The sequence below is a fragment of the Fringilla coelebs genome, assembly GCF_963513975.1.
Source record: "Fringilla coelebs genome assembly, chromosome: 8".
Lineage (NCBI taxonomy): Eukaryota > Metazoa > Chordata > Aves > Passeriformes > Fringillidae > Fringilla > Fringilla coelebs.
Genome location: NC_140066.1, coordinates 16,156,049 through 16,228,137, shown reverse-complemented (window position 1 = coordinate 16,228,137; position 72,089 = coordinate 16,156,049). Strand labels below are relative to the sequence as shown.

Below are 72,089 nucleotides of genomic sequence, written 5' to 3'. Positions count from 1 at the left end.
CTATGCACTAGATAATCTGAATGAAAAAAGAAAGCTTTTGAACATTTGCTCAGTTTTAAAAAGCAGATATTAATTACCACATTAAGCTAAAGGGAGAATGACGGAATCTAGAATTACTTTTTCCAAGTAGTTTAACTTTAAAAAAAGCTAGTCTTTCTTTTGGGTAAATACAGCAGTAAAGAATCAAAACTTGATCATGTTAATGCTGTAACTCAAAGCAAAAAGCCCCATAATATTTCAAGCCCATTTATGCCTCTAATATACTTGAAATTATCCCAGCCATTGCATGAAGATTGTTTGCTGAGAGTTTCCATATGATTAGTTTCACTCTAATTTATCAATTTTCTATATTTATTTTTCGCTAACACATTTTAGTTTTTCTGAGGCCAAACATTTTGTTTCCAGTGTCTTCTCTAGCTAGCAATAGTTGAATGATATGACCAATTAAAAGCAGATTACACTGCATGGTGTATTTCCATTATGTCTTCAGCCTGTGCCTAACAGGACTGTTTTTCTTTCTACAAAATATTTTGGTTTCCTTGAAGAAGTCCAGTGACAGAGATGAAAACAAAGATTAAATTATCCAAACACAGATGCTCAAAAGCAAACATATAAGAACCCCATTAAAAGGATCCTTAGAAAAGTAATGCTTTAATTTGCTAGAGAACAAATATTAAGAATATCAGATTAGGGGACATGCTGAGCCTTGGATTTTTAAGGAAGCCACTTCAAAACATCCTGTTTCTTAAAATGACTGATCTTATCTGTGAAACAATAACATGCCTCATTTCATCATTTGGGAAGATGCCCCAGACCAATAGCAGTGATAGTCAGAGAATTTAAATTTCCAGCCTAAACATACTTACAACCAGTGGACACAATGGGAACAGTCTGTTCCAGGGATTCCCCTAAGTGACACTTTTTTCATAAATAACTTCTGTCATGTAAATGCCAATGCAGACATACATCCCTTTCATCCGGTCATCTTTGTGCCCACAATAATTCTCCAAATCTCTTCAAACAGATATTATACCTTCCATTCCTTGGGTGCCCAGCTTCCTACTCACCTACATGTACCTATTGCTTACTGCTTTTTCTTTCCTTGGATTCTTTGTCTGTATTTTTTAGCTTTTTGTCTGTGTAACATAACAGTGTTAGCAGATTAATCAGCCATGTGCAAGGGAAGGAAAGAAGCCTCCTTCCAGCCTTCACCAGTGCACTAAGCCTTCATCCTCATCTCCTAGAGGTGAAGCTGCAGATGACATGGCACATGAGCAGAGGTCAGCCAGGGGGCAGACCTTCAACTCAACAGACTGACACTTGCCAAGCCTGACAGACACCTAACTTTTCTGACAATCAACAGACTTTTCAGGCACTTGCCGTTAAAGAACATATTTTAAGATACTGGTTCAGGGAATTAATTTGAATGTATTTGAATAGATTTGACAGGAACTGAAAATAAATAACTCTACAAAAGATCCCAAAAATCCTAAGAAAATACAAGCTTTAAATAAGTGGGCTGGACATTTTAAACAATCCAAAACTAATTAAGATTCTTAGAGCCAATATGTGAGTCAGTGACAGAGCTGGTACTAAAACTCAGCTTTGCAAGTAATGAATCCAGGGTCCTTCTAAGGCACTACAGTACTACAGCTACTACAGTAAAGCAGCTTATGTGTATTTTCAGGGTGAGAGAAGAGACTGGAAACTGCACACCTAACTCTCAGTTAACAGCCAGGTCAAAAGGCAGGAGGCCAAATTAGATAGATCAATTATCTATCTATGCTGACATTGCTAAAAGCACGTGAAATAAGCTGCATTAACAGATTCTGTCATGGACTAGACCTCTTGTTATCCAGGCAACTTGAGTAGGTGATAATTTATAACTACGTATCAGTGAATTTCCCAGTTGATCAAAAGCAATACTTATTTGATCTCCTCATCATTCTCTCAGTCTTGTCTTAGCTTGAAGAGAAAGAAAACCCCTCACTGATATATGAGAAAGCAGGAAAGCAGATGCAACAAAAAGCACAGCATTGCTTAATGAATTGGGAAAGGAATGAGAATATTTGTCTTGTAGCTTTTTGCATACAAGGTCCTTTCCCTAACACCATGTAGGGAGTGTGCACTTGCCTTGCTTTTCCAATTACCATGTACCAAGTAAGCAAGGAATAGATCAAGCAGGAAGCTTGAAGGATAATTTTTAATGACCACTCTGAGGTTTCCAATAGGGTCTGTGTCCCTGTGTTTTGTCTAACTATAGGCTAAACTGCTACTTGTAGGTATAAGCTAACTTTGTATAAAGCAGATTGAAAGTAGCTTAATCCATTTACACTTACAGCTGCAGCAGCTTTATTCAATGGGTTCATCATTAAGGGAAGCTAATTGTACCTCTCTGGTTACTGACTTTCTCCAATACAGATACCCTGCAATAAAGTGAAGCACCATAAATTTAAAGGGATTGAATGCAGTGAACATATTCTTCATATACCTACGTTGTAAGGCACTTCTGCCTGAAACTGAAATTGCCTGAACTGAACTGAAAATTCTGCCTGAACTGAAAATTCCATCACAATTCACTACAAATTAAAGAATTTCAATTATTCACTTGTTTTAAGAATATGATTCACATGTGGTGGGTCAAATAATTAGGGATTCCTTCTCAAAGGCTGATATGGTATGAAAAATTACTTGATCACACCAAAGTGGCTTCTAAATGCAACTTTTTTACAGCAACCCATAACCTTTCATTAGTTTTATAGGAACGCACTAACCCCCACCCCAAACACAAGGCCTGAGAACGAGTGTAAGGAAAAATTAAGTAAATAAAGCCTTAAGTAGCTGATCCATTTGAGTGCAGGGGATTGTGGTTTCTCTGGAATCACTTACCCAAGCCATTGTCAGTAACAAAACTGTAAAGCAATATCACATAGCATGTGAATCAGCACCTTCAAATGTGCTCACCTTTACACTGACAGTGGTGTACAAAGGTGCTAACCTGCAGTCAGAGCTTCTTAGTCTCTGATGAGAAAAGGAATCATTCATTGCTTTTCTCATCAGAGATAGCTGTCCCTTATAACATTTAGGCTCAAATTTCAGTTTCAGACATGCTAAAGCACAGAGTGGTGATGTGTTTGAATTTCTCCATAAACAATTTGCAGGAATAGAATCAATTATATGCCCCACCAACATTCTTTCCAACAGGTGGGAGAAGAACTGCTCTTCTGGTTGTTTTCTGTCCATAGAACAGAATGAGAACTCCAAGGTATTCAGAATATTATGATATACTGCTACTCATGATGTCCTGAAAAGGAGTGCAAGAAACTAGCTCCTTCAAGGTTAAATATTATTCAAGGGAGGAAGGAGATAAGCCATCCTATAAAGGATGTCTGTAATTATTAATAAATACAATGAAGGAAAGTAAGACCATCCTGTTGGAAAGCAGTGTGAAAGGAAATAAGGAACCATTTCCTCCTAAAACCACACATTCACCATGCTGTTCATTCCCAGTTGCTGAGAGTGCCATTATCAGTCATGTTATAAGGTGAGACCAACTCCTACTGCTCCCTTGGGAACTCATGCAAAAACTTGATAGAAAACAAACTGCAGGCAAAGGTATTTGAAAAGTTGAAAGAGAGTTTCCAAAGATACATCTGCATTTTGGTACTGTTCTTAGCAGTACTCATGCCATAGACAACAGAAACCTATGCAAGCAAGGTAAGGCCACTTTACCAATTATTTCTGTAAGCTGTGACACAGAATTGAGCAGGAAATGCACTGAGAACTGGCAGGCAGGAAAGCCATCTTCCTGTGCAATGAGAGTGCTGCCTGATACAAATACTTCAAGAACCCCATGGCTGCAGCGATTAAAATGCCCCAGAGACAGAAGGACACTGAATAATATAGGGTTTGGCAAATTCACCTCCTGAACATTGTTGGTTGCCAAGAAAATTCATTCTGACTCACAAGAAGTCGTATGTATTGTTCCACAAAAGGATATGAACAAGTGTAATACTGATAGCCCATAAAAGCAGTTAAAAAATACAGCAGCTTGAATAGATTTCTATCTGGTCTGAAGAATAATTCTGGTCTGCAGATCAGAGGCTCACTGAATGGCACTTGTCCAAAAAGACCTGGCGGGTGGCCTCCCTGGGAAAAAGAGAGCAAAAGGAGGGAAGCGGAGGTGACCTGGTAATGTGTCAGCAAGGAGTGGCAGGCCTGAAAAAGACTTTATAGAGCCAAAATGGGATAGAGGCATATAATCAAAGCTGAGCTGATTTTCCTACAACTGTTCTGCCCTGCAGAGCCCTTTTTTTTTTTTTTTTTTTTTAGTCCTGTGCAACAGGAACCCTGAGGAAACACCACCTGACCTTCCCCCTTCCCAGGACTGATGCTTAGTAATTGATAGTGCTGTTTACACAAGTGTCAGGATATTTCATTACAAAATTTGGCCCCTTAATTGTTAGATTTAGTTCTGAATTATTTCACAGAATGGTTGACTGAAGATCTGCGTATTTGTCAAAAAAGATTTACAAAGATTTACACAGCAAACAAATCCAAGCCATAGTACTGTGGATGTTCAGACTCTCAGCTGTTAAAAACACTTTTGGCTTTGCATATCTGTAAGATCTATCTTGGACAACAGCATGCTTCTCACATAGTCATTAGTCAAACTGCACAGCATGTCTGGGCAGTAACTAAGGTTTATAGTCCACTAAATTAATATGTCAGTAAGAAACTGAAAAATTCTGACTCACCTAAAGCAACAAAAAAAGGTGATAGCCAATAATTCAGATCTACACAATAACATTTTTCTACTTTGTTTGATGTTACTCTTTTAGGTTAACTAGCAGAACTCTTCAGCTCTGTTTCCAAAAATAACTCTCTTCATTCCATACCTGTAAGATCTTCCCATTCTACACTGACCAGGCTGGAAATAACAGGCTTCCTGGTATTAAAAAACCTGCATTTCAAAAAATTGTTTTCATGTCACAAATTTCCATGTCTCCACTACTTTCAAGCTTTTAAAAAAACTGTAAAATCACATCCAGTGAGGATGTGCCCCTTGCATCTGGTAACTTATCACTCCCGTAGGGTCTGAATTCTAGTGGTTTATACATCTGTCTGAAATGACTCAAGCATGCTAACAGTACTTGAAAGGGAGAAGACACAAATTGACAAGACACACAGGACACACCACGAACAGCCCAGATTCACCACTAAAAAGCGGGGATAAAGAAGATATCAACATCCTTTCAAAAGTTGAAACTGAGAAAAGTTTTAAGAGCCATTTTTTCTTACTGGCATAGGCACCAAGGCAGGATTGCCCAGATATGGAGCCCAAAAACACTGCTGTTCTCGTTAAGCAAGTAAGTAAGTTCTCTGTAAGCTCAGTCTAGTTTTTTGCTGAGAATTCACTATTTGTTTTAATGTCCCCACAAACTATTTGGCAGCAGCACAAAGGTTTCTGCAGACAGCTGTGAGATATTACTGAGCATTTCATGCTCTTAGCAATGCAGTAATTCGCTAACCACGGTATAATTAAGGGCTTTGTTGAGGTCCGGTGACATATTTGAGTACTTGCAGTGCTGCACCTTATTTCATAGGCCAGACTGACATGCACCAAGAAAAAAGCCAAATTTCTAGCCAATATATTTTTCTGCAAAGATGGATTCTTCAGTAGTCTTTCACAGCTGGTAGAAGTGTAGTCCACAACCTATTCCACTTGTCCTCCCCTTGGAACATAACCATTCTCTGCATTTGCTTTTAGTCACCATTAAAGCCCCAGTGCTCAGAGAACTGACTTGGCTTTCTCGAGGTCAGAGCAGCTAAACATTGAGCCTTTTGTTCTCACCACCCAATGAAAGGAGAACAAAATTCCTGAGTAGATGATTCTATCTTATTTGATCATAGTTTATAATTTCTTCCTTTGTTTCCTGTCATGGACTTCCCTGGGAAAGAAAAGAAGTAGCTTTCCCTGCCTAGTGTGTGATTTCCCTGCCCTTCTGCTGACAAGCCAGATGGCTGGTGCTGACTGGTGATAATATTACAGTCTATGCAAGAGGCAAAGGGGAAATGACCTGTCAGCATTCAAATAATAAAACTTGCAACTGCCACATTTCTCAGCTGATGACTTACTCATATTTGTCTTTTTAGAGCCTTTTCCACCCTGCAAAATCCTAAAAAAAAAGTGAAAATACATTGCGGAATCAAAGACTGATTCTGACAACCTTTTTTTCATGCAGGTGCTTCATGAAAATCTGCTATAAAATCATGTGGATGACTCATACCAATGTGTGCAGAAGCAAACACCGTTCTTCTATGCTAAGTACATTTACTGAGAACAACATATCATTGAGTGCAAGATAGGCAGTCGCATCTCTTAAACAGGCATTCAGAGAGCTGATAAAAGCTTTAAACAAGTTGAGTGGCAAACACAGATCACCTTCAATTGCCTAACTTGTTTTAAGTGCCATTTCATGCTTCGTGTCCCAGCAACATAAAGATATGAAAACTAATTGAGATGCTATCAGACTTCTGCCTTTTTCCAGTTCAACACTATCTGTTCCTTTCATGTACAGATATTTCAGATTTAAGGAATTCTGGCTCAAGCTGTGACATATGTAGAGAGAAAGAGAAAATGTTGTCTCAAAGGATTTTACATGAGTTTCCAAAATTTCACATATAGAAAAAAAGCCACCTGTATTTAGACATTAGTATTTTAAATAAAATTCAGAAGGTGGTATGATAGAGAAGTGATATTCTGGGCAAGTATGGGCACTCCAACCTGCTAGTGAAGTAGAAACTATAGACTGACTTTTCTACAGTGACTAAAATCCCTTGAGGCTTAATGTAATTTAACCTGCTTTTCTTAAGGAAGTATGTTCAATGTAGGTTTTGGCAACATTTTATTTTTCACACATGATGAAATAACCAGCAAAACATCCTGCCCTTTCTCACACAGATGAAATAAATGGTATGATTTTCCATGAGAAGACTTAAAAAAAACAAAACAAAACAAAACCCCCACAGAACTATCTCCAATCTGATCTCTGTTGAAAACATGGTGTTTGGTAGAATATTCATTTCTATAGGGAGTGAGGTTTTGCATATCCATTTTATCAGAAATTTTGGATGTTTTCCATAACCATTAGTGCCCCCACTGAATAGGGTGACTTAAATACTTCAGTCACACACACTATTCCATGTATTTTTGGTATGTAAAAGAGGTTGGTGGGGAAAGACACAAGGCTGAAACTCAGGGCATTCCCAGATAACACTCCTGATTCTCTCATGGTAAGACATCAAAAAAATTATTGTCAACCTGCTGCAAAATATGAGTCTGGATTTGGTTTATGCATCACCTTTCTATCTATAGTAAAGGGACTTTTTAGAATAGAAAGTCTTCAGGGCAAGGAGGGTGACTTAGCAAGTACTTGTAAATTTTCTGGCAGGTTGAAAGTCTGATTTCACCACTGGCCTCCAGGCAAAACCTTAAAGGTAAAGAAAGAGATAATAAACTTTGCTGCAACTTCCCTGTGAAGCACCTGGATGCTATCAATGATCATTATCTGACTGCCTTGTCTATTTGATGGCTCTGCATTGCTTGCAGAAGGCTAAGAGTTACATTTAATGGTGTTTCATATATGTACCTGGAAAAAGGTAAGAAATTTCACATATTTGGTAATAAAACAGGTGTCAAACTCACATATTTTGAGTGGAACAGTGCTACAGAACATGCAATTGTGAATAGAATTTCTGAGGATCTGTCCAGAGTAGGAGAGGCAAGAGCTGAAATGTTGCTTCCCTGTGAGTAGTGACACTTGAGTAAGTGTCTGCTTCAGCGCAAAGGAAGGCGCTGAGCACTGACTAGAATAATTTGCATGCTGGCCTTTTATTGTTATGTCCTTCTTCTGTCCTCTAGTTGTATAAGTAATAAGGAAATTTTTCTGTGTCTTTGTATTAACAAAAAATTACAGCTCTCTTCTAAAAAAGTTGTTAAGAAGTGGTCAGGTAGAATGAAGCTGAAAAAACAATGCCAGGAACTATAGGCTGAAAACACCTTTGAAACCTGTTTGTACCCAGAACAGAAAGACTTGGGACTGTTATTAACATAGCAAGATCTGGAGAGGAAGAAAAGTCCATAGATATGACTAATCCTGAATAAGTTGTTCTAAAATATTTATTTCTATATTTCATCGAAATTTATTTCTATATTCCATAGAAATATATTCCTATATTTCATAGAAACATAGGAAAATTATAGGAGTGTAATTTTATCTTCTATGCCTGTAATATTCTTCTAAATCCCAAAGGGCTAGGGAGAGTGACTCTGGTGTAAGATGGTATATATGAAATCTACTGGTGTTCTAGTTTAAAATAAATGTGCAGTATTGCTTTAAATTACCTGTATATAAAGTCAGTCTTCACATTCTCTGTCATCCACCTTCAAAACAGATACAGCATTTCCTCTGAAGTACGAGGATCAAGAACTGTTGAGTAGATAATGATCTAAACATGAATGTGCTTGTAGCAGCAAAACCAGTTTCTACAGGGAGATGGACATTCTGTGGGCGCTGCCAATGAATATTGTAATTTTCATAGGATTGCTAACTTGGGTGTTTCCCCACCCTCTGGCTGCTTGCTGAAAATGTATGTCACATGATCCTTGATACACTGAGTTGATTTTTTAACTTCTTTACAAGATATCTCCCTTAGTTCAAGTCTGGACCAAAAGATAATAAAACCCATGTTTTTCAGATTTTGGAAGTTAGTATGCTTTAACTTCCACTATGGTAGCTGCTTTCTGTGTGACTTTTTAATACAGATCAGTGATCAGGTGCTACAAATATGGGGCAATTTAATTCTTATTCTCTTTTGGTGACAGAGCCACCTGCAAGCTGTGATTGTTATGTCTTTTCTGGAGTCACTGAAAGAGCAAACCTTGCTTTGTGACCCTTCACTGACCATGGGCTTGTACCCACACACATGCTCCTGTTTCTGTTTCTTCCCTTAAACTTTGGAAGTACTAATGAGAAGCTGAAGTGCTATGCCCTAAGAAGATAAAACGCAAAGATTTCAGGTTCTAAGTAAGAAAGAAAAAGTAAAGAAAGTAGTGGATGAAAGGAAGTACTGGTAGCCTGATTTGACAGCTGAGAATCAGTTTGAGAAGACATTAAGTTTCAAGAACTACACATGCATGGCAAGACCTTCAGAGTCAGGTAATCTAGTTAAATTCTTGAACTATTCAGTGAGAGAGAGAGAGAGAGAGAGCTACCTGTGGGTAGAGTCAAGTTCCAAAATACAGTCCTTCCACATCCATAACCTGCCAGATATGGGCAGGTTAAAATCAGAACATGTTTCTTATACCTGTGACAAAGAGGAGCTTAATATAGTACCTGGCGTTGGAGACTGCTGTTTGGTGCTCAGACTGGCTTATACTGTACAGCAAATACTCTGGCTGGTTAACTCTGTCCAGCTGCATCAAGTAGGATAAACCATTCTCTTCCTGAAGAAGACCCAGCATCTTTCCTCCTTAAGTGTTAGCAAGCTACATTTTTATTATTAGAAAACATCTGGGCCTATGTGTATTACAGCATAGTTGCTATAGGGTAGCAAGTCAAATCAGTATGCAGTCAAAAGAAAAGCAGCAGATGTCTATTTTCTGGCTATTTTGATATGTTTAGTTTCAGTGAGAATCTTTCCATGTTCAAAGATGCAAAATCCCAGAATCTGGAATCCCTTGAAAGTCTCAGTTTTTAACTATCTGTACTCCTTGTCCTATTAATTCTTGTTTCTTTTTATAATTTCTTCTTCCCTCCCTAATGTCGTACAGGTATCGGGTATTATTAGCTCCAGCCACAGCTCTACAAATGCGAGTCTGACTGCCTTGACACCTTGCAAGTGGTCAGTGGGACAGCCTGTCTGCCTCTGCACAGCAGGCTCTGCTATCTCTGTGCCACACACCCATGAGCTCTGTTTCCCAGGGTGGCACCAACAGAGTAGCCTTATATTTAGCTACTACCAGTCTCATGATGTTTCAGAATGTCCTCAGGTAAACTTACTAACTCCTCTGTCAAACCCATGAGTCAAGCCAGACAGCTTCTGCTGTCTCACACATTTAACAAGAAGGTCAGTCCTCAACAGTTTTTCTTTCTGGTTAGAAAAGCCTGTGCATTGAATGAAAGAACGACACCAACCTTAACACATCTGCTTGTTTGAGCTTTTCTCTACCAAACAGCCAATAAAACCTCCAATAACCAAGGGAAAGAAATATTCTCCAAAGAGCTGCAATACTCTACACTGCAAAGAGAGAGCAGATTATAAGGCTTCCCCTTTAGCAAGATTTCAGGACACAAGGCAGGCAGCCAAAAAGTCAGAACTACCTTCTATTTGCTGGGGGGCCTTCCATAGACAGCTAGAGATGGATGAAGAGCTACAATCTCAACAGTTTGTCAACATGTTTCAAGAAAGAAGATGGGCATTCTGTCTAGTTTCCATTATGTTGCCATTTTCTTCTCTCCCACAATACTGTAATCTCAGTTTTCAACACAGAGATACAGCTAAAGATAGTGAGTAACTTATATTAAAAGTGCTGGCTTGGATGTTGCCACTATCAAATATCAGCTTGGCCAGACAGAACGAGCAATGTGGCCGTCTGAGAGAGATCTGCTAAAAGGCAGCTGCAGCTTGGGAGGAGTTGCACTCAGTAGGAAACAAATCCATCGAATAGTAGGTGCAAAAGAGTAAGATACAACAGAGAAATAGAGGAAGGTGAACCTCCTCTCTCTTGGCTGTGAATCCCAGCTCATTTGTTGTTCCCCCAGCCATATCTTGTCTGTTTGCATGATCCTTCCATACAACTGAGAAGGACATGGATGCTCCTGAAAGGCAGAGTACATGAGATACAATAAACTGGAGAAACGTTTTGAAGTGTCTGTAGAGCAAGACAGGGTAAGACCATTTCCCTTTTTGATGGGCAATCTTACTAGCCGTGGGAGAGGCAGACTCCTGTCTCTCCACACTCTCTTTAGGGGGCTGGCTGGTGTGTTTATATTAAAAATTGCACAAGCAGCTTTCTACAAACCTCTGTCATATTTCATGTATGCAACACCAAACTCTGCTTTCATCACAGCTCTCTACATTTCCTCTGTTCATGCTCTCAGGATGCTTCCAGATTCCCAAACCTCTTCAGCCCCCCCATAGAGCCTTTGAGTAGTCTTTCCTGGAAGCTCACCCTGGCTTTTTGTTAACTTCTCTCACCTGGGTGTAGGGCATGTCTGCATTAGTATGTACTCATTATCTAATTGTTTGCTTTCCTGTTTTGCTCATGATTTTCAAAATGGTTTCTGAAAGATCTGGTATCTCTATTCCTGTGTACCTTAATGTGTACTTTGACTTGTGATGCTCAGACCCCCTCATAAGACCCAGGCATGCTTTCATACTTCCACTCTGCCCACAGGGAGGAGGTGTTAGGAGACATCTCCACTACAGTGTACAGTACTCTGTAGGAGGAACAACTCCCTGGTTTCCTTTATGTGTTAATAGGGCAACTAAAACTCTAAAAGGGAAAAAGCTCAACAGGAAAGGCAGATGTGACCAGTTCCTTCCTTAGATAGTCTCATTGACTTCAGCTCTGCCATTCTGAGCCACAAAAGGCAGTGGGGAAGGGAATTCAGGAGAAGTAAAGTGGGGCAATGAGCTGCACAATACAAGCACAACTTACATGTTGCAGAACAAGACACAGGCCCAGTCAAGTCAGAGCGTCACTCAGGCCTATGAACAACAACTGGGTGTTGCCGAAGTCCAAAAGCAGCTGCAGGCAAGTCTGTAGTGGTCACAGAATGGCAATTCAAATTTCTTAATGGCAAAGGAGGTGGGATTGAGTTAATCAGTCTGTGAAACATGTGAGAAAAAAATCAAGTATGCAGAACACTCAGAAAAAGAGTACACAGCTGGTACATAATTGAAAAAGTCTCTATAGTAGTGTAGCAGTCATAAGAAAATTAATACAGTATCTTGGGTTAAGTGAAAATATGGATCTTAGCCAAGAAAGAAAAACATATTTTAACCATTTGCCAAATACTTGTGGACTGTACTTTAAGACTTAGGTGAAGACACCACTGGACACCTTTGGAAAAAACTGATCTCTCAGGTAGTGCTAACAATGTAAGATATTTCAGGAGAATGTCTGCATCATCTCTACTGATGTTGACATTCCCTTGCAAACTCCTAAAAGGCATACAGAGAGAATTACATTATTTACCCCAAGAAAAGTATTTGGCTTTTTAAACTCTGGCTGTACAGGAGCTAGCTCACTACCAAGCACTTGCACGTGCAGAGTTCTCTTTCTCTCAATTGTCTATTAAAGGATTTCTAAATTATAAATTTTATCTTTTACTATTAGAGGGCTCTCCAAAGCCATATTCTTAATTGGCCTTTATCTTAGAGTTATGGGACAACTGGTGTGTATTCATTAATTACTTGGTACTGCCAAGTGCCCTGTAGCTTGCTAGCATTTTGCCTCAGGAGTCTACAATAAGAATACTTGATTTCAATCTTGTTTCCTTGTTTAAAAGGGCACAAAAATACGAACAGGACTCCAGTGGTATGAAAAGTGTTTCTTAACCACCTGGTGATGATCACCAGCAGTCCTGCTGATAACTCAGAACCAGAGTTCTTTTTTTTCAAAGGACCTCAAATTTACTGAATCAAAACTTAGTCCCAAAGACTGTGACTTTGATCTTTTTTTGACATACTCATATATGCAGTGCACCCATTAAGGAGATAAATTTCCTTCAGAATTGAAAACCCAGGACTAAGCACTCTGCATAGTTATTTGCTTAACTAATCCAGCCAAAGGAAAAATTTGCCTGAAGGAACATGTCAGCAGTTTGCTGAACAAAGGCTGCTTGTGCTCCAGATGAATTTCCAGACTTTTTCTGATTAAATGCATGATAAATACTCCATAGACTAACTCCAGTTTGTGAAACACGTTCTGACTATGATGGTTCATCAGTAATCTAATTGTTAGATTCCCAGTTCTGTGTAAGAGCTGAGAATATTCTGTACGCAATTGGACTTTCCTTTTCCTAAAGTTTCATGTTTATTTGACCACAAAACATTTGTTAAAGGTCACTTTTATAACCATCATGAAAAAATCCTTGAATCTCATATAACTCAGGCCAAAATTGTAATGGTGATTTGCTATTTTTACTGCCACGTGACAAATGCCAGTCCAGCTGCTCTGTTCTCCCTCCCCTCCTCCACTGCCACCAGGAGATGACACATACAGAGGAGCTGAAGATTGTAGTGAAAAAGTCTGCTGTGAGCCAGATACTTTGATCCCCCAGGCCTGCAGAGCACTATGTGCGAGGTATCCAGATACTGCCTTTGCATGAGCAGCACAGAGTTGCAGAAGCAGCTCTAACTCTCCCGCACAATTCCCTTCTGTATATAAAAAGAAACAGCAAATGAGTCAGAAATAGGGACAGAGAATATGGGAAAAGGGCAGTCATGTTTCTGACCAGGAAGAGAACGGGGATGGAAGCCAGCTCTGTAGACTGGAGCAGTTTGTCCAGCTGTCCCTGCCACACTGCTACACCCACAGCACACACTGAAATGGTTTCCTGTAGCATGCTGCTAAAAGCCAAAAAGGCACCCTGCAAGCATCAGAGTGAACAGTAGAATTACACCTGAAGTTGCTGTGAAATGGAACAAATACTTAATCTCAGCTCATCAGTTATCCCAACCTAGCTCACTCTTCCTTTTTAATGTTGCTTCAGGATTCTGGGAAGGAGGAAAAAAAAAATCACATTTCCCTGTACAAGTATTCCAGAATATCAAAATCCCAAGTATTTCCCTTTGCACTTGATTCTGTGTATTATAAAATGCATTTATAAATGACCAAATCTATTTTTATTCACTTTAAATGACCTTGGAAAAGAAATCTTGAAATGTTTGGCTTTTTGGTGGGTTTTTTCTGTTGTACATTCACACTGGCATATTATTGCAGAAAAGCAGGCAAGTGCTGAGATGAGAACATTGGTTTGCCATTATCTGAAAGGTCACAAAGTGCTGAGTTTTGCACAAAATAATTTTTTACTTCAAAGTTTCTCAGAAGATCTCAGTTGTTTGCACAGGTTTGCTATTCTAGGGTTGCTCACAAGTGCTGAACTGTAGAAATGTTTGTTATTGTGTTAAAGACACTAAGTGCTAGATGGTTGTTTGCATTTTTTTTGGTTGGTTTTGGCTGGTTTGTCCTTGGGGTTTTTTTATAATACCAAGTATCAATTGTACTGGAGAAACCCAAACAATTAACGAAACTCCTAAGCCTCCATTAAAGCTAACGCCTTAATTATTTTTCTAATTCATGTCTCCACTTCCTTGTGGCAAACAAAGAACTGTAAAACCAAGTTTTGAGATTTCCATTTAAAGTGCTAGGCAGTATAAAAGACTGTAATTGCAACAATTATATCTGAATTCTTTAATGAACAATTTCTTAAATTATCAACAATTAATGACAGACATCTCACAAGTGATAGTGTTCTTAAATATATATATATATAAAATCTTAGAAGTGATAGTAATATTTTTCTGGTGTAATACATAAATCTCAATCATGTCTCAGCTGCAGGTAAATTTTGCTCCCATTTGCACCATGTAAACAAAGTAGCTCTGCTTAATTAATTTCCTGTGGTATCCTGAGGACCATGCTTTGCTAGTCAATTAAAAGACCTGAACATTATAGATCAGATGCAAATGACTGCCCTATTACTTTATGGAAAGGCTTTCATCCTAAAAAAGAGAAGATCCAGAACTCTTCATGCACTGTTATGCGTATCAACAGGCACAATCTTTGCCTTCCTCATTTTTAACACCCTTCAAATAAACTGAGAAACAGAACAGGAATATGCAGACAAGAAGCTTCACTTTGGATCTTTTGAACATTGGAGTTACTCCTAGAGGCAACAGTTTTTACAGGAACTGTGTGCTCTGGCCCTAAAGCATTTCAATGCAATTTGGGCATTTAAGTCCTCAGCCAAAAATACACATTAAAATATCACATATAAGTAAGAGAAAAAGCAGCCTAATACTAATTTACTTCAAGGATAATTACACTATGCAGTAAAGTTAGGACTGACATAAAAGAAGCAAAGCACTCCTATGGTAAAGTTTTTGGAAATCCTTTATAAAATTCCAAAGTATTTTGTGAAATATGATTTGAAATTATTGCTTCTTAATAGACAGATGCATACCTGTGAAGAAGCCCTGCCTTACACACAGACACCAGCTTTCAAAGGCAGATTTTAGAATTATGGGTGCTGAGTGAGTCTCTTCTGAAAGATGGAAACAGTGCTAGCAAAGCCTATCTTAGAACCCAGAATTTTATTCTTTCCTTTTGCATGATTCAAAACTATAAAACCTGAGCCTTTTCCACCTAAAGATGATTTCCTATTAATGTTGTCAACAAGAAATTGCTGTCTCTATGCTGTTTTCAATTAGTGGACAGTTGGAATTAATTATTATGACATCTGGTTGGTCCAATCTGTGAGATTCACTGAGTTCACTGTCTAGCAATTTGGTGGTCAAGCTGAGGGCAGCTGCTCTGTGAATGGGCACCACACCATAACATTCACCCTTTGACTGGTTTTGCAACTAAGCCCTTTATTTTCCCTAGTCTTCTTTTATGTGAGCCTCTTGCTACTGGCTAGCCTCATCTCTTTTCATGATCTCTCCCACACCAGGGTGCTGTGCAGCTTCTGGTACATGGCCTGTGCAGTGCATACATTCTCACTGTAAGTTTCCACATTGCTCTTTTTCATTGAGCATTTTCATGGAGAGATGCCTGAAACACTGTGATCTTTCCACAGTGTTTGTGAAATACATTTCACCCAGTTCCCAGTGGGAAATGAGCTTAAAGACGAGTAAACAGAATGCAATCAACCCTTTATAACAACATTCTGGTTTACATCAAACTTCTAGCAACACCAAACAGAGGTCTGCAACTGACAAAATGCTTGTCCATCATTTGAGAAATATTTACAAGGGGAATTGATAGGTAAGGAAGAAAGTGACCTATATATAAGGATGAGCCTGCCATTTCGATAGCTGACCTAGGCTGCTCTCTCCCTCAGTACAGTAAGCAGCTCAGTATATTGCTCAGTAGATGGACAGGTTGAACCACAACCATACAACCTGCCTGACAGCCCCCTCTGGCTGTGTTCATAACTGTCCTTAACTTGGAAAACATCAGGATAACACTGTTGGTGGTGATAGAGCACTGGTCAGTGTGCTCAGGACTGTAAAGATTCTGTTGCTGCTGGTGGCAATCTCTAATTTAAAGTTCATATGGCAACTCATTTAACATTGTGTGGAGTAACTTCTGAGGACATGCTCTGTGATCATACTAGTACCCACCATGCAGGGCCACATCCTCACTTTGGCACAGAGCAGATGCCAGTCTGAGTGTACCCTCTCTGTGTGGCAGAGAGAAGTCTGATCCCATTTTCACAATCCCGTGCACTACAACTAGGTCAGTGACTCATCCTGGTGACTCACTATGGTGCCTGCTGATTATAAACATTTCACTGGATGCCTATTCTTTAAAAACTTTACTGCAAAGGCCAGGACTTCACACAATATAGTTGCATGAAGTTGGTGGGTTTGAATTTGAGATGGAATATACAAAAATTAACCAAAATCCACAGAAATGCAGATTCATCCCTGTCAACCCATTCTTTGGCTCTACTGATCAGTGGCCAGAAGAGGAAGACAAGCCACCAGCTCAAGCCTGCAATCTTCAAGTGGGCAAGAGTTTGGATCATTACTTTATCATGACATGGCATTACCCAGCTGTAATACAGTGTATCACATAGTGCATCAACTGGGAGCCTGATAATGACTGCAAGAAGAAAAATTATCACCTCGAATGCTTTAAAGAAACATTTTGCTTCAATTAATGACATTTTCAAAATACAATATTTTGTGAGTCCTATGATTTCCTATATGAAATCCATGTTCCTGTGCTTCAATTCTTTTTTCCAAAAAGCAGGAAGGTATAAAAAGGTAACTCACATTCTCCACTGCTTTGATACACCAAGCAACAGTGAAGTATTAAAGCAACTGCAGAAAGTCTTGCCATGAAATTGTGAAATTTGGCACTATTGACAAACGAGAGTGGCTTGTAGCTCCCTTATAATTAGCTCATAAGAGCACCCAGCCAGGCGAGGAAACTGAGTTATTACACAGACTCCTTTGGGTCCACTTTGTGACATGGTCTCTATGTAACACCTCAAATGTTTCCATGACATTATTAAACATGACCACCATGAACTCAAAAATCTTGAATTTTTTTGCTTTCTTTTTTGAAACTTTCATAATTTCTGAAATGAATATAGATGTTTTCTCCTTGTAGTGTCCCCTGTGCTGCTGGGGTGGAGGTGCGGCTGCAACATTGCTGGGCAGCTAACTTTAGGAATTCTTCAAATTCCTTATATTTAGCCTCAGGAGAAAGGTGTGGCTTGCATGACTTTATTGTGGCTGATTTAATTTGTTTACTCCTTTACCTAGTGCCTTATAAGTGGGTTTGGGTTCAGCACCTCTGCCTTTCTTATGCAAGTAAGAATTACGACATGCTCAGAAGGTAAAGAGCAAAAACAAAACAAAACAAACAAACAGAAAAAAAACCCCAACAACAACAAAAAAGGTATTCTCAGCAATGTGGTGAATTAAAAATCAAATTTTCCAGAACAGCTCTGAACTGACAGCTGCAGTCCTGGCAGCTGTCCTCAAACTCTCCTAGTCAAATCCTTAGACTTTCAAACTTGTGACAGACACATCACTTCCCCTGCAGACCACTTCCACTTATTAACTTATTAACACCAGGAAACGGTGTCTGAGAGAGACATGTGCTTTGCTTGGAGTGCCCACTTGGGCAGACTGTGGGATGGAACACTTCCTCTTGACATCAGAGCTCTTCAATATCATGCTCTGCCATGCTGGCTCTTCTCTGTTTTGACCACTCTATCTGCTTCCCAGGCAAATTACCTGCACTAAGATAGGTCCATCACTGTAACATTCACTTCTGGAAAGAAAAAACCAAAGCCCCACAAACCATTAAAATACAACATCCTTTGGAGCTACTCTGAGCGTGCCTGCATTGGTTGGTACCAGGTTGTTCCTCAGTTTGTGCTCCAGCTCCAGGTTACTGAGGGCAGCATTCACACATCTCTGCACTGGGCAGCGTGAGGCCGGCAGGACGTGGATTCCTCTCAGGAACAGCGCTCGGAACTACCAATGACCAAGAGTGCCTGCATCATGGTTTGGATGACAAAACTCAGGGCAAGCAAATTTGGCACATTCTTTGGGTAAATGTAACAGACTTGTACATGGGAGGACACATGGTCTCTTAAGGGTCATATTCTCTCAGCCTTATCCCTAAGCTCTTCACTAACAATGGAATAATGAAACAATTACTTAGAAGCACCACCTACAACACCACTCACAGCCCAATGTTACATCTGACAGCTGCACTGCTATTACAATGGCTTGTTTTTAATGACTGGGTTTTCTTGGCCAAGGTCTGATTCAACCCATAGGGAAAGGAAAAATTCTACAAATTCTGAAATACTGCCAGCTCTTTCTGTAAAAATATGTCCTTGGGGGATGGGGAGGGGGTTCAAATGCGTTGTGATTTGATGTCTTCTTCCTCATTTCTGTGAAGTGACAGCCTGTACTAAGGAAATTGAGATATAGACAATGTCTGCTGTGAAAAGGTGGTGGGGCAATACTTGGAAATAAGTAATTGATGATACAATGTCTATTCTCAAAAGAAAGGGTGGCAGGAAAGTGAAAAGTGTTTTTTCCTAGATGTGACCTATGAATAAAAAAACTTGAACATGAACTTAAACCAGAAAAATCGTATCCATCCTTCATTAAGCTGTTTTATTGTCTCACCTCCTGTTTTTGCTTAGCTGTCATGACTGTGAGAGGGAAATATGGAAGAAGACAACACCAATTTCCCCAAATGCAAGCCCTCTGTTCACTGCATTGTAACCACTCTACAATAAATTACTTTCACCCTGAATGTCAGGCTGCCCTCGCGTCAGTGGCAGTTCTGGCACTTTTCCATCTGTTGCAGAATCAACTCCATGGTATTTATGTTTAGAAGTTTTGACAACTTTATCCTCTAGATTTGCATGATTGTGTGGGCAAACTGCTAAAAATAAACATATTATTTCCAGTCTACCACAGTCAGTATGCGATAAACAAGAATTTGAGGAGAAGTTCTGAAAACTGCCAGGGTGACACAGTATCATGATGAAGTATAAACACCACAGATATTTTTCTTCCAATTAAAATACTTCAAATTCATGAACTCGGGTTAAGAAATGCATTTAAGCAGATTTTTCATTTCCAACATATGTGACTTACAGACAGATCTCACAATGATTTCTTGAATCAAGACAATTTACATTTTAATTACAAAGTGCTCTCCTACCATACTGACCTGAGTATAAAGTAGTTACATCAAGATGGGTACAAAAAAGGTAAATCTCAACTTATTCTAAATTTACAGATTAATTGTGGATCAGACAGTGGAGGTGAAAATACAGTGCTTCTGAATGCTGATGTAGAACAATATGTATTGCTTTGAAGACAAGCAAAATAAAGATGAAGGCAGAGATCTGGACAAAAAGACCAGAGAAGGGCAACATGAATGCTGACTCAACTAAAAAGCATGGACTAAAAGAGGTTGAAGAAATTGGGGAGACAGCATCTGGAAAAGATGCAACCATGAAGGACCATGAGGAAAAAGCCAGGTCTAAGGTTTGTAAGATAAGAAAAGATGTTACTAAAATAATAGCAATGCAATTTTCTCCAGCTTTAATGGTAGGGAAAACAAGAAGTAAGTATAATATGTGGAAGCTGAGGATTAGTACAAACACTGCATTACTAAGGAAAAAGCTCTTGAAGAAGTTAGCTGTGGAACTTTTAAGTCACATTCACAGGAGGTTTGAACACAAATATGTCTCAGGAGTTTCTAAACTAATGATACCTCAGTGGGAGGTTACATGACCTCTCAAACCTCCCTTTCATTTTCACATTTCTGGATCATTTTAGTCATATAGAAAAAAAAAAGCACAGAAGTATTAACTTCCCTAAACTGAGAAAGTCTTGAAAGAGCCAAGAGAGAACACAGAATCAGATTTCAATTTCTCTCTATAAGAGAAATCCCTGCTATGCACTCAGCACTGAGCAAATTGGTATGCATTCCTAAAACCATCAGGGAATCTCCCAGCTCCTTCTTCCTCCTTTTTATCCCTCATATATTAAGTGTTAAGACTGGTAACTTAATGGTACTGAACATCAGATCAGCTAGAGTAACAATGTTAAACAGTCCCACTTTTTAAATAGGGATTATGGATAGAGAATGTGAGACTGCCCTTGCGGGGCCTGCAGACTTGTGAAAGAATACGTGACTCCTCGGTGTCAACCTTTGTCATTCAGCCTGCCCACCCTGAAGAGCAGGGCCATGCAGTGGCCATCTAGAGCCACACCTCAATTTCCTTTTGTGCTGGGAGGCTGCTCTTCACATTCCTTTTCTTGGCCACAGATAGCACAGCCTCTGCAGGGTGGCCTGCATGATCAACAAGTACCAGATTTCTTATCCTGGCACACTAAATGTTCTTCAGAGCAAACCAGAGAAACCTGCTTTTTTTGGTTTTGTCTTAATTACCATAGGGTAGATATGGGTTGGGGTTTCACTGGGTGGGGTTTTAAAAACTAGTTTGTCTTTGACCCACGACTGTTTAATATTTTCAAAACAGCAAGAAGGGTAGAATAGAGATTACCATTATTCAACATGTAGGACTCAAATAGTAGGGTATTAGGGTGATGAGCAGATAATAGAGTGAAGACCAAATAATAGGGTGAAGTGCAGGTTATAATTCTGGAAATTTTGGCAAACTGGAAAAATAATTTTTAAAAAATGCTAATCCCTTTGGGCAAGTACAAGAAAATGAACTTCAACGAGAAGATGGCACTGGCTGGGATCCTACTGCGCCAGCAGCAGGTCTGTGGGAAGAGATCCCAGGGTTATAATCATTCACAGATAAGTCAACAACATCGTGGCATTGTGAAAACAGCAGGGATTGTACTGATTGTCTACACTGGAGTATGGCCTGAACAGCACAGGAAATAATCCCACTTCACTATCCCCTTGGGCACCTGTAAAGCCTCAGCTGCAGCACTGAGTGTGGCTCTAAGTGACAAGAAGGACACACACCAGCAGGAGACAGAAGGAACCCAACTAATGCATTCAGGGGTTCAGGAAATGCTGCCTGAGGGCAGAGATCAGACACGTTACACCAGGCACCAGGCACAGGCAAGAGTGGTGCCATACAAGTCTTACAGTACATCAGGAATCTAGAAATAAAATGTTTAAACGCCCATGGTAGACAGGACAACAACTAATGGATTCCAGATGCAGTGCCTGATTTTCATCAGAATAAATTGATGAGGAATATATACTGCCTCTATTAGCATAAGTTTTTTTAGCAGGTGAAACAATGTCACAAATAGAATGACCCTGCTTTTGGACAGAGGGATGAACCCAAGGCTTCTTTGAACATGATTTTTATAATTTAATAGAATTAATTTTTTCATTTAATAATTTATTGCAGATGGATCATTCCTGAACTTAAGACTATAAAAGAAAATGAATCTAAAAATTTATGTACATCTCTCTGCCTCTCAGATGACATTCTTCTCAAGACCATGTGGATGTGAATGTTGCCAATTCCTGTTATGATATGTAGAAATAAAAATACTAACATGGGAAAAAAAGAACCTCAAGGAAATCATTCTCTTCCTCTTTAACACAAGTTCCTTCTCTGTACAACAATAGAAAAAAATATTCTCTGGTTTATGCCTATTATGGAAATGGTTAAGTCTTTGACACACTAACCTCAAATCTTTCTAACAAACATTTTTCGTTCCATAAATTAATTCCTTGCCCAACACTATAATCCATTACAGAGCCCAAAGCCTCAGTGAGACACACTGCCTCCAGAAGCCCAGGAATTATTTAAACTATTTAATTTGCTATGACTGCAGGTTTATTTAATTTCCCTAAGCTTCAGTTCTTATTTCCTGGGAATATTAAAGCTAAAAAGCATGACTGTCAAAGAAAAGTCACTAAACAGATAAATCACAATATATTCAAAACATTATTTTCCTTGTCAATACATACAAAAATAGGGACTAGGTTAAGTAGTATGTTGTCTAGAGAGCATATAAACTAATCCTAATACACGCAGTTTTTAAAATTAACAGTATTTTATCAGTATTTTATTTTGGTATTATTTGGAAGATGCCTCCAATAGCCATTAAATCTCAAAAAGATCCAAAAACCAGGAAAAAGACAATCCTCACTTTCTTTCATTTTCAGAAATGGCTTCTGTGGTTGCTAAAAGATCTTCAATGACTTGCAGAAGGTAAGAGATATCTATATTCAAGAAATACATTTTCTTCATGAGAACATCTGAAATTAAAGATCCGTTTTCCCAGGTGGAAGTATTACTATAATGAAAATCCTTATGAGAGCACTTTTATGATGACAGAGGATTCAAAATAAGAGAAAAAAAGTATTCATAAATCTCATCCATACTCAGGGGTTAGGATACTTGGATCAAGAGATTGAACCTCATTTCCTGATTACAATCCTGCAAAGAGTAGGCTGCAGAAGAGAAAAAAAATAGACATCCCCACCATCTGCTAAGGAACTCGATTTACACAGTGCAAGCACTACAAGCAGTAGGAGAACTTGGATTCTGACAGGGAACACGGACACAATCCTGCAGCCAGGGAAATCTTGGGTTCTTGGCTGGGTAAGAGAGACAACCAGCACAGAGCTTTTACTGCCTGTAAAAATCTGTCTGAAAAGATAATTATCCTTCATTCAATTTGATGAAGACACTTGTAAGACACAAAACACTGGTGTGGTAACACGATGGCTCTTGCTTTCCTTTCTGCATCTGACATAACCACTCAGAATGAACTTTCCGACCTGCCTCTCCCGATCTGACAGAATTTGTTAACATACAAGAAATTTCAAAGATATGCTAAGATCTTAAAGGCAAACATATAAATAGACAAATTATCAAACAGGAATGGTTTTCTAAACAAGGCCTCCAAAGTAATAAACCACAGAAAACCAGAGGTTATAGAGGATGGACCCAGCAACCTCAGGTCTGAAAAAGGGCCAAGAACAATACTGGGGATACTGACTCATGGAGAGCTCTTTAAAATACTGAGTAAACCACTGCACATCTGCACTATATCATGCAGAAAAGACAGATCTGGAGATTTTAGAAACTTCTTTTATATAACCCCTTGGGGTTATATAAATGATTCTTGGGCAATCTCAGACAAGAAGTAACCGAGTTTAGGAAATATAGAACTCCACTGGTTAATGTGGTTGAACTAAGATGAAGACAAGTAACTTATAAGCATGTCAGCTTCATCCCAGTAGGCCATTTGTACCTCTTGAGATTCACTAAACCCAGGTTCATTTGACAAAAGCAAGGAAAAGTTGCTTCACTTGCACAGGAATTCAACCAGTAAAATTCAGATTTGTCTCAGAATTTTAAGAGCATACCTAAGCTTTTGACAGAGTATTCCTGAATGCTCCATTCAAAGGAAAAGGTCTGAAACTTCTATTTTTCCAGTATATCACTGGTATCTGGGAACAAAACATACTACAGGGGGGTTTATCATAGTAGCTGTATCAATGGCTACCCCAAAAATCCCATGCTTTTGCATACAACAATAAGTCTGTTAGAGCCCCATAAAGGACAGACTCTACTGTAAATGGGTTTGGTTTTAACATTCACACTGAAGGCTTTTTTGGTTTGCAAATATTTCATGAATCACTTCTGCTTTCTTCATATCTAGTCACTGGGTCATGTGAAGATAACATTTTCACAAATACCTGGAAACTATTTGAATGAAATCTCACAAACTATTGTGCTTCTATGTGTTACAGTATTTGCAATGTTGATTCACCAATCTCCATTTGTCCTTCTCAACATATTTTTTCTCTAGCATATTGTTATCATAATACATTCACATTGCATAGTGCCAGAACTGCACTTAAGGTACTTCAAACTATCACACTGTATCTAATATAAAAAAGAGCAAGCCCTGGTCCTGTCTGATCAGTACTACTGAGCTTTCAAAACTGTCCAGGAAAACAATGTAACAACTTTCTCCATGTACTCATAATTTATGGGAGCATTATTTTATTTCCTAGGTTGGGCTAAGTTTCTGAACATGTCCCTGAATTATGCAGCTTTGCCATGAATTCCATAAGCAATTATCAGAAAAAAAACAGCTGAAGGCAGATCTGAAAGACTATTTCCATTACCGAACAAACCAGCACAATCATGGTTTAGTTCCACATCAATGCCATCAAAGTAGCCATGCCAATATGCAGGAAAAAACAACAGAAGGTCCAAAAAGTTGATTATTTTACTCCATTCCAAATGTTTTTTTTTTTGGTTCTAACCACAAGAGAAGCAAGATTTACCCTTGCAAAACCTGTTTTCTGTCTTACTTTGAGAACATCATCTTCCAACATTCTCTCTATTGGAGCTACAGTTTCGAAAAATTGTTAGGAATAAAGGTAAGGTTTTGTGGTATAAAACACTGAGTTAACCACGGAATATTTTTTAACACAAGAGCACTACTTATGAATTCTGATCCCTCTCAGCAACAATTTCAATTGAGGAGCAGAATGGTTTTTAAAGTCAATTCAGATGCTGATTACCTCCTAACAGCACTACTTCTTTCTGAACTACAGGTTTGATCAGGCAATCCTCTTTTGGATATCTCTTTTTTTAATGTACATTACAAGGAGAAAGCATGTCTAAGACAGGTGCAACTACAAAATTAACAGAGAAGACAGATACATAAAGTTGGTTTGCAGTCACAGCAATTGTCTACATTTCCTCATGTTTCCTAACATCCTGTGATCCTCTAGGCTAACCAAATCAGTCACTGGCTTCTCTTTCCTAATAAACTTAAGCTGGCATGTAGTCCTTTGTTTGATTTTACAGCATTAACCCTTTTCTTAATTATCTGTAATATTTTGTCTCTTAATCCCTGAAAAAATTTGTATTTCAGTTTACTGATTTCATCCATCAAAGACTTCTGTGTGGATTTAATGGGTTTTCAAACCTCACCGTGCAGCCAAAACAATTCTTTGGAACTGAATGGAGCAAATGTTTTTTCAAACTTTTGTATTTTGCTGTAGTTCCTTTAAAAGGAATTTAAATTAACTGAAATTGAGCACTCATGGATACAGGATCAAACATGATGCATTGTACCAATGCAATGACACTCCGAACAGCGCAAGTGTCAAATAATCAGGCTTTGATGCCATAGAAGTGGGGCACCAAAAAAGGCAGGCCAGAAGGAAAAAACCTGAAACAAAATCACAAAGTCCATGGAGGAATGTGGATAGATCAGTCAAGGCCTGAGATGTAAATTCCAAGAAAAGAAACAAAGCACTTTGGCTGGTGGTTAGTAGTCATTAACAAACACGGCATGTAACAGACCAAGAGAGGCCTCAATGTACGGAATGCAGGATCTGTGCAGAGGAAATGAATAAAGATGACCCTACAAGGCTGGCAGTCTATTCAGCCTAAAAGTCTACTTAAGTCACATCCTACTTGTTAGGAAAGCCAGCCCACAGTTATGTAAAGCGAGAGAGACTTAGCGTCAAGTCACAATTGCATAAACTTATTTACAGTAGCGTAAATAAAGGAAGCAGCTGAGAAAGATGTTGAAAACCTGAGTGATGTTAGGCAGTCCTCTTGCTCATGCTATTGCAATCTTTTCGCCCCTGTGGGGATCAGCAAAATCACAAAGGGGCAAATATCTAAAAATTGTTCCTTGCCATCAGAAACACTGAACGTGCAAAGAAAGCTTAGTTTTATGGTGCATCTGAGGAATGAGTCATATGGGTTGCAAGCATGTGGCCTATCCTCCTGTGTGGCCTCAAGTTCAGATGAGGTGACACCTGAGAAGAAACCATATTGTATGGCTTCTAAGGAGGAGCTCTAACATGCTTCAGGAGAGCCGTGCTGTTTCCTATATTTATGAAATGTCAAGAAGTACTTCGAGGGGAACTTTATTTTTCAGACCCTGTGTTTGGTACAACTAAATCAATATTTCCTCTCTGCAGGCTCCAAACATGCTTCTCTACTCTTTCTAGCAGGCACTAGCATCTCTATTGCACCTCCACTTGTCCTAGCAGGATGATATTTGCCTTTTCCAATATGCCCATCTTAATCCCTACTGTCTATGAGAAGTCTTTGTGTATGTAGAGCAGAGGAAAACTGCTCACTTTTGAACTCCTAATTATCCTTGCATTACCCTTGTTAAGTGCCTGGGGAAGTGTGTTTTCTTCTCAAGGAAAAACATGTTGAAGTTCATTTAGCATTTCCTATTAGTATCAAATTAGCTAAAGGGCAATCTTCAGTCATTCACACTTTTAGGGCAAGAGAAAGACAAGCAGACCCTTAGCCTTTTTCCCTTCCCTTCCAAGACATATCCAAATGAAAATAAGGGAATGATGGCAGAAGAACTGTTGAAATTTATTTATCCCTTTGGATATTTGGCACATGAGAGATATTTGCTGAATTAACTTCGTACAGGTTTAAGGGTGTAATGATATAAATTTATATGCAGGATAAAGTTCTTTAACCATCTTTCCAGTCCAGGGGCAGGAATTCTACAGAAGTTCAGGGATTTTTGCTACTGACTCACATCTATCATCATAAACCAGCACATGAAGATGCTTGTAATTTTCTTTTTAAAAAATGAGCCTCGGTTACTCTAACATCTGTGTTCTGTGTCAGTCCTTATGCCAAATAGTTCCAGTTTTAGATTTGTTCATGATTTCACAGTGATCAGATTAAGATACTGACTGTTACCATTAGCAGCTGCTGGACTCTGTCTTTCACACAGGAAACTCTTTCTAGCAGGCACTAGCATCTCTATTGCACCTCCACTTGTCCTAGCAGGATGATATTTGCCTTTTCCAATATGCCCATCTTAATCCCTACTGTCTATGAGAAGTCTTTGTGTATGTAGAGCAGAGGAAAACTGCTCACTTTTGAACTCCTAATTATCCTTGCATTACCCTTGTTAAGTGCCTGGGGAAGTGTGTTTTCTTCTCAAGGAAAAACATGTTGAAGTTCATTTAGCATTTCCTATTAGTATCAAATTAGCTAAAGGGCAATCTTCAGTCATTCACACTTTTAGGGCAAGAGAAAGACAAGCAGACCCTTAGCCTTTTTCCCTTCCCTTCCAAGACATATCCAAATGAAAATAAGGGAATGATGGCAGAAGAACTGTTGAAATTTATTTATCCCTTTGGATATTTGGCACATGAGAGATATTTGCTGAATTAACTTCGTACAGGTTTAAGGGTGTAATGATATAAATTTATATGCAGGATAAAGTTCTTTAACCATCTTTCCAGTCCAGGGGCAGGAATTCTACAGAAGTTCAGGGATTTTTGCTACTGACTCACATCTATCATCATAAACCAGCACATGAAGATGCTTGTAATTTTCTTTTTAAAAAATGAGCCTCGGTTACTCTAACATCTGTGTTCTGTGTCAGTCCTTATGCCAAATAGTTCCAGTTTTAGATTTGTTCATGATTTCACAGTGATCAGATTAAGATACTGACTGTTACCATTAGCAGCTGCTGGACTCTGTCTTTCACACAGGAAACTGTTTTTCCTAACAGGGCTCTTTTTCTTTGGACACTTCAACTTAAATTAACAACATTTTGCTTGAAAAATGCAGGATCTGTAAAATATCAGACTTAGATAAGCGCAACATTAACAGTACTGAGGGATGGTAGTTCAAATAACAATAATCCAGATTTTCTTCTGTGGAGAAACTAATTCCAGGAATTGACAGATAATGGCTGATAATAGTGCTAAAGCTGGGAAGAAGCAGATGGGACTGCTGCTGTTAAGTATGCATATATTGTTTTTAAAAGTCTGAAGTTTCATTTCTCCAGCGCTCTGCTCTGTAAAAAACTAGCATATAAGCACATTTTTGGCAGCCAGTAAACATTCCAGCTGGAAGGCCAATACCCTGTATCATTGGAAAGTAAACAATTCTTGATTTACTATGTCTCAAATGGAGGAACTCAATCAAACACCAAGCCCTAATCTCCACAAAAATTACCTCCATATCATACCATAGCAAAGACTGCTTGTGATAGACGTATCATCTTTAAGACTGAAGATTGCAGTTTGTCAATATTTCTGATATCTATTAGGTGGACAGATGTTTATGAGGACAGAGATACACAGGAATTGACTTTGCAGTTGATGGAAATTATTTGGGAAATCTATTTTAGTGTCATTGATTCCTTTTTCTATACTTCAATTTTATTACCTTGCTCTGCCAGCTCAACTTCCCATAACTTAGTTTCTCATTTCCTTTCCTACCAAATAATGGTATATTAGTTGAGTTACGAATTTATTTTAGAGCACAACTTTCTATGCATCTATAAAATGGTTAAAACCACAAAATCTTATTCTACTCTAGGCTTTTGAAGTACTAATAAAGAAAATATATATAGATTGCAAGAGTTTCAAAAAATACCTGAAAACAAAGTTTTAGGGTGATCAGCTTAAGGTACTTAAGTCAACATCAAAGTTAAGTGCAAACTCCAAAAATCATTAAAAAGGTGAACTGAAGGATCCCCATTTAAAAAACCCCTCAGCACTTCCATGTACTCAAGGTAATTGCATACACCTTAGGGATGTGAATCCCCTGCTAGTATGGCACATGACTTTGGCTAGGTTCTTAATTCTAAATATAGAACACACATATCGAGGTCCTTTACGTAATCTTAAAAACTACTCCACACCCAAACTAAACTAATGTACCATGAATGACCCAGAGCTCCTTTGACTCCATTAGAGGCAGCAGATGTGTGAGCAAATGCAATGTCCCAAGTGCTGGGGGAAGAATGGGATACTTTGGCTGACAGGCCACTTTATTTCAAACTCGATGAATAAACAAAGCTGTTCCAATTAGTAAGTACTAAGGATTCCTGTAACAGCTTGTATTTATAAACCGGAACACATTAAATGCTAAGAAAGAATGTGGACTATGCAACAACATAAAAACACAAATATTTATCATTTATTTTAAATCATAAGGTTGCAAGTTTCAAGGAAAGTCTGGTATGGAGTCAGAGAAATATGGGCATCAGAAAAGGTCCTAATTTCAAAAGGGTTTGTTTTTATTAATGATTTTTTTTCATAACTACCTTGTGTTTTCTAGAAGAGGGGGCTACTTTTCTAAATATTTTCTGACGGAAATAATAGTTGGGGGGATTCATTACTGTGGAGCCATTAAAAATGGAAATAGTGAAACCAAAAACATCATGCACAGTCACACACACGGCCCTCAGGGCACTTCAATGCTCACATGATTTCATTGAAGATATCTAAATAGAGCCCTGGAATGGAACTCAAGACTTAAATTTGCACCCTGTTTTTCCACTGACCTATAAACCATGTAATTGAAACTTTTGGTGCCTCCTGCTGCAGCTAAACCATTTATTTATGCATTCATGCATGCAGAACATCAGATGCACTTTGCAGCAGGTGTTCCCCAGAAAGTTAGTATGTTTATTAGGGTCTTTAGTCTGGATCATGTGTTATGGAAAATTAACTCTAAGACTATTCAGGGGAGCTTTAAAACTCTGCAAGGAGACTTTGTCTTCCATTTCTGCATGGGATTGGTTTCGGTGCAGGCAAAGCGCCGGCAGTTGTGTAGAGCAGGTGATTTCCAGGGCACAACTGGAAATGAGTAATGACCAGAGCTGCAAGAAATCAAATGTGCTCCTGTGATTGTCTTCACAGGAAGGATCGGGGTGTGGGAGATGACAGCTCCAGCTGGCAATCAGTGGAATGTGTACCCTTAGCTATAGCTTCTGCCACTGCTTTCCTTCCACCTCTCACCTACACTGGAGAGCAGGAAAAAACACAAGTTGGTCTCTCTTCCATTTTTAAACTGTATATGCCACTTTTACGGACATGGGTTTAATTTTGTCTTTTGTTCTTAGAAAGGGCTGACCTGCTAGCTAGGAAGCATTTATATACTTTAAATTCTGTTTAATGAGAAAAGCAAATAAATTTCTACTTTTACTTCTATTTTTAGTAAGAATTTTTTGGTGGACTAAGGGAAAGCTGGCTTGAAAATTGGATGCCCTTCTCCCCAGTTCATCTCAAGTAACTAAAAATAATTGGCCCTCTTCCTTATTAAAAAAAATAAAAAGAAAAAAAAGAAAAAAAAAAGAAAAATGGAACACCTGTTGACCAAAAGCAACACAGAAAAGTATTTGCTTGCTGTGACTACTAGAGCTACTTCCTATTATTAATTGTACCAGAGCTCTCACTATTACAACTAAATATTCTTTAAAAGTAGCATACAATACCATCATCATTACATCTCCTAATTGCATCAGTGAGAACAGTGAATACAACTGTTTGAAGGTCACAAACTGTGGCGTCAGTGGCATTTTAAGGGTGTGGCTTGGGACATATTTTGACTCACTATTTGTAAATGATCAGTATAGTGACCAGTCCGAAACTGAGCTACTTCATCACAGTGCAAGACGTTTACCATTTTTCAGAAATTTTTCTAATTATTTAAGTAGTACTCATACATTTGGTAACAAAAATGCAAGGCTGCTTTCTTCCTATATGCACTGAATAGTTTCCTTTTAAAACACAGTGTGACAAGCACAATATCTGGTAGTACCACAATATCTTGGCAAAACTGCTGTCAGCTGTCAAGACTGCACAGCTCTGGGCTATATGTTTGTCCATGGGAAACAGTAAGCAGGAACTTGCAGATAGAACAGCCTGAGTTCTTTTGAAACACCTGAAAGTTAAAATGGGAAGCCGTTTATGTACTTCTAATCACAAGTTTTAGTCGAGTCTGTGAAAGAATTTGAGAGTGAAGACATTGTGACAATTTCTTTAGTCCATCTGTGAATACTGATTTTTCACTGAAATCCTATCTGGGGACTCAGTACCTCGGTGTTCCTGTGTTTTCATTTCAGATGTTAATGTGAGCAATTTCTGAGTTCCACTTCTACCTCAGCAGTTAAAAAACAGCAGCAAGAGTTCCTATGATACGTATTTGAGAGAACTGCACTGGTTATTGACCGCGGAGTTATCATCAGACAGAAATGCTCAAACATAGATGGAAACCATGGATGGAAGCCTTAACTTTCAAATCTTTTTGTAATTTAGGAGAAAATAGCAACTTGACTTACAAAACCAGGCTGAAAGTTGTCTACTAGTCTTGCAATTTGTGATCCCCTCACACTCTTTTAAGTCTCTCTCTGCTGTGAATAAATTGGTGGGACACATAGTCAAATCAGCAGCATTTAACATACAGCTAAAAAATAAGTAAAGGATACCCTTTTTTTTTTTGTCCCATCTTTGTGCAGTGACATAACTTTCCAGTCCCAACTCCACACAACACTCAGACCAGAAAAACAATCTATTTCAATAACCACATGACTGCCTCAAACAGCAAACCATCTAATGAGAGGAGGTAAGCAAAACCCTAGGAGGTGTGGGGAGCTGATAGAAAAATGGTTTCCACTGGACAGGCCTCCAATGGTACAAGGGTAGCCTTGTGGGAGGATACTCTGGCCTTCTCAGGGAAAGATTGCCCATCATGAGATAGCTGGGGAAAATAGTTGAATGTGGCAAGATAGAGCACAGGATGGAGGTAGGAGGAAAATAGACAAGTCATTGATACCTTTCACACAAATATTTCAGAATGCCCTCATCTATCTTAGGAACACATCCTACTGTAAATATGACATACTACAGTAAATATGACTAATTCATGGTCCTCCACCAGTCAGCTACTTTGGTCATACTACCTTGCTTTTCCTCTTCTAGGTTAGTGATTCAATGAAGAGCTTCCTGCATTCAAGTGCAAAGTCAACAAATAATCTTATGACAAACCTCCTCAGTACAGTATGTTTCATCCACCTCATCAAACTGAATGGCAGAAGCACATACAGCTTCACTGATTTCAGAACTGAGATACAAAAATTACATAGGACAAGGAAACACATACTTTAGGCGACAACATAATTTATCTTACTGCCTTTATGCCTGGAGGCTGGATCATCACTGAGTTGGCACTTGAGCGGGCAGCAGGATAGTGCTACTCAGATCTGTCTGTGAGCCTTGGCAAAAAGAGTTGTGAGAGAACTAGAGATCAATGAGATTTGCTCTGTGGATTTGAGACAGTGGTGGACTTCACAGAAAAGCAGCCTGGAATGGTTGTAACTTGGCTGGATGTGCAAAAGAGATTTGAGTGGGCTTCACACTTTCGATCTGTCTACAGGGCAATCCAATGGCAATACAACTGGTGTAAACATATCCCAAAAGCTTTTAGCACAAGTTCCTCACTGCTGCCAGCAGAGCTGGGGCAGCCTGAGCTCTGCATGGCCAGAAGGGACTCCAGGCCTAACACTGGAACCTCCATGTCCCTGCAGCTCTACTAGATGGTGATAAGCTAGCAAGTATAGAGCTGCCTCAGGAATACCAATAGCAACTGTACTTCACATCTGGATTTCAGGAAGTTCCAGTTTGCAGGGAGTTAACTAGTTCTTTTTAGGTTGTGTCCTAAAATAGTTATGTTCCTTAATGTGTTTTAGCTCAAATCTAGCAAGAACTGGACATGGTGTCTGATAGCTACAAATGTTTCTTCCAAAGCCTGCTTCTTTTATTACTTTTCACAATAATAAAGAATTTGCTTGCCTCAATCTTCCTATATTTAAATGGTCACTTTGGTTATTCGGGTAATAATTAAATAATTTTAAGAACTCTTTTTTCACCACTATTTTTCTTCAAAAATATATATTATAAAGAAGCCAGACCAAACCCTGTTCTTTCTTTTTTTACCCAAGAAGATATCTTAATCAATTTCAGCTGTGTTTACATACTTCTTGTCAGGATTAATTCTAGATTACAAGATAAATGAGCAATGACTTTGAACTCCACAAGGCATTTATTTCAACACACTGGACCATTCTTATCATACTTTAAAAATCTTGAAAAACTAAACAAAACTGTACAGCCCCCTCTTGTTTATCCCAAATCAGTTCAAATACAACGTAACCAAATGCCCATGCAATGTCACGCAGCAGGATGCACTCGTGAGTTCTGAGATGTTGCAGATTAGCAGTAAGGACACACAAGGCATTGCATTGAGAAACTCATACTGTTCAGCATTCCCTAAAACATATGTATTTGCAAATTTTGGCTTACTTGGAATAGTGAAAATAAACAGCTTTCATAACAAGGCAGAAAATAATATGCAGTACACCTTGCTTTTTAATGCAAGGTCAGGTAATTAAGGCCCTTGCTTTAGAGTTTGACAATTTCTTTCATTCTGTTATCGTAGACTGCTTTTAAACATATTACAGAAACCTTGCTTTCCACATATCTTTGGAGTAACACAGAATTTCTTCCCTGTGAGGACATGATGTAATTTCAACCCATCACTCTATCATGTCAGAAAAAATCTAGAATTAATATGGGAAAGATAAATTTCCTTCATTTATTGCTGCTTGAGTGGTTATATCTAGCTGCACCTTACTTTCAGGTGAGAACTGGTTAATTGATCTGCCTGGAACTCTGAGAAAATAGGATTCCTCCCAAAAACATCCTACTGGCAATAGATTTAGTTCCTATCCTACCAGACCAGTGCAGTGGAAAGATGATCTCTATAGCTTTGCTCCATGAAACTGTTTCTCTTTATATCTTTTCCAGGTGTGGAAGATACTTTTGATCTTCATAAAATAATACTTTATGAAACATCCTGCTACTTTTTGAGGCAAGCAGCTGCATTAAAAATATTTGTTTTTCTTAGAAGACCTTCATGAAATTATTTCCATGAAAGGGTTAATGATGTTTTAATTAAAGAAATTGAAATTATTAATTGTGCAGGCAAACTAATTAATCTTACTAGTAGACGGAATTGAAGCAAACTAATTTCACAATGTGAAACTCATTCCTGTCTCATTACCTCAAAAATGAAATGGACTTCAGGATGTCTGTTACATCCTAGTTCTTGTAAGGTCAAAACTATTAACATTTTGTTCTCCTGTTTTGAAGCTGATAGTTCATAAGCATTTAAAAACACAACTTGGAAACAGAACTCAGTTCTGACAAGTCAGAGAAAAAGAGTTAAACCTGGACTTTCAGTTCTAACATTTTATTTTGAAACAAGAACAGGGAAAAGTAACTAAATTTGTATGAAGTTCCATCAGAGACAATGAACTTGACTTAAGTTTTAATTTCATCTGTTCTAAGGTATTTGACTTTTTGTCCATGAAACACGGGCAAAGACTGTTCAGAAATATCCTGATCAAGTGCATCACATCTCAACAGAGACCTTGCCCTACATTACTTTCTTTCATAGCTGCAAACATATGCCCACCTCTCATTTACATTCACAACCTCCCTAGAAAGCCATGGAAACTCAAAAAAGTAGTAGATAAGTGCAGTCATTGGTATGAATAAATGGCTGCAATGTTAAAGATACAGTTGTTTCCAGCTGTTTCCAGTACCAGTCTTTGGTGTCTGTGGTATTCCTGAAAATTGCTGATGGGTACATTGACCTAGTGGGCCTGAAAATTACTTCTCCCTGGAAGCCTTTGAGGGGAGATGGTTGAGCTTATCTTTTTCTCATATTGCTAGGTGTCAAAAAGTCTGGACTTATTTCAGATCACTGGAAATAGCAGAATGGGGACTTGTAGTAAATAATAACCTAGGTCTCTTCAGGCAATAGTCGGGGAAACCTCAGGCTTAAAATTCAAGCCCTATAATAATGGCCAGGTCTCTGTCCTGCTCTTCAGTCTGAATGCTTATGACCTTGAAAAATTTGCTTTACCTCACCCCTGCACTTACAGGTAAGAAGTTAAGGCAAATGAATATGTGAGGCAGACACAGGCAAGATATGAGCATCTTCAGCTGACAAGTAATATGCAGGTGTACTGAGGCCTGCATCTGACAGAGGTCTTCATCTGGAGGCTATTCCTACTGCCACACACTTCAGAATGAAATCTCAGAGCTAGAAAGGGACCTGTGAAAATGTATCATCTTCCTGCACCTGGAAACAACTCCATTAGCTGCTTTCAGGGAATGAACTGACAATAATTTGTCAGCAGGCTGAAGAAGAGAAGAATCTGCTAGCAGAGCTTTTTATACTACAGGGAAAAAAAAAATCAAGATAAGTACTTTCCCAGGAAGTGAAATAAACAGAAATTTCCTGTGCCACTAAAAATTGTGTACTTATTTATGTGTCTGAAGGAAATGGGGAAGTTGACCCAAAAATCGTTGGGTGAGAGACATGCTTCTTTTCAATATTTGACTTTAAGTCTCTTAATCTTCATTCCAGAAAGCTCTGTGTACCCTGGCTAATAAGCTTACACTTAGGGGATACAGCACCTAATTTCTTCTTGCTGATCAGGGCTGGATAAAGCAAAAAGGCCCACTGTAAGCCAGGGAGTTATATAAGCACAATGTAAACAGCCATCAAGGAGTGGTGCCAGCTGTCCATCTTATTTACTCTAACCATTTTACATTCAACCTGCATTTCCAAGGAGAGGGTGAAATAATTATGCTTTTTCAACTCTTAAGCAGATACCATTTTCCTGTTCACAATATTATGAGGCTCAGAAATAGCAGAGTGCAGAAAGGGACAAAATTCCTACTCATGAACCTGGCCTACCACAGGAAAGGACAATGCACTTGTTCACTCAATGACTTTTCATTGATACACTGTAAAATATCTTCCTAAGTTGATTGAGCTGCCTTAGCTACTTGGAAATGCAAGATCTTTCCAATAAGTCTTTAACTACTAACTCTTCCTTGCAACTTCAACTGACTTCAGCACGTATTGATATCTTCACAGTACGCCAAAGGCTAGGAACATTCTATACATTTCCTTGGGTTGGAAAGGTCCTTAAAATCATCTTGTTCCAACTCCATCTGTCATGGGCTGGGACACACATCACTAGATCAGGGCTCAGAGCCCCATCCAACCTGGCCTTGAACATTACCAGAGATGGGGCCCCACAACTTCTCTGGGTAACCTGCTCCAGTGCCTCACCACCCTCACAGCAAAGAATTTCTTCCTGCTATCTAAATTTACTCTCTTTCAGCTTGAGGTCATTCCCCCTTGCTCTGTCACTACATGCTCTTGAAAAAGTCTCTCTCCATGTTTCTTATGGACCCACTTCAGGTACTGAAAGGCCACAATTAGATCATCCCAAAGTCTTCTCTTTTGGAGGCTAAACAATCCAAATTCTCTCTGCTTTGCCTTGTAGACACTTCATCCCTCTATGACCTGGGTGTCCCCCCTCTGGACTTGCTCCAACAAATCCATGTCCTTCCTTTGCTGGGGACCCCAGAGCTGGACACAGCACTCCAGGTGGGTCTCATCAGAGTGGATGAGAAGGGGGCAATCACATCCCTTGACTTCCTGCCCATACTGCTTTTGATGCAGCCCAGGATGTGAAAGGACATCCGAAAGGAAGCTCAGGATAGGAAAGAGGCAGTCAAGTCATAAAATCTAAAACTGTTAGTATTTTTTCAGTTTTTTTTTTTTTCTGCCAGCCCTTAAGAGCAGAGTTTTTCAGGAAGCCTGTGTGCTTGCAAAGGGGCTCCACTGTCTGTGATTACACAGCTCTGGTCAGCTGTGAGCTTCCAGGTGTAGGATACCAGCATTTCTGACTGAAGAACTTTTAAAAGGTTTTCATTTTTTGCGCTATGCAAGTCTTTTCAGCGTAATAAAATGAGAGCAATACACCTACAAAACCCCAGCATGCTCACAAGCAGCTTGCCTGGCTCCTACAGATGCTCACAGAACTACGGGAGAAGTGCTAGTTGAAGAAATACCTTAAAAACAACACTTAAGCCAAGAAAGATCTGAAAAAGAGGGGAAAAAACTTTAGGATGGGGTGACACAAAATACATTAATGTATGTTAGCACAGTATAAATACCAACAATTCCTTGGTTTTCTAACTAAACAGATACTAATAGACACATGCAAAGTACACTAATATGGTAACTGGATTATGACACCATCAGTTTTTTGTGTTGTGGGGTTTTTCTAAGTGTTAGAACGCAGACAGCCCAAATCATCATATCTGAGAGAGAGAAGCCACAAAGAAAGGTGCTGCAAGGATATTACAGATGAAGGCATCAGCAAGGATTCCAATCAAAATGGAGTTATGGTCAACCAGACTGCCATATGGGTAGACTATAGGGCAAAATGGTACCAGGAGTTCCATAAAAATAGGCATTTCTGGTACAATACATAGTGAGAATCAACACTCTAAATTCATTGCTAGCAGTTGGTCTCACACAAGGCTCCAGGCTTTGAAATCTCCATTTACTAATTGCATATGTTGAAAGTGTTTTGCATACATTATTCCCATTTCTCACTTCTAAAGAAATGCTTCCACATATTTCTCATCTAAATTCATCCTGTATTTAGAACCTTATTTTTCAATGATCATTTCCTTCTCCTCCCCTTTGCTTGACTAAGTCACCCAGCCCTTCCTCTAGCTTTCTCCCTTGGGGTGACATCCAGGCTTCCTCACTTCCTTCATGACCAAGCGGAAACTTTTGTATTGAAGGGCGGAGGAAAGATAAAGGAAGGAGAAGGGAAGAGACCAGGATTGATTGGTGCGCTGTGCATAAACCTTGTGTTCTTCATATGACACCATAAGAACTCCTTGGTATGTTTCAGAGTGAAATCTTGTCACTGTTTCTCACACTGAATAACCCTCTATTCCTCCCTCCAATGGAATGAAGAACAAAGAGGCTTGGACCTGCAAGTCCAGACCTAGCAGGTAATCAGAGGTATTACTGCTGTGTCCAGGGAAGTGAATTTTGTGTCCTTATGTCCCTTAGTCTGCTTGGACGATATTTCATCACTGGCTGATGAGCCCCTTCTAGCCAAGATGATATGTGTAACATTTAAATACATTTCCAATATTAATGGGGAAACTCACATGTTGACAAACTTATCCCTCTGCTAAATGAGCTACTTAATATTTAATATGTTCAACAACCCTAGAAATCATTTAGCCATTACAGATTACAGAGTCTAACTAAATGGTCCAAACCACATCTGCCTGCTACAAAATTTGATCCATTTATATGTACCTAGCAATGACTCTTATCAAAATGTTAGCAGGTCCAAAACAAGCACTACCAAAAGTCTTACTAATTTTTCTCTAAATTTAAGTCAAATGCAGGTAGATATTCTTTCATAATTACAAAAAAATTAAAATCAAGACAAGGATAAAAATATGTTTCTGAACAATTGACATGAAAAATATTTATAATTCTAAGCACTATATCATCAATAATATGCAGGGTCACAGCACTCAGACTGCCTGTTGTCCAACAGATTTGTAGCTGTGATTTTTCACAGCAACTTTTGTCATTATTTTGGAAATCTGGATGCCAAAATTTACTGCCACAAACCTTCATGTAAATTAGTGTGTGGATGAATGACATTAAACATCTGTTTTGAAAACTTATTTTTGTTACATTTTAAAGTATATATAACAACTGGATTAAAAAAAAAAAAGAAGAAAACACCAGAAAATCTAATGAGTAGAGAACAATTCTGTACTTGACATGTGAAAGCCAGTAGGAAAGACCACATATGTGGAGCATCTTCTCTTAAAACTTAGCTGAGGTTTGTTCAATTCCTACCCATGAATTAAGACTTTGTTTAGAAAAGGCTGTTCTGAGTCACTGTGCATATCTAGTGGGTCACGAATTGGAGAAGGAACATACTGCAAATGCCCCAGCATATCCCTTCAGCTGCAAAACTGAACTAGCTGGAAAAGCTCAGGGAAGTTACAATGATGGTGTCTATTGACATCTCCAAGCAGGATAAGTCATGGAATTGCAAAACTGCAGGTGCCACACCTGGCATTTCCAGCACAGCCCACAGAAAGACAGACTGCACATCTGAGTTGTGGCACTCATCCTTCCATCGTGCCTAGAGGATGGTCTGTTAAGCGCAGCAAAAAAGTACAAGGCTTAGAGAAAATTAGAAGAATTATTCTCCCAGTGAAGTAAGCGGGGGAAAGTTGTAATTATCCCTGTCTGGAATCTGGGATGTTGCGGTTAATATCCCTGTTCTCGTCAATAGTTCAGTGAATTTCCCAGTGGCTGCAGCAGTCATGATTTCAGTTTTATGGTCCACACTCTAGAAACGCATTTGGACTTTGGCTCAACACTGACTCAGTGGGCAAGGTGCCGCTGACTGAATCACAAATACCACTTCCTGCGGGACTCCTGCTGCCTGTAGTATTTCCAAGGACTGCTTGGCTGGTTTGCTGAAAATCAGCCTCACAACTTAAGACAATAACATCTCAGAACACGCAGAGTTTGTGTCACATTTGCTCAAAATGCACTATTCCATCCCATAGTCTTTGAATGAGGTTATTCAAACGCAGTAACATTTTGTAAGTGTTATACAATATTTTTTCTTAGGAAGATAAAATAAGAGTTTTATTTCAAAAGAAAACATGTCTATTTTTATGTTTCTTTTCTTTCTATGTCCTTTTTCAATGGCATGGCAAAGCATTTTGTTATGGATAGAATGAATAACAATTAATAAGAATGGACATCTTATTGATGAGGATATTTTTTCCTTATCAGGAAGTCATGATAGCTCCAACTTTCTGAGCATCAGAATTCCATATCTTTGACTGAACAACACTTTTAGAAAGAGACAAAACCAAAATGAGCAACTTAGGTCACTGTAATATTACAAATCTTTAAAACAAATAAATTACTAGTGGGGAAATTTTACATGGTACTATTATCAGAAATTGCAGAAATCAGCTCATAAATTCATTGCGAAGTCTCTGGTAAACACTGCTGATAAATATACTTGCCCTTATGATATGCAAACGGAAGACAGCAGCCTCTTCCTCTTGGTGATAGACTACTGACTACAAGTAGCCAAATGATTAATTCCTAGTGAGGATCAGTGAGTTTATCATGAGGTCATGCCTGCATGCCAGTCCAAACCACCTCAGCTGTGCATGGGACAGCAGAGCTGTTTCTGCAACCCTGCCAAGCCTAGGCACTCTCTACAGTTTTGTCACTCTCCTGCTATGATTTCCATTAGCAAAGGTTTTGGCAAGTTGTGCTTAGATGTTTGTCAAGTCCTAGGAATATGCATGAAATCAGGCTGATTAAGTAAGTAATAGATACTTCTGTTTAGATTTCTCATTGTTAGCCCAGCTCTAAGCTCTCCCTTGAGAGCTTATTGAAAATATATCTTACTACTTGCATGTCTGCCAAAGTAGCCAGTATTTCACATCTTCTTTAATGGGCAGTAAGTCACTTTTCCTTCTGAAAGATATTACTAGTGTCAAGCCTCAGTTAACTACTAGATTTCTGAAGAAGTTTGTCCAAAAGGAGAGTAGTGGAATGAGAAGGCAAGCCTAACCATTAATTGCTAAAATATTCCAATTTCTCTGAGATTTAGTGCTCAAGGAATTAGGACATTATTTTTGCCAGTAGAGTAACAGCACTGACACCCTATTCCATACCTGAATTACAAAAGAAAGAATCACTGGCAAACCCAAAAATTCAAACCAGAAATTCCCAGATCACCTAAGGCTGGCTGCATATGTGCCAGGCACTAAGAGTTGAACTAAATCTTTTGCATTTAATATAATTTTAGCTTATACAGGCAGCCCAAATAGATCACAGCATGCCCAATATACCTATACATCTGAAACTGCAGCTTCTAAGTATTTACTGTGGAATTTCCTATAGCCATAATCTAACATAGTGCTGCAAATGATTGCCCTGCTGTGAAATACAGGTTTCAGCAGAGATGAAATGACAATCATACTTTACAAGAACTCAGGAGTTAACTGTTTCCTTCAGACATTCATAGGATCTACCATTCTAGGGCTTTGAAATAAGAGGAACAGATAAGGACACACTCCTAATTGTTAATCACCTAAAAGAGGTGCTTACAAATACTTTTTTTTATCAAGAGCTAAAAAGAAAACACGAAGTTGAATTTCTGCTGCTCAGATTTTTGCCCCCTTCTTTTTCTAGAAAGTCATCTTTAAAAGAAGTGTTACCATTGTTTCAGAAGGTAATCTTCATGCCAGGATTCAGAGAACTACCTGTCAAATCAGAGGTTTCTCAGCACTTCTGATGAGTCACAGCTCCTGGGCTCTGCTAGCTCTAATAGCACTGGTCCAATGAACATCTGAAAAAATTGTCTTGTAAATGGGTCACACCAGATGTTGATGTATCTATTCTTATTTTCACTTAATGAAATTGCTGTAAATGCCCATGTCAATGGGCATTGGTTGTTGACAACCAAAAGCATAGCTTATACTATTTCTCTTGCCTTTTGAATTGTCAATACTACATACATATGTAGTAGAGCTTATATGTCTATTCTAACAGCTTAATAGGGTTTTTTTGAAGATGCTAAAGGGAAAGCTTGCTGTTGCCTAGCCTGAAGTTACTTACACAAATTGTTTCAATTTTTAGTACTTGATATATGCTTGCACAGACTTGAATGTCACATGCTTAGACTGCGGTTTTCTTATGTTCCTTAAATGATTGTGTCTTTCCTCTTGAGTATTTTGGCTTTGGTTTTTTTTTTTAGGAATCAGTCTCGCAGCTAGAGAGAAAATGTCATACATTCTATAGAAGTCAATGCACAGAAACAGAGAGGTCCAAGTGTGCCAAATTATCTTGCTTCAGAACTGAGAGCTGTGAAACTGTAACTGGGCAGCACTGGAAGTTTAATGAGTTTAATGAACCTCAGTTTGAGGAATGATCTCATGTTAATGTAGTGACATGCTTTGTGGTCAAAGAAAACACCTCTGCCTGGCACTGAATACTATTGTGGAATCACCTACTAATATATTACCATACTGTGAAAGACAAGATAAATGCCTTTTTCACTATGAATCACACAGGGGAAAGAATGAAAGGCAGAGGAATAGCAAATAACCACCTAAAACCATCTGAAACAAGTGACCTAGTAGCCTACATTACCTTTATTGGAATTTAGTGAAAATCATCACTCTTACCAGCTTAATTTCCATACGTATCAAACTTAGGCATGGAAACATTTTTAAAAAAGTTGCTTGACCTGGTTCAGAATGCCTAAAGTAGGTATTTGATGTCCTTACGTCCCATGAGAGCATCCCCTAAAAACATAAACAGGTCCTTTGGTATATTTGTAGAATCATTGCATTCAGTGCCTGCACTACAAACGCGCTTCCTTCTTGAGGCATATGAAGATATCTTCTAAGAGCAGGACCTTGACAAAAGAGCCAGCAGTAGCAGTACTCACTTTTTGCAGTTACCCTGAAAGGAAAGATTTGGATTCCAGGCTCTTGTCAGTCTAGGGCATGGATTTCTAGCTTTTCTGAAAAGGGTGGTCTAGGGCAAGAGTCAATCTCCACCGTTTTCTGATGAGACCCTGCAGAGAGCGAAACAGATCTGAGGCCCAAGAGACACTTCAATAACCAAGTAGCCTTCAGGAAAAGCTGTTCATTGGAACACACGTTCTACAGTGGGCTTTTTCCATAATTTTGTGCATATAAGAAAACAGTAATGAGTTATTACAGGCCAAATGCTGACCCCTGTTAGAGTAGTATAAAGATGCTATGGAGCAATTGAGCTTATGAACATGTGTTTCAAAGAGAGTTGACGTCTCTGGTTGAGTAGGTACTTTGGACCCATTCCATTGAAATGAACAGAAAATGAGCATCTACCTAAGCTATTTTTCTTTTAAATAATATTCAGTGCAGCTCAAGGTGAATTTAAGTAATATTCAGTATAGCATATTACAATAGCCTAGGATTTGTCCTGACATTCCTTACACCCACTGAGTAATGCTTATTCATAGAAGTAGTTCCATATAATGAATTGTATTACACAGACTATGTTAGAAATTTCCATTTATCTCAGGGGGATTCACATGGGCTACAAAAGCTTTCCTATTGGATGGCAACATGAATGTTCATCACCAGGTGCCATGAGGGAAAATCCAGTTCTTTCCTACACTAAGTCTTACCTTAACAATATCCCACTGCATACTTGCAACTCTTTCACATGGTGATCTCCTTAGAACTTACCAAATACAAACTTAGCAGTGGAGTTTCTCCTCCAACTCCAGTTTAGGCTTCCTCCAATCTTATTCTGTCCTTTACATGGAATCCAAACTATTCTCAAAGAACAACTGCTCAGAGGCAGAGTTCTGTCCTTGTTTTTCTGAGCTTCCTTCACACATCACAGCCCACATTCCACAATTCTCTTCTTCACTGAATCTCTCCATACTCTTCTAACACAACATTTTTTACTCTGAAAGGGCTCTCTTCTGGTTTCCTTTTTTTACACTTGGAAACACAAACTAATTTGCCATCTCTATGTGGGTGATGTTACATCTCTACTGCAAACTTTCTGTAAACTCTGTCAAAGAGTAAATTCAAACATCTTTCTGGTATTACCTTTTTGTAAGACATTTCATAAGATCTAACTCAGTTATAACAGAGCTCCATCTTTCTTAGTCCTTGTGGGTCCGAAACAGCCATCTTCTATTTTCTTTGGCTGTCATTGAAAGCAAAATAACTTTTCTGCTTGACAGAAGCCTTGAAAATTGCAATTATGTTTCTCTTGTCTGCACACAGACAAGCTCCTGCAAAGGCATCTCTTTGATCAAGTCATCCTGTATCCTATGCCTGCTTTTCACTGAGTCAACCATACATAACTTGTTTTCACTCTCAGAGCACCTCATGACCTATTCCCTCTAGGCCTATCCTCTCACACTCATCCTTTGGATGCTGAGTCCTCCTGAATAACTCATGTGGCCAACCTACATTGTCCACATAGTAATTTTTCTGATATGATGTCCATGGATAAGCATCTTTCCACTTTTTGCAAGTGACTTTTAACACTGCCTCTTCCCCCATCTTCCCGCTTCCCTTCCTATCTTTCTGATCATGACTACATCTTGCAGCCCAAGATGCTGAGCCTCACAGATTTATTAGCATGGAGTGTGCTCTCCACCTTGCCTTCATCTCCCCTGTAAATGATGGTCTCCCTCACTGCTTGGTTCATAGAAAGAAGCAAGCATACTCCTTACACTTCTTGGGGAACAATGAGAAGACACACTCCAAAAACTCCACATGACAGAGACTGTTGTATCTTGAGACATTTTTGTCAAAACCACACATGTTTCAGAAGAAAGAAAACATTCTAATTTCCAACTGTTCTAACCAAAATCACAGAATGGCATAAGTAGCAAGTAGGGCCAAGAAAAAGCCTTGGAGACAGAGGGGAGAGGCAGAAAGTAAGTATTTCTGTTTACTGGTAGAATACTCCTGCTGGTACTGATGATAGGTCACTCTTTGCCAGAACCTCCCTCTGGAAGACACCAAGAAGAAAAGAGGCCTATTTTGCAAATAAAACATATTTTTTAAAGTTTTGTTTTTCTGTTGGGCTTATGTTGGGCTTTTTCTTCATATTTTTGAGCTTTTTTTGTCCACCACATTTGTCCACAGAATCTGCAACTGCTATAGACAGGATAAAGGGAGTAAGCACAGCTTTCTTTAAAAGTGTATTTACTTAAAGCTTATAAACTTGAAACAACAATCAGCAAACAAAGATTAGGGAAAATAGCACAGTGTCCATAGTAGAAATAAGTTACAGGAAGTGAACTAAAAAAAAGGAAGAATGCAGCCAAAACATCCACAGGAGTGGTGGTGGGGGGAAGATAAGTACTATTATTAGAGCACCCGATATAGACACTATTATTACCCAAGAGTACCCAAGTTAATTCTGTTTCTCCTTTCTTCTCAGTACAGTTTCTTTATGAGCTTATGCAGGAAGAATGCAGTTATTCAACAGCACCCAGGAAGTAACTTATTTTTTCTCCTTAAAACTCTTTATCCCCTGAATTGTTCAATAGCTGTTCACTTACAAGTCTATTGAGACTGCCTGACACACCGGGCAGCACTGCTTTATGGGCTCTCTACCATTTTTTTTCATTTAATAACCTTTTCCTTCAACTATAAATTGACAGAGCTGCCATTTTCCCTCCAGAACTTCTTCTGAACAGTCCATTACTAATGTCATTAATATCAAGACATAAGAGTTATTCTTCCTGTATCTTGTATATATTTAGATAATTAATGCTTTAGAGGGAGTGGAATCCTAAAATGATCTTCCCAGGCAGCCTTTCACAGAGATGAACAGGGCCAGTTTTCTCTCCAGGGCTGTACTGCACAGGGGATTTAGGGTATGCTGCTTCCTTGGATACACCATCACTGGGACAGAGCTTGCAGAGGTCAATCCCCAGAATCTGGTTTCTTCCAAGATTTTAGCAAATCTTTTTTCTCCAGAAATATGCTAACTGGTATGCTTTCAGTTCGTTGGGTTTCCTGTGGAATGTGTATCTGATTGACTGATGCACTGCAGAAAAAATAGTCCGAAATCAGCTCTCCCTGTAAATTTTTAATGTTGGATTTCAATGTGCTATTCCAGACCAGTAAATGGCAGGGTAGAAAAAGGATTCCTTTGAAAAATATTCTACTTCAGGATTTAAGATCACCAAATGAAGCACAACTGAATCCCTAAAACCCCTTGTTAATTGTTTTCTGCCTTCTACTTTCAGACTCAGAAATCTTTTTTATGTTTCCCCCAGTGCTATCAGCACTTTGATTTCAACTACAGACAGGCTTAGACCCATACACAAACATGATTTTCAAGTACTTATGATCTGGATGCAAGATCCGTAGCTCAACTAATCTTTACATTTTAGATATTAGCTGCCTCAAATGAGCAATTTGATCAAATGTCAAAGAGATTGCTGATTTTCACAATCAATGAATTTTCATAAATGCTAAATGAGATGCAAACCATAGTTTAAAAGCAGGTGCACATCAAGCTGATGAAGAAACCCTCAGATGTGATCATCGCTGTTCTGAAAAATACCCGTATCCGGACAGCTCACTGAAACAACACATCATTGTATACAAGAAGAGCTCTCGTGTGGCAGCTGCTCCCTGGCAGGAACACGGGAGGCCGGTGGCCGGGGATTGCACAGGCGCTCAAGGTGACACTGCCTCGGGCAGAGATAAAGCCTGGCTGCTCCCCTGCCTGCAAAGCCACAAGCAGCGCCCACAGGCATCCCAGAGAGCCCAGTGGCCCTCAAGTGAGAATGCTCTGCTACTTCTGTGCACACAGATAACAGAGATAAGAGGAAAACCAGTAGGCAGCAAGGAAAAGGAAAGAAAAATTAAATAAAGAAACCTGAGTAGCTGAATTGTACCTAAAGGAAATGAGATCACCACTTGCTTCAGATTCCAACCACAAACAACTGACAAGTAATCAAGAGTCATTAAAGTACAAGAATTTTTATGAATCACATTCAACTTAAAATCAGCTACTCTGGAAATTCCTGGGACTCATACAAACAGTAATTTGAGAAAATAAGATTAAAAGAGTGAGCTTTATATTTTTAACTTTATGAATAGTGACAACATAACATTTGAAATCTAGTTGTTTACATTTCAAAATCTAATGGTTTATTCAGTAATTCCAGTTATTATCTCAAGAGTTTGAAGTAAACTGATTAAAAAATTTAACTTGGATAACATCAGAGAGAGAATACAAAATGTTTTACTGTAAAAGTACCCATGTTTTTCAAGATGAAGACAAAATAATCTAATTCAACCTTATACCGGAAAATTTCCCTTAAACTTGTAACACACTTTCTGACTGACTTAAAATCCTTTCTACCCTAATCACAAATTGACTGTAACCAAACATAGTTCGAGTTTGAAGCTACACTCCAATACTCAAAGCAATGGTAAAAATAGCTATTTTCTTTAAATTCTATATCCATGGCTGGGGCTACTTAATTCAATGACAAACTAATTTCTTTAACAAAACTGACAACAACGAGCCATTATTGTTATAGAGATGACAAGTCACGTCAATCTTTTTGCATGACTTCTAGGTGTTTTCTTAACTTTTGTATTCTTAATCACTAAGCAAATACTCACTGTGTGGTTTAACCCTGCTCTTTCATTTGAGATGACAGAGGTTTAAGCACACATAACTGCTTTTATGCAAATTTAAACTTCTCCGTTCATAATGTACCAAGAGTAGAGAGGACTTGAAATTCCCGTTGGCAAAGCACACATTCTACTAGTCAAAGGACTAATTCTGATGTTACTTATGCTGGATATAAACCAGAACACACACCACATGACCACCAGACTTCAGGCAATATAAAGCCTCAGGCCTAAATTTTCCTTGTAGAATAGCACTTCAGTAGCAGTTCTTGCTACTAATATTTATAGAGTTATTTAACTCCCTGGAAGTTCTAGCCTTTTGGGGTTTACTGATGGACCAGCAGAGTCAATGGATGGTATTTCTCTTGACTTTTACTATTTTATCATCAGCTGTGAAAATGCACACTGTAACCAATAATACCTCCACTGCAGCAACTTCTGCAGAACAATGCAAACCTCACAATCTCTTTCAGGACACCACCATGAGATAAAACCCTTGTATTTCTCTGAGGGTCAGTGTTCCCATCAGGTTGGAATGGAATGTTAACTTTCCTAAATTTGCTAAGTCAGGCTGGCTGATTAGTCCGAAACAGTCAAGTTACTTCAACAATAAATTAAAAGAATCAGCAAGATTTTTACTTGGAACTGAAAACTAAAACACAAAATCACAGTAACCCAAGAACTGTCTGGCTGTGGGTCTGATACTACTTGCTCTGATACTACTTGCTCTGACTTCTATTTTAGAGAAGTGCTATATGACTGCAGACTCAAATCCCCTTAGGAGCTCATAAGAGGTGTTTACATTTTATTTACTCTGTGATATAATCTAGGCGCACACAAGAGAAATATATAAAGCCCGATTATTAACAGCCCTGACTACAAAAATGAGCAAATGACTTGAGATTTTGTTAGTAGTTTTTTCTCATGTAGATGCTGTACTCCTACTAAGCAGGTAAAGTACCTTCTACAAGGTTGCTCTAGCACTTCCTTTACCACCTCTTTTTCTTCAGAAGTCTTTCCTCCTTCCATCCTGCCTACACCTCTGCCAAATTTTGGTAAGAGACCAAAGTGATGAAACCACAGACATGTAAAAGGAAAAGGAAATAAACTGTGGAAAGCACAATGTGGCTCTCAAAATACAAAACTTGTTCACGAGTCTGCACAAGTGTTTCTTAAGCTTCATGACTTCTCATAATCAGTATCTACTGAGCAAGTAAGTTCCACTTCCACTGAGAGTCTTGCAGTAGGCATTTAACTTTATTCACTGTTTTTCCCAAACAACTTTGCTTTTGAGTTATAAAGACCTGCTTTTCCTCTGTCCTATCACAGTCTTGTCCTGGACAGAAGACATGGCCTGTAACCAGGCCCTTCTAAACTCTTGAGACATGCAATGGAGAACAAATGCTGACCCTGAAGCTACTGAAAATCTCTTGGTAGCAGAACCGGTCCTGTTTCATCCCTCCCACTCCCTGAGCATGTGCATTTCCCATCTGTGCTGGCAAGTCCAGCTTTGAGGTCAGACGGAGGACATGGCAGAAGTGCCGTGCTACAGATTTTCCAAGGTCTCTGCCTTAAGGCAGGGCACGTGACAAGGTTCCAAGGATTTATTTCACCTGAAACTTCACTTCAGCTCTGGTTGTGCCAGCCATCAGCCAGCTCAGTGAATCTAGGTGCTGGAAATTATCTCATGCTTCCCTAAGAGTCATTTAATGATCATAGAGATAACACAGCTGTGAGGTTACTTGGAACACCAAAACAAACTTATTTGCAACTGGCTTGGATATCTTTCTACTAAACCACATTTTGAGTTCAGAGCAGTCCAGTGCCAGCTATAACTCATTTACCTATCTAGGTAGTACAAATATTTAGACCAAAGGAACTGGATAGCTTTAAAGCAGCACTGCAAACATGTCAGAATTTCTGATCCATAGCTGTCACCAGTCTGACTGAAAGACAGTGACACTGCAGCCCAAGCCACTTCTCCTTCTATAGGGGTCTTCTAGATGTACTTAAAAAGTGCAGTATTTCAGTAAAACCTGAGTATATGACACATGGCAGAAAAAGGGAGATTTAACTCTTGCTGTATCTTGTGTCAGAGTGAAGACAACAAAAGTTTTTGGTTCTTGGATTTGGAAAACAAGTATGAACCTACAAGTTTTAGGGAAAAATTAGGAACAAGGGGCATCTTCAAAGCTCGGTCAAAGGTTCAGGGAGAAGATAACTGATCACACTTCTCAGGAAACAAAAATATCAAAGAGGAAACAGTTGCTCTAGGGTTTTTTCCCAGAAGGATAGTTTGAGGAAGGCCTAGAGACTCTTCCTTGGGAGCACGGAGGAGGAAGGAGAGGTGCTGCCCAGGCCTGAGGAGCCTCCCTCTTCCTGCATCCAGGCTTTTCCCTGCTCTCCCTGCTGAATGAAACTATGACCTATTTCTTCATTTATTATGTGTAAAGTTGGTGCATTAAAATTAATTGAGTAAATGTTCCAGACTGCTTTTAAAATCTGGATTATTTCCTCCTCTGCAGAATAGATTCCTTAGGATAAGTTTAGTTGATAGCCACTCCTCTGAAATAAAGAGTGCCATGGGGATTCCATCCTTATATTTTCTGCTCTGTTTCTTAGAGGTCTAATTACTTGTGATGTTGACATATTAAGTCACCACAGAACGTGGGACACATTTCTATCCTGAAATTCAGAAGGCTTACTCCTTACCTACGCTCACTTATGGACTTCTGGCTAGAGCTGTTTCTCTTGACTCAGTTCCTGCCATTCAGTGAAGTAAACTCCATGTGCTTTCTGCAAACATGAGATCTGTTCTGATGTGAGCCTGAAGATCTGAAGGGGGTACTGTCCACCACAGACTTGTCAAAGATAGAAAATGGGAGGGAAGAAGAAAGCTGAACCATAGTCACACAAGTTGTTACATGGCAAATATAGAAAGGTAGTCTCCTTGAGCTCTGAACTGTCAAGTTATGAAAACATTTCTCTTGAGGGAATTTCAGGTCAACTACTTCTCTGACCTGACTTCTAAAGAAACTGCTCTTCATCAGCTTCATAGCCTGTGGACACCTACCTCACCTTAGTCACCTGCACTACCTGAAGCTAAAGCCTATGAATACACCCACAAATATTATGTACTGGTTTGCTGTTATTCACTGCATTGGTACAACATCACAGCATAATGTGAACAAAATCACATTTAAGTGGGCCAGGAAAGACTATCTATTGTGCTGGGTCTGCATTCTTAGACATCTGTCACTTCAAATTTCCATCCTCATCTTATGAAATGAGCTGCTTTGAATATTTCTTTGGGAGGCAGAAATTTTAAGAAAACCATGACCACTTTCTCACGAGTAGAAGATTGCTCAGGGCCAAGAGAGCATAAGTAATTTGGAGGAGATGAGTTTAGCACCTGCTGAAGCCCCGAGTCCTAACAGATTCCAGCTGGCATGAGAACTGCACCCTACTCGCCCCGATGTCCTGTGTTTCAGCTGAAAATAGCTCTCTGAAAACACAACCAGTGCTTCAAGTGCATTCTGACCCAATACTCCCTCCCAGCGGGCTGTGTTTTACCCACACCTGAAAGAGTTTAATCCTCTATTAGGTACTTGTGCTTCTCTCATTATGGGTAGCACCATATGAATAATACATCACATTTGCTTGTATCTCCATGCACGTTTCACAGTCACTCTATATTTGTTGCTAATGCGTGTATACACACATGTTATCATTGTTATCGTTCTGTCAAGTCTCCAGACATATTTCTAGTCATTCCTTTCATAGCTCTCACTCACATTTCTCTTTTGATTTTATAAAGGTCCCTAAGGAATTGCTGACTGCCGTGGAGAAGCCAAGGAGCCCCTTCCAGAAATCTTACCCCGTACAAAACTGTTTACTCGCCCTGACCGTACTCCTCTTCCCCGAAACTAAAAAACAGCATAAGAGATTTCCCCCTTGAGTCACCCCGCAGCTGTGTTCGCGGCGCGCTGGAGCGCCGAGGGCCGGAGCGGAGCCGCCCCAGGGCGGCAGCGCTGGCGGCCCCGCCCCGGCCCGGCCTTTATAGAGCCCGCAGCGGGCTGTGCCCCGGCAGCCGCCGCAGCTCCACCGCCCCGGCACCGCCGCCTCGCCGCCGGTAAGTGCCGTGCCTTTGCAAGCCGGTCGGCAGCTAAAGGCACCAGCGCCGCGTCTAAATCGATCGGGATGAAGCGATTGCTCTTGAAATTGCATTGAAATTAAAAAACAAAAAAAAGGTACTGCGGTGCAGTATCGCAGCTGCGGGGAAGGTCAGTTCTAGTTGCCACAGTATGTCCGAATTTTTAAAGGAATCAGCAGTACTGTTTATGGTGTGGAGGCTGGGTCTGAGAAACTAATTATAGTAGCAAAGAATAATTTACTTTTATTGCTGCTAAAAATGCTAAAAATAATTATCCATAATAATGTTTAAGGGAAGTATATCAGCTAAAATTTCATCTGAATCTGCAAAGCATGCACAGCCAAGTACCTGAGGCATGATTTGCCTTCTTGCTTTATGATACCTGCTTACCAGCAAAGGTTGCATCTGCATTAGCATTTTCATTTGTATTGTGGCTATCTTCCAAATTATTCTAGTGTACTTCTCTATACCCTGTGTTTTGGTCCACACCACTGTGTGTGTGAACTTAGCATGTGTTAGGAGTGCTCAGTAATGAGCTATAGAGTACTTGCACTCCATTTCTTCCAAATAAAGTAGAACTAAAAGGTGCAATCCACATATCAGCAGGCATTCAGTCTGCAGGACCAAACTGGAATTTGTCCAATATAGAAACCTGAAGCAGGTACACTGTACAGCTCAGTTCTGTACGTCCTCTTCTACTGCATTGTTTTTTGTTTTTTTTTTTTACTGATGTAAATATAGCTGAGATTGCCATGGAATCTTTTAAAAATCAAGTTTTACAGTTTTCTATAAGTGAGAATGCTTTAAAAAAATACTCCCACGACTTACATTGCAATTTAAAAACAGAAAAATACATGTGAGACTTTATTGTATCCCCATTTTTATTACAAGATAATTATTTGCCATTGGAAAGATTGCTATATGTGCTTGGCTACAAGATCCAGCTGCATATAAGAAGTTGAGACAGACTATGTTGTAAACCTCTAATACTGAAAATAAGTGAGGCAACATCGCCAGCAGACTTTCAAGAGTTGGCAGTGGTCAGAGGCACTCGGTCAGGTGGCCAGGTTTACCTAAGTGCTGAACAGCAGCAATATGCAGCTGATAACTACAGAGGGACTGAAAAATGGAGCTTTCTCTTTCATACCCTGAAGCTGCATGCTCAGTATTTTCGTTGAAGGTAGCAACAGTCAGTTAAATAGGTACAAACAGTTAGGCAGCAGCTAAATACATCTGCCAATTTCCAACTTTTAGTCCATACTGCAAAAATGGAGTATGGATTTTTCCAATTTCTGTTTCCCTGCTTCAATTGCACTCTTAAAAAAAATCTGGTTGTATTGCTGCCTGTGCAAAAAAAGCTTCAAAGTATAACCTCTAAGTTAATATATGGAAGTAATAAACAGATATCCTGCTGCAAGTAAAAGCTTAATTTTTCATCAGTTGTGTTGTAATTTATTCTGAAACCAGCTGAAGACAACAGAAGCAAGAAAGCTGGCACTGTAGGCTACAGCATGATACTAAATTTCTCTTTTATTTTCAGAATTAAATTATACAGATAGAAGAACAAAGGGAGAAGTTAACTAACAACATGAAGTTACTCATCTTCCTCACAATAACCTTGGGTGCACTTGTCACAGGACTAGAGTCTGTAAGTTTTAAGTATATCAAAGGCCTAATCTTATTTCATGGAAAAGGCATACCCAGCCTGCAAAGCAGAGGTGAAACCTTGAAAGACAGAACAAGAATCCATTGTTGAATAAATTTTCTGGCTTTCGTTCTATGGCCCAAATGTGAAGCACCAAGGTCAGCAGAATGGTTGGGCCAATTGATGAATGTTGCATCTTTATTGCACTCCTTGGTGGAGAGGGTGAGGTTTCCTTGCCTGTTTTAGGGACACTGACCATTAAGAGCTGCTTATGTTCCTACAGCATAAATAATTGCAATGTTGCTCGGACGCAGGGGCACAGATCAGTGGGGCTTTTCTGATCCTGGGGTGGTTTTTTTGGGTTTTTGGTGGTTTTTGTTTGCATGACATGGGATTAGTTTTCCTTCCCCATTCTGCTTTGCTTAATGAGAGCTTCACTTCTCATTCATATCCAGATTCCACAGAGCAGGTTCAGCAGGTAGCTACATCCATAAAACTAAGCTGTTGAAGGTATGCAGTAGGGAACAGAGTAGGGAAAAGATGGTCAAACCACATAAAAGGAACTGCCTCCTTAAAAATCATTTTTTTTCTTTTCCTGTAGGTTTATAGCTGGAAATACTACAAGCCATATAAACGCAGATCAGAACACAAGGGTAAGCATCTGCCTGTTCTATTTGAACCTAAAAAGAACTTATTATCCTGTACTTGTACAAGAAGAAAGACCCTTAATGATACTGAAACACCTAAAACTTAATCTTCAATTACATTTCATCTCCACATTCAAATGTTTTGCCTATAATTAGTGATGTCTTTGACTTACAGAATGCCCTTGTTTGAATGGAGGAACATGCATTACCTATTATCTCTTCAGTGGAATTGGTCGTTGCATATGTCCAGATGGATACATGGGGCTTCACTGTGAACTAGGTAGAGTATCTGTCTTCCTTAATGCTGACTAAATTAATTGGAAAGGTCTAAAAGATAGTCAAAGAATTAATATGAAATGCCAAGTGAAAGCATTACCCAGAGACATGACTGGATAGCCTTTAGCAGTTTGTGCTAACAGACTAAATGAGGAGAAGCAAGAAAATGCAAAATCAGGACCTCTAATTTCTTTGTCCCTGCCTCCTCACTAAGGTTGCTTACCTCAACCTTACTTTTAGTTTGGGGTGGAAAAAATGAACTAGTTTGTGGGTGGTCAGAAGCAGAAGAACTTATTAGACTGTGAAATTCACTTAAACTTTTAAAGAATTAATATGCATTCTTTAAAGAGTAAGATACTTGATGCTCAAAATCCACACAGAGCAAATTTAGTAACAGTATCTAGTCAATCTGGATTTTGCATCTGGTTTTGAGTGTAATGCAAGAACTTTTTTCCTCATTTGAAGCATTTGTCCATGTCTGTCACAGAACAATCATAAACAAGAGCATGCTGCTAATAAAATACTTATTTTCTCAGACACTGACAGCACATGCTATACTGGAAATGGGGAGGACTACAGAGGGATGGCAACAGAAGACAAATGTCTACCATGGAACTTGCCCTCTCTAATCAGGAGGGGTCGTTACCATGCTTACTCAGAGAATGCTTTGCAGCTTGGGCTGGGCAAACACAGCTACTGCAGGTAAGAAGAGCATAACTCATTTTGTGAAAACTTTTATTATCATAGCCCCAGAGATGCTCCACTGAGAAACACGTTTTTAAAAAAAATAACATTATTGACTATAAATATGTGGAATATGGGTTTCTGAAACATTATTTTCCCTGGCATATATTACAACAAAATACTTTTGTTTTTTCCAAAACACTTGGAATTTTAAAATACTATGCTTTTAAAATTGTATTTATGGAAAGAACACTTTTTATCTTTTAGAAACCCAAATGGAAGGAGCAGACCCTGGTGTTACACCAAAAGGGGATCTGTCATTCAAGAAACACCTTGCAACATAGAGAAGTGTGGTAAGTAATATTAGTTTCAACACAATTGGGGTTTTGTTTGTTTTTTAAATTTTATTTTTAATAGCACAAGTTTGAAGTTTATTTGTAAGAACACCTGAATGAAAGTTTTATTTTCACAGGGCCTACGTGTGGTCAAAGGAGCATCAGCAAGATGTTCAAAATTGTTGGTGGAAAGCAGGCAGAGATTGAGTCTCAGCCTTGGATAGCAAGCATCTTCCAAATCAGAAGGGGCATGGAGTTCTTCCTGTGTGGTGGCAGCCTCATCGACCCTTGCTGGGTGCTCACAGCAGCACACTGCTTCATCACTCCGTAAGTTTCCAATTCCATGGGCTACTTAGTTGACACTTTCTTCAACTGATTTCTTGGTGTGATGTTCCCTGAGCAGCCCTTTGGAATGCACCACAATAAGAATGGTCTTGCTTTGTTCAGTCAAAGGAACAGCAAAAGAAACATTAAGCTTCTGGGAGCCCACATCTAGCAGAATGAACTAGCAAGATGTGGACAGTTGGGTGGGATGCAATCTAAATAATTCAGTGTATATTGGTGCCAGGATTTCATTTTTACCTCAGCCCTTCCCCAAACTTAATAATTGTACTGATGATGATGAGCTGTGTAATACATCTATGGCTGTTTTTTTGGTTTTTTGGGTTTTTTTTTTTTACTTTTCTATGGAAAGCTGATCCTCTTGGCATCCTGCAGGGGATTTTTAAGGCCAATGCCTTTCATTTGTAGCATCTAGTTAGATATTCAGACATTTTGAAGCATGCCTATCTCAATCCCTTCAAATGGAAAACTGGGATGCTTTTCTTCAGAATATTGGATCAACGATCAACTTTCAAAGTGAACTAAAGTTCACTTTTTAAAATCAGCATTAAAATAAATATGAAACAGAAGTGGGACTGGATCTCAGCTGTTGACCTTACTTCCAGAAATCAGTAGTCTTCATTGATCTCTCTACTCTCACTCAGGTCAAGACCACCAACAGACAAATCTGCCTACAAAGTCTTCCTTGGAAAGTCCATACTGAATGCTACTGATGATAAAGAACAAGTATTCATGGTTGATGAGATCATCTCTCACCCTGACTTTACAGATGAGACAGGTGGCAATGAGAATGATATTGGTAAGTGTTGTCTTAATGTAAGCCTTTAAAACACTGGGATAGGTGAAGGCTGCATCTAAAAGTAGAACCAGAGATGGGAAGAAGGGGAGAACAGGAACAGTCTGGAAACTGTGCTTACAGTTTTTGCACTTGTTCAGTTTTGATTGTGGTACATATCAGATGCATTACCTGGCAAGTAGTCTCTGGACCTGTGGAAGACATGGATTTTCCATAAGCACTGGTGGCAGCATTGCATTTCTGCCATTTCATTATGTGTCCTGAAGATCAGACACTATGTATAGTAAAAGATGAAAAAAATGCATGCATAATAGGTTTCATCATATAGCATGGGAATGCCATATTGGCTACCTCATTAGCTCAAGGTTATCCTGAATTAAATCAGACTTTCATAAAAGTCTGGGTTTCACAAGCCTGTTCCTAAAGCAACTGTGTCAGAGATGGGTTTTTGCAACTTGAACAGACCAGACTTTTCACTCTTGCACTTCACATTTAGAACTCTACCACCCCTTCCATATTCTTACTGTTGCTGAAGTAAAGAAGATAGAATAATATCTTTGTAAGCCACTCAGGATGGTGGGTACCACCCTCTACATCCAGTCAGAAGATTGGTCTTTCAAAACATCTAATGATACTCTTGCAGAAGACTCTTCTGCCTGAGCTATCAGCCCCTGTCTTTTGAGGAAGCAAGTTTAAGTTGGAACATTTGTCAATTTTAGTGTTAGGAAACTAATGTTGTTGTTATTAAGTAATGACTCATTCCAAAAGCAATGAGGGGAGCTGTGTGTAACCAGAACTAAATATAATCACGGCTATTCCCATTAACTGTACCAAGTACTGCTATTGTCAGGACTTGAGGGGAAAAATTTACTTTACAAATCTAACTGTATCTTTTCTGACTTGGTTCATAGCTTTGTTAAGGATAAGGACAACTTCTGGACAGTGTGCAGTAGAATCCAAGTATGTCAAAACAGTCTGCTTGCCAGAGAGGAACCTTTACTTAAAAGATAATACACACTGTGAAATAGCTGGCTATGGAAAAAAAGATTTCTGTAAGTAAATGACTTCTCTCACCAAAATTGGTCTTTGAGAGTAGTGGGAATGTGATTTTTATACCAGGATCTGTGAAGTATTAAAAAATTTAATTAAGAAATTAAAATTTCTATTGTATGTATTCCATGTGCATCTCTTGAAGATGACCTTTGCTATCATCTTCTCTAGTTGTCTATGGCATTTCCTATCTGATGCTTCTCTCTCTCATCAACCATACAAAGTAAGGCAAGATATAAACCACAATTTTTATCATTCCTGATGTGATGAGGAGCAGAAAAAAAAAGGGATTGCATTTGTGCAGAATTTCCATCAAAAATTATTAAACTCTTTCCCTCTAAAAACTCAACTTTATATTTTGCATTTGGATTGTTTGTTTTTCTCTTTGAAACTTTTTTATGAACAGTAAAAGCAAACAAATACTGCATAAGGTGGAAGTAAGAACATTAGTGGGAAATTGGAATGGTTATGCTAATTTAAGTGCAGAAATTGTGTAATGGGGGGTTTCTTGCTGCTTTTTATTTCTTGGAGAGTAAAAATAATGAAATACTTTTTGTTTTTGCAGATGACATCTTCTATGCTCAAAGACTGATGTCAGCTACTGTGAGCTTAATATCACAGAGAAAATGCAAATATGAATACTATGACAATATTAGACTTACTGACAACATGGTCTGTGCTGGGGATCCCACATGGCAGATTGATGCCTGCAAGGTAAAGTTGGTTTGTTTTTTTTCCTATATTTCAAATGCATGTCCGCTACTATATGGATCTGTTGGCCGCATCTTGTAATTCTACTAGTCACAAGAGTCTCTAATGTAACTAGAAATTAGCATGTCAAGTGGAGTTGATCTGTCATGTGGCCACATATCTGGAATAAAGCTGGAATGTAGAATTAGGTTTTACTCCCTCCAGGCACCTCCAAAGGAGGGCAAGAAGTGCAGTATCTTAGTTACTGTTTTTCCTCAAGGCCTTATTTCAATCTATTCAAGCAATAGCTGATAGATATCCATCAGAGCTATATAGCAACTGCTCTAATCTCAGCTTGCAGATTAACTATAGCTTTGCAAGAGTAGATTACAGGGGACACTAAGCTCCTCCAGGTTCCTCAAAACTACATTTATTTCCCTGCACCTTACTGGGCAGAGTGACCACGGGAGCTGCTGAAAAGAACAAGCATACTGAAATGTAAAAGTACCTTATGGACAGGGAGACAGTTGATTCAGTGATGAAGAAGAGGGCATATTGGCCTTGACCTTGTATCGCTAATGTCTGTGCTTATAAACTTAGGATGGGGATGGAGGGTTGTTTTCAGAGGTAACTATTCTCCTGGTATCCTGAGAGAGGGAACTAGAGACCTCAGCTTTAGAGACTGTTTTTCTAGAGTTAAGCAAGCTAGTGAGGACCTATGAGTTAAAGCTTGGATCTTTGAGAACATTGCTTAGATGGAACAGTAGGTTTGGCATCTGCTGTGACTTGAACAATCACAGCCTCCATCTGCAGAAAATGACCTAATATGTTCTCTTTCTGTTGTCAGGGAGATTCCGGTGGCCCCATGGTCTGTGAGCACAATGGCAGGATGATACTTTATGGGATTGTCAGCTGGGGAGATGGCTGTGCAAAGGAAAACAAGCCGGGTGTTTACACCAGAGTTACTCAATACCTTAACTGGATTGATTACAGCATGAACGGGTTAGCTGCCAAGAGTCGTTTTCTTCCTGAACCAAAGTGAGCTGTTTTTGACAGCTGGACTGAAATGAACAAAATTTTGCCTATACTGACAACAGGACAGTGAAGACCTGAATGTCATAAGAGGCTTTCATTTTGAATGCTTGTGTGGTCAGTCACTCACATCAGTGTTCCTGAGGCATGAGGCAGAGAGAGGGTTGATACATTATCTTACTACTCTGAATTACCTGGAAACCACTCAGTGGGAAGCTAAAATATTTAACATTTAAATGAGTATTCCCATGCATGATACTGTGCATAGCAAGTTAGCTGTCTTCTTCATTTATGAACCAGCACTTGCTCTGGAAATATTGATACAGTTTCAACTTACTTAACTCAAGTATTCGTTTTATACATGACCTGAGTCTACAATCTCCCCTCATTGTACTGGATAATACTAAGTCTCAAGACTCACAAACTAAGCCTGTTAAGACCAGTACTGAGAGAGTGATCAGACTTGGCATCAAAAAGTTGGGGGAAAATAAAGTAGTAGCTGAGTCAGCATTACAAATTGTTAATGTATTTAACTTAAGAATTGTGCTGCAAGGGGGCAAATTAGAAACTTGCTGGACTTCCAAGTCACATGTGAAGGTGTCTGTGTCCCCTGGAAAGTCTGATTATGCAACCTCTACATCTACCTATACACCCTGGAGAAGATTTAAGAACTTGGCATTTGTGAAATGCAGCAGGCATCAAAAGTCAGAAATTTATTTCCATTCATTTAACTGATATTATATGGAAGTGATTTTTTTTTTTCCTCCAAGACATATTCTGGGTTTATTTTTAAACTTGTCTTTGTTTTGTAGATTTGAATTATTTGTATGAGGGCTGGAACCTCAAGCTTTATTTAAGTTATTTTTACTGTGCTTAACTTATTGTTTGTATTATGGATGTTAACTATCATTAAAAAAACCTTCTTCTTATGTGTGTTTCTCTTCTCTGGAAAATAGAAGGGTGACTCAAAAGGGAATTGTCATTCTAAGTTCTAATCTGACTGTAATCTTTGTTTGTAAAACATAAATAGTAGTGAAGGATTTGATCTGCATAAGCTAAATTCTCTTTTTCCAAAAAAGCACCTGGGTGTCTGTGAAAGGCTATTGCAGCTGTAGCTTCATGTAGTCTGGGTACATGAACCTTGCACACTGGTGATGGAATGATGGGAAGAAGAACCTTGATGAAGTCAGTCCTTAAGACTCAAGACTCAACTAGGTAATATCTCCACTCTTTGTAGTGCTGTTATTGTCATGTGCCCTTAGACTTCAGTCCCCTCTCTATAAAAGGTGTGGGACACTTCCCTTTTCCCACAGATCTGCCTGGCTCTGAGCTGTCAGGAGTGAGAGTTGACAACTCTGTGACTGTACTGTGACTAATGCCCTGATAGCCCAGTGGTGGACAGGGACACCAAGCACTAATGAAACGTGAAATGATTACTGACACTGCTGGGTTGCAAACTGTTAGGCAATACAGTTTGTGGTTGGGATCTGCAAATAAATTTATTAGTGGAGTTTACCACTGCGTGTGGTAAAGCTATTTGGGGCAAGTTTGTGGACTCGTGATTCAAGTTTGTGCAGAGAGTTGGTTACAATTGCATTGTTTCTGGAGTTAGAGATCTCATGTGAGATGGGAAACTAGAGAGTGTGAGAAGAAAAATACCTCTAAACTGCATCTTTTGACAGCAACTACCAGGACAGCTTGACTAGTGCTGGCAGAGAATGCTTCATTCCTAAAGTAAGCAATGCCAATACAGTTTTAGACAAAAATATTCTAGGTTTTAAGCATGTCTTTTTCTTACTTCACTATCCCTCTTTAATACTTATCAAAATACTTAAATCAGTGAATCTTCAACTGGTGGAGAATATAAATACCTTTATGGCCATTGCATATGATTTTCATTGCAATGAACAGCACAGTTATTATCAATTTCTCTAGGCTTTTTCTATGCAGAGATATAAGTTAAATTTCAAGTTATTTCCATAATTATGAATATAAGTAAGAATGAAAAAGGAGTGAAAAATAAAATTTGCATTTAGGTGTCCTTTAGTCTGAAGTCTAGGGAACTCTAGGTAAAGTATAAATAAAGACAGGTTCTTGAAAGCAGAGAGCATTTAGATGCTGTTTGGGTGTGCATCTTATTTGTTTAGTTTATATTGGATAAGTTACTCTATAAAAAATTAAATTTTTAGAAAAACATACACCTCTGCTCTGGCTGCTATACCATTTTATATAGTCTCCTTCAATGTTCTTTGCATAATTTTGGCCCCACTGCTACAGTATCAGCTGCCTGGCTAGTTATCAGAGCCTGAAAAAATGAAGGGCAAAGATGAGAGCACAGTTTTACAAAACTTCCTCTTCCTGCAATAGAATCCATGGGAAATACTCTCTTTCCATGTTGAGGTGCTGGTGAAGATGGAAACCGCCCAGAGAACTGTGCATAGAGGCTGGCAAACACCCCCTGCAGAATGACAAGAGCTCAACTAGAAAGAGAATGATTTTGGAAGATATTTGATATCTGCTGGGTACAAACATACATGCATGACAAAATTTGGTATCCTAAAGCTACTCTTAGTTAATGTGGTTCATTGACTTCAGGTATTTGCTGGCACTAGAGAGGAACAGATTAGGAGTCCAACAAGTATTTAGAAGCAGCTCAGAGGTGGGCATCAGCCCAAGTGAAGAGATCATACTTTCAGAAGCCTTAGAAGCATGACTAACATGATCTCAAGTTCCTACTTATCTTCAATCCTCCCACAGAAGAAAGACATCAAATAAAGAGGAAAAAGCAGTATCCAATGTGTCCAGAGCACAGAGGAAGCTTGTCTAAGCTGTCAACTCTTAGAAGGAAGTGATGCATCCTGAATGAACAGACCACTTGACCTTATATAGCTGAAGCTTTCTTCATGGAAGTGAAACTGAAATGTGACTCAAAGCACTTAAAAATAAAATCTGTTAAAAAAAAAACCTAAGGGATGAGGAAGTGTAACATATGATCACCTATTTGTTACACCACTTCCATGGGGAATTGTATGCATGAGAGTATTTTGCTTGTGCATATTGAAACCTGAACTAAAAACCCAACATGACTATTTTCTCACTAAGCCTTTGGCTCACTTCTGACACCTAACCACAGATCTTGTTTTAGGCCTAACAAGTACAGAATTTATCCATAAAAAGAAAATAAAATCTTTCTGCATCCATCAGTCTTGTAATTTCAGGTTTCAGATATCTCCATCTTAAGCTGAAGTAAAAGAAGTGACATATTTGGAACACTACATATTCATTGAAGAAAAAAAATCTGGGTTAAAACTTGGTCTGGCATAACCCTTTCAAATCCATCACATCTCATGCAATATACAAGTGGACAATCTGAACAGAATTTTGGCAAGTGAATGAAATGGAACTATGAGAAGTGGAAACACATGCATTTGAAGGAACAAGGACTATGTACTTAATGAACAGCAAAATGAGATACTGACCCACATGAGCAGTATGCTCAGTTCCTGTATGCATTTCCATAGCTACAGCCAACAAGCTGCCTCACTGGGATTTAGGCAGCATGTGCCTGGTAGGATACTCTAATGATCTTCGAGGCTGGAAAGGGCTGTGAGAATACCAGCATCCAAACAGAATCCAGAGTGAATGCAGCAATCCAGAGTCAATGAAAATTAACAAGATAACGAAGACAAACAGGAATAACCAAATGCACAGATGTAGACGAGTGATGACTGGTATTAAAACAGATCCAGAAAGCATTGCAGACCACAGGCTGGATTTAAGTCAAAAGTGTTGAGTAAAAAACTGTAAACATACTGACACGTACTTCAGGGCACAGTTTGTAAACATCAGGACAAGGCAAACACTTTGTTGTGTTTTGAGCGTCATTCTTCTTGGTGAGAAGACAACAGCAATCAGTGGTGAGAACATGACAAGGAGGAAAGACTGAAAACAGTCCAGAGAAGCAAAATCTACAAGGGACATTTTCTTCAAAAGAGAAAAGGCTGAGGCAGAGAAGGGAATAAACTGTTCTCTGTGTCTTCTGGAGATAGGGCGAAAAACAATAATCTTGTTTGCAGGAAAGGAAACTGAACTGAAATATTATGAAATTACTCTACTGGTAAGAGTAGTGAAGCATAAAATAAATGGAATTGAGGGGTGTTGAGCCTCATTCACTGGACTTTTCCCAGAAAAATTTAAACAGAAATAAAATAGTTGGTTTGGATTCTTGCAATGCAACTGAAAGGTATTTTGAGAAGTCATCTAACCTCAGGTTCCCTGCTTATTATGAAATCAAAGAACATGCTCAGTGACTGAGATGACTACATTAAAATACAGACATTGCAGGGAGATTTAGAAATCATATTACACAATTTACCCGTCTTTTAAAAAAGCAGCTTTAAGAAATGGGTCCTATGAAAGAAAGAAGTCTGGATTTCTGAATTAACAATTAAAGGCAAACCTCTTAATGCTAGACTAATAACTATAAAGAGTTTTGAGCAAACCTTTTAGTGACTCTTAACAAAACAATATTCTAGAAAGGACTAGAATCAAATTGTTTCCATGTCCCAATGGACAAAATAATGTCAATGAATAACATGTGCAACTGACAAGAGAGTAAAATTATTATCCCCCACTGGATAGTGGAAATGTTATTTTTTCTACTGAGTAACTGAAAAGTGGTTTATATGTAATGCTATGACTTGGCATCACACATGAATTACCTCAGTATGCTTTGAGCTAGAGGCCTCTGGGTATATGATAAAATCTCCCAAAGCTCAGTGTTATTGTAAGAGGCAATCATGGAAGAAGATGAAAATTACAGTCAACCATGAGACTTTGCTAGTCACAGACTTATGCATTTTGGGACCTGGTGCCTGTTTGGTAACAGTATAATTCCAGAGAACCAGATGGACACATTTACACTCCACAGGCAATTTCACATTTATTAGAAATGAACCAAAGTATCTCTGCTAGTCACAGCTGGGATGTTCCAAGTGCAGTAAATTGATAACGTCAACAGCAGTAGTTAAGAATTACTTACCACAAATTCTTCCTAAATTTTCTTGCCTTGTGGCACAAAACTTTAGCCTAAGTTAAAACAAAGCATGCCCAAGTGACATAAACCAGAACATCACTACAGCTGTTGAAATTGCAGCTGTTCCATGAAGATCACAGCATGTACTTGGCATTACTACAGCATGTTAGCACCCATGATAAAAAAAATCTTCACTAATGTTCCAACTGCATCTTCAAATGCACCTGCAAAGTCTGACACATTGCAAATTAGTGTGGTTGGATAATATTTTTATTTTAAACATGCTTACGTGCTATGTTAACAGAGCCCCAGCCACATGAAGGACTGCTTTAAACAGTTGCCTGTGACCATCTCAGACAAATTTTGCTCTAGAACTTGCTAGACCATACCTGAGCCAACACTGCAGGACAGCAAAGGGGTTAAGTAGCTGCCATTCAAAACTGAATTCATTTATCTCAGAAATTATTTTCCTTAGACATCTTGCATTTGGGAGCAGTGTTTTTGATTAAAGACATCACATTTTATGTATCCTCTTAAAGAACAAGCAATTGCTAATTTAATTTCAAATTAGATATACAAAGATAAATTAGAAATATTTTTCCAGAACAACCCAGTTCCATCTAAAATAACTGCAATTAGGTTTATCTTACATATTACATCTTTTGCCCTCTAAGAACACTCTGTCTTACAATAACTGTATCCTCTATTTACAATGGGCTTGTTTCAATACACACAGCATCAAAAGATCTTGTGTTTATTACCTGGAGAGACAAATCAGAATTTTTTAACATTCTGTAGCTGAAACCAAGCTACAAAAATGTTTTCTGATGGTCAACTTGACTCAGCCTTAAAACTAAATTAAAGGGATTTAAAAACATTCACAGGGAAAATTATACCAGCCACAAGCTTTCCTCTTAAAAATTTAGAACAGTTTTTATATTTACAGTCCTATTCTATACATAAAATACACATATGTCCTCCTCAAGCATAGAAACAATCATATGGCCAGGAAAAATACTGACTGTTCAGAGGCAACAGAGCTGTCAAACATATAAGATGATAAGGGGTGGAAGAAGATAAAGAAACAGTGGATTTTAGCCTCCCAAGTTTCTGAGTGCTTTGAACTGCAAGGCTTAAAAACAAAGTTTGTCACCTGACTGTGATCTATGTCAGCACTCTTTTACATCAAAAAACCTGCAATAATAATAAAAAGATGCATTATTAATACATTGAAAATGCCAGGAGACAGCAATGTTGAAAGAACTCTCTGGAACCAGATCCCGGATCTCAATGAAAATACATCAGACTCCAGGACCAGCCTATCCATACCCATGCTGGCACTTACACTGACAGACTTTGTGTCAGTATAAATAAAGAGACAAGTATGCAGGTACAATGAAATATTATTGTTTTCTCTACATTAGTTTAAATAAGTTAATTATCTCTGCCTGATGGGACAATTTCACAGCTACAAAGACTGTGGTAACAAGGTTCAAATTTCACAAATACCAGAGATTTTCTGCTTTTTCCTACAAAACATTCATGTCAGGGGCTGAAGTTTTTATGTATATGTAATGTATTTTACTGACTAATCCCAAAGAATCCTACAAATCTCCAGCATCTGAGCCCCTGCATTAAACCTGAACAAGAAAATAGCTATATCTGCTGGTATGTTCTAGTTTCTATAGGGACAATCAAGATTAGATGCTATTTAATTATTGGGTTTTCTTTGTCTGGTATCTGTTAAACTTGCCTGGACACTACCATTAACATTACAGTCTCCAATAGCAAAGAGCATTTCTGCAGAAGCTTTCTCTCATAGAAGGTTACCAGTAACCCAACCATGTTATTGGTATCACTGCACAGGAGTCAATGGCTAATTTTTATTAATAACAAACCCACTGCCAAACAGAGATTTTAGTGTTGTATTTTTAGTAACAGAATCTTGGTATGGAAACAAAGATAGATCAAGACAGGGTTTATCCATTAAGCTTTACAGAAAAGAAATGTAAAAGAAAAAGCTCAAAGATACATGTAATCAGATCAATTTGGAGACTTGTGAGCTATTAGAAAAGAATGTTTTAAAGGGAGAATGTAAATATAGCACTGACAAGCACACCTTTAATACCGAATGATCTACAAGAGTGACTGAATTCTTATCTCCAGATTTAGTACTAAGTGTTTGGCCAGCCTCATCTCTCATTTTACATGAAATAATCTCACATCTATAAGCTCACAGCAGACAAGCTGGTTTCCCTGATTTAAATCCCATTCTTCTCTATTAAAAGTTTTATGAACATCTGCAGAAAAACTAAGTATGTCTTTTATTGATTGGTCTAGATAGACTCCAACTTTGATGGTTGCCGCACTCGCTGCTGTTCAAATCCGTGAGTAAATTAGGTGCCTACGGCGGGCAGCATCTCCATCCCTGTCCCGGCAGCCAAGGCACAGACCTGCCGCTAGATGGGGGAGCAGCCTCGGAAAAGGAGACGCTGTCGCTCGCAGCCAATGCACGGGCAATTCTTCGAGCACGTAAGTCACAGTGAAGTGGTTTTATTTATAGAATAACCTTTGCCCCCCCTTCCACCCCAGTACTTATGAAAAGGTAAGCATAGGACAAACAGTAGTTACTCAGCCATTTAAGTATATAACTTGTCACTTCTAACTATGATCCTGCCAGACAAGTCTGTGACTCCTCACTGGCATTTATAATTCTGCATTTTCCTGATCTATCTAGACTTCAGGTAATGCTACCACCCTCTACAGCAGCAGAATGGCCAGAACTGTTCTTATGGGAGCAGCTGTGTCCAGCTGTTCTTATGAGAACTCCTTGCCACAACAAAGACAGTTACTTCGTGAAATAAACATAAACAAAACAAAAGACCAAAACACCCCGACAACCAAAACCAAAACCAAATTAACGCATTATTTCATGTCAAGTTCACAGGAAGTCGTGGAAGGCATGGAAACAGCGGGAAAAGTGTTTAAGAAGAACCTGCAAAAACGTGCTACATAAAACATAACCATTTTCCTCCAACAAAGCACAAGCTCGACTGAAATAGCACAGCCAAAGATAATCTGGCAAACAAAGCACAAGTAAACGCGGCAATACTAAATCTTACCTAAGAAGAGTAACAGTTATAATTGTGTTGAGTGGGAGAGCTGACAGTGATCCTCCCTGAGCCGCTCTAAAGCTCTGGATCATTAAAACGTGCCCGCCAACTGCTGCCGCTTGAGAGCATCTGCTGAGAGCATCTCCCGACGCCTCCGCGCTGCCGCTCCGCTGGGGGCGCCCGCGCCTCGCGGCGGCGGGGCCGGGACGGCGGGATGGGCACGGCGGGATGGGCACGGCGGGATGGGCACGGCGGGATGGACACGGCGGGGCCGGGACGGCGGGATGGGCACGGCGGGATGGGCACGGCGGGATGGACACGGCGGGATGGACACGGCGGGGCCGGGACGGCGGGATGGGCACGGCGGGATGGGCACGGCGGGATGGACACGGCGGGGCCGGGACGGCGGGATGGGCACGGAGGGATGGGGACGGCAGGATGGGCACGGCGGGGCTGGGACGGCGGGATGGGCGCGGCGGGATGGGGACGGATGGATGGGCACGGAGGGATGGGCACGGCGGGATGGACACGGCGGGGCCGGGACGGCAGGATGGGGACGGCGGGATGGGGACGGATGGATGGGCACGGCGAGACGGGAACAGCGGGATGGGGACAGCGGGATGGGCACGGCAGGGCAGGGATGGCGGCTGCAGGAAGCCCCCGGCCAGAGGGGCGTGCGAAAACAGAGCCGGGCAGCCTAGACTGCGGCAGCCGTGCGCGTTGTCATACAAACGCCGTGGAGAGGGGATGGTGCCCTCCCCAATAGACATCCCGGGCACCCGCAGTGGTGCGAGGCTGTAACCCCGCTTATGAAAGTAGCAATTCCCATGTTTTTATAAGAATACTAGCTTCAGACCGTATGGCCGCGTCTAAGTAGGAACCAACTCGCTGCTCTGGCCTGAGAGATGCTGGCTCTTCTCCAGACTGCTTCTGTCACTTTCTACACACAGAGACAAGTACTTTGCTGTCCCCCAGTTAGAACAACACAGTGCAATTTGCTTTGAATTGGTTTAATCTCTTGGATTTTGGACGTTTGAAATTTTAACTTCAAGACAACACCCACGAAATTTCTATTCAGTCCTTAACTACTTTCTTAAGGTAGTGCAAACACACTCAGATAACAGGCAAAAGATTACAATTTACTTTTCATGAGTCTTCACATCTGACATAGGCAGGGAAGTGAAGTATGGTCAAGTGATTTCTGAAAACATGCTGCCACCTGAAGCTGCATCAACATTTTCAGAACCCACCTGATCTTACATTGACTAATTATTGTGATGTATTCAGGCATCAATGCACAGCTAAAATGACAAATCTAATAAATTTGTTCAAGAAGTTGTCTCATTCTGAAATTAAGAATAGCATTACAATATCAAAATAGGTGTAACACAAATACTAACAGAGCATCCAGCCAGAGAGCACTTGAATGTCTTTAATAAATGAGCCTGCACACCCTTTTGCTACAGTTGTCAGATTTGTGTTATCACTTGTTACCAAATTTTAGGAAGCCCATGACCCAAACACTATCATTTTGAACCTTGGAAACAACAAACTGTTAAAGCATGACTGGAAAATTTTAAGATTAAGAAACTTTTTCAGGCTCTGAATTACCAAATTAACATATTTTTAAGAAATATATGTGGCAAATGTTAAGAATCCTAATTCATCATTCCATTAAAGACTACTTCAAAGATAATTTTCTTCTTTACACATGAGCAGAACTCAGTATTGCTTAAAGAAGCAAATTAACGAAAGTGAACACTTATTTCATCTCATTCTGCAGATGGCGAACAAACATGACATCAGTCAGAATGCTGAGATATTCTGCATTTCTCACAAATTACTCACCCTCATTAGAAACAGGTTTTGTAACATTTAAATTGGTTTGTTACTTATTCTGTTAGACTATTACAAGAGCACAGCACATAAAAATTACCCAGTTTTTAGGTTACTATCGATCTTCTTTATGCATCATTAAAGTTCTAAAATGATGCCAAATCCTCCATTCCTTTTAGAGCTATTTCTGCTACAGATATATGATGTACTCTGTTTTGACAGCAAATGTGACCAAGCTGTGGCAACTGGTATTGATTCAGAAGTTAAAGGAAGAGGCAAATAATTGACATAATCTTCAGTGATTTAAAAAAATATTTCTAGAATTGCTATCTTTTGCAAAAATTGGTGATTTAAATGACAAGGATAAGTAAATAGCTTCACTTTTTTTTTTAAGGGATAAAGTCTACCTGAGAATGTGAAGTCTTTCTAGAGCATTCAGTTATGAATTAAATGAACACTATGCATCAAGTAATAAATTTCCTCAAGAAGATTCATGTGACCTATTAACATATGCTACATAAATTCAAGATTGCATTGCACAGGAAAGATCTCTCATGCAAAAATGGGAATTAAGTAGCCATCATTCCCAGGCCCTGCTGAAGAAGGGAGTCTAATGAAGCAGCTCCTGCTGTTACTGCCTGGGCTGCACTCTATGTGGCAGCCCCCCAGCATCTACAGGAAGGTTATTAAAGACACAGAATGGCAGATACTTAATGTGTGTTGCTGGGATGAACACGGTCCAGAGAACTGATATCTTCTAGCATATGCATGAAAACAGAATTGTGCATCTTAGTGCAAACATCCTTATTGGCTTGCAAAAGTTAATTCTTCTACCAGTGTCATTCATCATGGACAGCTCCTGATTTTTTAATTCTCTGACACCAAAGTTTATTGCGCCTTTCAAAGCATGAACACAGCTGGTAACTTTTTCAGTTCTTTGGAACACGGTGCAGATACATCACTCTTCAGCTATCAAACATTCAGTTCTCAAATCTCAACATCAGATGTTCAGTCTAAGAGTAGTTACAGATACTTCAAGAGCTTTTGACATGTTTGGTGCTCTGACCACTGCCCAGGGGAGTTGTTCCAGTGCCCAACCACCCTCTGGGTGAAGAACCTTTCCCTAATACCCAACCCAAATCTTCCTTGACACAATTTCATGCCACTGCCTTGGGTCTCATCACTGGCAGCCAGAGAGAAGAGATCAGCACCTGTCCTTCTGCCTCCCCTTGCAAGAAAGCTACAAAATTCCAAAGAAAGTGCAGAATTCTGCTAGAAGAAAAGGTGCATGAATAGAGTATCTTAAAAAAAATCTGGTTATTTACTGTCATTTCCTTTTATCACAGCCCAGCCCAGCCCTCCTCTCCCCCCATCCCCTCGATAGCTTATTATAATTCTTTCTCAAGTAATCATAAAATTGTAACAATTACTTCATTTCTTCTGTTGAAAATGTACATTGATAAAACCCATCATTCTTGCTGGAAAAGAAACAACTCAATTCAGGGGATATTGTTTGTATAAATGAAGACTCAAAACATTAACAAATCTAATATTAATAAAAGTAAAGCCAGCCTTAAAACCATTATTCACTTTTTCCCAGGTCTTAAATCTGAATTTCCAATTCTTTATTGTCTCTTTAAAATTATCTCTGTGGTCAGTAAGGAATTTTGTGAGCTCTTGTAATCACACATAAAGGATGTTACAGCGACCAGTTAGAGGACACATAAGTGAAGTTAAACTGTAGGTAAGCAAACAGCCCTCAAGGAGTTAGAAAAATGTCTATTGCTTATTTAGCAACCAGTTCAAATGTGTCCATATGCCAGTGTTTGTTCTGGCACACAGTTCAAGAAGTAAAGAAATTAAATGGGAGCACTGTCACCTCCCAGACCTGAAGTACTGACGTCTCTTGTAAAATAACTGGGGAGACAATGTAAGAAAAAGGAGGGGGATTTAGAGGCATCAATTAGGATAGAGCTACACTTTGCCATAAACCTTTCAAGAATGGGTGGAAATTTTGCTTTGCCAAGGAGTTATAAAACAATGGCAATCTCTAAACATCTTATTTTGTGAGATGTGATGGAACCTGGAATTCTGACCAAAATTGACAGAGAAACTCTTTAATTTATGGCTATTGTAGATAATTTTTAAGTACAGGAAGAATCCATAACCTCTCTGCAGAGTAGAGGGCAAGGATGACTTTCCAAAAGTTTCATTAGGACTTCTAAATAGCTGAAGAATGTTGTGACTCTACTTCTAAAAGAGGTATAGACCAGCACAAACTTGTAGAAACCATTTTAAGGAAAGAAATTAATATCCTGAGCGTGTGCCATGAAGCTCACCAATACAGGACATGGCAGAATATTCACAATGCATGGGCCCAGTTCACTCAAGATACACACTGAAGGAAAAGCTTTTCCTTTTGCAACAAAAAAAAAAAGGAAAATCAGTGCATTTACACCTTAATAAAAGGAAAGGTGGTAATTCTTTGGTTGTATTTTACTTTTTGATGCAAATTATTCCCACTGTTCCAACAAAGTATAGATGTGTGTCTAAACAAAGTATTTCCTACTTATAGGATATTTTCTGATTTGGTCCATAAATATTACAACTATATCAGTTGAAAAAGTATTTGAATTTTGTCATGAAACATGTCACAGCTTTATTTTAGCTGTTGTAAAGGGGTTAAAGTCTGCTAAAGAGGAAAGCAGTGCTTCAGCAAATGAATCCAATTTTCTTCCCTAACTATACAAACTGTTGCATACATTTTCCCCTCTAGCAATCTCATTTTCATTGTTTCACACTACCACCCAGAATAGTAATTTAGCTTTGAATAATTCCTCTCATCGTAATGCAGATGTCAACACCAAATGATAGAGGCACATGCTACAGCATATGCAGCAGCTCTGGATTAAAATGCAGATTCTTGTATGCAGAGCCAGTGGAGCATGTGGTTTTTATTTTTCAGCTGTTTCAATCAGATTGAAAATTCCACAGACTAGAGAGTTTTGAATAATTTAGAATGCTGCTTGGAATACTTTTTAGCTAGCAAAATATATAAAGAGAGGGGGAAAATAGCTTAATTTTAGTTTGCTGGATAGATTTGATTTCTAAATAATAGTGTCCTCCTAGGGAGGAGAGACAAAGTACATAAAACATGCCAGTTGAGGAGAACATATTGATTCACTATATTAATGAGACTCCAGAGCA

The 72,089-nt window shown here is 39.1% G+C and overlaps 1 protein-coding gene across 1 annotated transcript; it reads left to right on the top strand.

Moving 5' to 3' along the window:
* Positions 1-52,965: 52,965 nt before the first annotated feature.
* On the top strand, positions 52,966-58,908 carry PLAU (plasminogen activator, urokinase; the record flags this gene model as incomplete). Its single annotated transcript, XM_084210140.1, has 10 exons — positions 52,966-53,049; positions 53,648-53,699; positions 53,869-53,973; positions 54,506-54,671; positions 54,921-55,006; positions 55,126-55,315; positions 55,975-56,129; positions 57,038-57,178; positions 57,742-57,890; positions 58,714-58,908. Exons 1-10 carry the CDS (start codon positions 52,990-52,992, stop codon positions 58,906-58,908), a joined length of 1,299 nt encoding a protein of 432 aa, XP_084066266.1. The 5' UTR covers positions 52,966-52,989.
* Between the last annotated feature and the right edge of the window lie 13,181 nt (positions 58,909-72,089).